Consider the following 60,948-nt stretch of genomic DNA (forward strand, 5'->3'; position numbering starts at 1 on the left):
AGATGCAGACACAGGAGGCAGATGGTTGGAGTCTTACAATGTTTAATAATCCAAAAGGAGTAGGCAAGAGAATGGTCATGGACAGGCAAAAGGTCAAAACCAGATCAGAGTCCAGGAGGTACAGAGTGGTCGAAAGGCTCATGGCAGGCAGAATGGTCAGGCAGGCAGGCAGGTACAGAGGCCAGAACAGGCAAGGGTCAAAACCGGGAGGACTAGGAAAAAGAGAATAGCAAAACAAGAGTATGGGAAAAGACAAACTGGCACAGAGAGACAGGAAGCACAGGGATAAATACACTGGGGAAAACAAGCGACACCTGGAGGGGGTGGAGACAATAACGAGGGCAGGTGAAACTGATCAGGGTGTGACACTATAAAGTAGCAGGCCAGAATTTGTTTTACTCTTTTGCAATAATAAAGCATCTACTAAATGGCATATACAGTTGAAGTCGGAAGTTTACATACACCGTAGCCAAATACAGTTAAACTCAGTTTCACAATTCCTGACATTGAATCCTAGTAAAAATTCCCTGTCTTAGGTCAGTTAGGATCACCACTTTATTTTAAGAATGTGAAATGTCAGAATAAATGATTTATTTCAGCTTTTATTTCTTTCATCACATTCCCAGTGGGTCAGAAGTTTACATACACTCAATTAGTATTTGGTAGCATTGCCTTTAAATTGTTTAACTTGGGTCAAATGTTTTGGTTAGCCTTCCACAACCTTCCCACAATAAGTTGTGTGAATTTTGGCCCATTCCTCCTGACAGAGCTGGTGTAACTGAGTCAGGTTTGTAGGCCTACTTGCTCGCGCATGCTTTTTCAGTTCTGCCAACAAATTTTCTATAGGATTGAGGTCAAGGCTTTGTGATGACAACTTCTGGTGAAACTGGAAGGCACGCAATTCAAATAATCATAAATATTGTGGATTTTAAACATTTAGGTACATATAAGTCTTTTATATCGGCTTAAATTCTTGTTAATCTAACTGAACTGTCCGATTTTCAGTAGCTATTACAGCGAAAACATGCCATGCGATTGTTTGAGAATGGAGCCCCACATCTAAATATTTTTCCATCGGCACAGGTTTCATAAATTCACATATAACTATTAAATATTCACTTACTTTTTGAAAATCTTCATCTGATTTGTCATCCAAAGGGTCCCAGCTATAACATGTAGTGTTGTTTTGTTAGATAAAATCCTTCTTTATATCCCAAAAAGTCAGTTTATTTGGCGCCATCGATTTGAGTAATCCACTTGTTCAACTTGCAGAGAAAGGAATCCGAAAATCTACCCCTAAACCTTTCAACAAGTCAAAATATGTTTATATTCACTCCTCAGATACCCTAAAATGTAGTCAAACTATAATATTTCTTAGGGAATGTAGTATGTTCAATAGGAAACCAATTTTAGCAGGTGCGTAATGTCTTCATGGCATGCGCAAACACGAATTTCCAAGACTTTGTCCTGCTAAAACTGATATTTCTTATTCGTTTTTAAAGTTACAAGCCTGAGACCTTGAACATAGACTGCTGACACCCTGTAGAAGACATAGGAATTGCATCCAGGGAGCTAATTCTCAATATGAACTTTCTCTTGCATTTCTAAAAAGAAAATTCTGGTTGGTTTTTCTTTGGATTTTCTCCTACCATATCTATTGTGTTATATTCTCCTACATTATTTTAACATTTCTACAAACTTCAAAGTGTTTTCTTTCCAAGTGTACCAATTATATCCTGCATATCCTGGCTTCAGGGCCTGAGCTACAGGCAGTTTACTTTGGGCACGTCAGACAGGAAGTGGAGAAAAAAAGGGGCATAGCCCTAAGAAGTTAGGCCATTTTGCCACAACTTTGGAAGTATGCTTGGGGTCATTGTTCATTTGGAAGACCCATTTGCGACCAAGCTTTAACTTCCTGACTGATGTCTTGAGATGGTGCTTCAATATATCCACATAATTTTCCCTCTCATGATGCCATCTATTTTGTGAAGTGCACCAGTCCCTCCCGCAACAAAGCACCCCCACAACATGATGCTGCCACCCCCGTGCTTCACAGTTGGGATGGTATTCTTCGGCTTGCAAGCCTCCCCCTTTTTCCTCCAAACATAACGATGGTCATTATGGCCAAACAGTTCTATTTTTGTTTCATCAGACCAGAGGACAATATCAAAAAGTACGATCTTTGTCCCATGTGCAGTTGCAAACCGTAGTCTGGCTTTTTTATGGCGGTTTTGGAGCAGTGGCTTCTTCCTTGCTGAGTGGCCTTTCAGGTTATGTCGATATAGGACTCGTTTTACTGTGGATATAGACACTTTTGTACCTGTTTCCTCCAGCATCTTCACAAGGTCCTTTGCTGTTGTTCTGGGATTGATTTACACTTTTCTCACCAAAGTACATTCATCTCTAGGAGGCAGAACGAGTCTCCTACCTGAGTGGTATGACGGCTGTGTGGTCCCCATGGTGTTTATACTTGCGTACTATTGTTTGTACAGATGAACGTGGTACCTTCAGGCATTTGGAAATTGCTCCCAAGGATGAACCAGACTTGTGGAGGTCTACCATTTTTTTTACTGAGGTCTTGGCTGATTTCTTTAGATTTTCCCATGATGTCAAGCAAAGAGGCACTGAGTTTGAAGGTAGGCCTTGAAATACATCCACAGGTACACCTTCAATTAACTCAAATTATGTCAATTAGCCTATCAGAAGCTTTTAAAGCCATGACATAATTTTCTGGAATTGTCCAAGCTGTTTAAAGGCACAGTCAACTTAGTATATGTAAACTTCTGACCCACTGGAATTGTGATACAGTGAAGGAATCTGTCTGTAAACATTTGTTGGAAAAATGACTTGTGTCATGCACAAAGTAGATGTCCTAAATGACTTGCCAAAACTATAGTTTGTTAACAAGAAATGTGTGGAGTGGTTGAAAAACTAGTTTTAATGACTCCAACCTAAGTGTATGTAAACTTCCGACTTCAACTGTATATTATTATTATTATTATTGTCTATTTTACTATAATGACTATAAAAACAACAGAATTACGCTATGTCTGATGTAGTAAAAGTATGCCAAATACATTAGGCTTGAATATAGCTCATTTTCACCTTTTTATACACTGAAGATAATCCTTGGTGGGTACTATCAGCAGTTCATGAGCCATTCGTCATGCCCTGGCTTGGTACAGACCAGAGGGAGGGAATGAAGGGGGGATAAGGGAAGCAGGGGCGGAGGGTTACTGGGTGATGTGCGGAAAGTGTCCAGGGCAGTAATGCCTCCCATTAACGTTTGCTTCTGTCTTACAGAAGTGTGCCGCTTCGTCCTGCCCCACCAACTGTGTGGCAGGATTAGAACAAATGAGGCTAAGAACAGATTAGAAAAAAGGGGAAAAGTAAAATAAGAAGAAAATCGGTTTAAAATGCAAACATTAATTCACAATTAATGACAATGAATTTAGCCTCCATGTGGGCGTTCAGGTCAGTGTTTCCTAAAAGTCAGTGAAATTTGTAACAAAACTATGAGCTGATTGGTAGATGCCTGGTGGCCAATGAGTGGACATGGCATTATTTTGTATGTCTTTTTTGTAAACTACTGTATGCTAAAATAAATTGGTCCAAAAATGAATGCTGCATAGAATAGAGATTGCAGAGGGCATGTTATAGACATTTATGAATTATATTGTTTGCACTGTTACATGAAGGCCAAACACTACTGTCGATGCAGTTGCCATTCTCATTTCATTTTCTCCAGACTAGATTTGGCTATACAGTATCATCATGTTGGTTCTACACATCTTTCTTTTGTATTACCCATATAAATATAAATAATGTAGTATCCTTCTTATTGTTTTTTCTTAAGTGTTTTCTCCATATACACATTACACTGTCTGTGGCAGAACTGGATTGTCTGACAGAGATGTCAGAGTGCATGGCCATCTTCTACCATCCCTGCTCAGAGTGGCATTGGCCTGTGTTCCAGAGTTTCTCTGTTGTCAGCCTCCAAAGAGGGTAGCCTATGTGGCTGTGCAGTGGGGCGTGCAGTCCTCTGACAGGGGGAACAGAAGTAGCCTGGTTGGATCTACGACCCCCAGTCCCTCCCTGAGGTGAAACAGTTGCTCCCTAATGTAACGCATATGCTCCTTGACATCCTCCCGGTGCCCCGCCAGATGCCTGGTCAGAATTGGTTGTATCCTTGATAGGATAATTTATTCTTTATTAGGGTCATTCCCTAGTGACTCGATGTGTTTTAGTAATGAATATATTATCAATGAAGCTACAGCAGTGAAAAGACCACACAAACACCACATTGTGAACATCTGCACACAAGACAATTCATTGTGAATTTCTTTCACACCATTTTACACTGTGAAAGGTGAATGGGTCATGTCCATGCATTTCCCCATGGTTTATGGTAAATTCAGCATGCAGGCATACACAAAAGATACAGCCTACACATTAGTACACTCTAAGAAAAAAAGGTGTATCTAGAACCAAAAAGGGTTCTTCAGCTGTCCTCATAGGATAACCCTTTGAAGAAGCCCTTTTGGTTCCAGGTAGATCCATTTTAGTTCTAGTTAGAACCCTTTTGGGTTCCATGTAGAACCCTTTCCACAGAGGGATTGACATGGAACCCAAAAGAGTTCTACCTGGAACCAAAAAGGGTTCTACTTGGAACCATAAAGGGTTCTCCTATGGGGACAGGAGCAGAACTATTTTGGAACCCTTTTTTTCTAAGAGTGTATGTGACATAAATGGGGACCTCAAAAATAATTGTTTTTCCTAAATACAGTGTCACCTCAGAGCTGTGAGCTACAATGACTGACAGTAACACACATTTCAAATTAAGAACGTTTAATGCCTCCAGCGGAATTACCATAAATTACTAAAACAATCATCCTCTGCGAGATCAGACAACAAAAGCCAGGACCCACACCACAGGTTGCATCAGGAGGCATCTTATTTATTTGGCCATCACTTAATATTTGCTACTTATCTCATTGTAGGTCCCAAATCCAAGTTAACTCGGATTATCCTTCATGAAAAAAGGCATTAAGGGGAGGATAACCTCTGCTTCGAATTAGTTAATCTACTGGCACGTTAATGAGTCTTGTACTGGATTGGAATTGCTTAAATTAAAAGCAAATATCAACAGTCATTTGACTAAAGGAGGGTGAGTGTCTGGCCTGGCCTCAATAAATCATCCTGTATAATGCTTTAAGTGATTTGATTCCCTGGGTCATTGCTGTAATCATGTAATGTAAGTGAAAAACAATAAAATGAACAGGTTATCAGTCAAATTAAACAACTCCAATTTAAGTGGGGGGCAGTCCTGACTGGCATTTAAAGGGGCTAGACTTTAAGTTGAGTCAAGGCACTTGCTTATTGGGGAAGAGGGGCGTCCCATGCTGATCGACACTTGGGGTGACAACTTTGACCCTTGACCTTTAGGCAACACAAATAATTTAAGACTTTTCCTGGGGAAAGTTAGGTTTTACAGTTCCTTAAATCAGCTTTTCAACCACTTCTCACAAATCTGATTGAAAAAGATTTACCAGTGAAATGTATTTTCTGGTATTGTTCTGATATTCAAGGTCACAAAGATGTTACTGGCTTTATAAAAACTCATCTCCTGTAAGTTGTTGCAATTGTTTGCATAGGATATATGCTATGTGGAAATATGTATTTTTGCAATATCTACTTTATGATTAAACTGGGGGAGTTTTGATTGCTGCAGCTTATTTTACCAATTGTATTTTCTGAATTTCATATAAGCCTAAAAGAGCATGTGAAAAGGATTTGGGTCTACAGAGTCTCAGAGCACAATACAAAATATATATATTTAATGAATGCTCAAAATGTCCCTGCTTATACACTGAGTATACAAAACATTAACAACTACTGCTCTTTCCATGACACACTGACCAGGTCAATCCAGGTGAAAGCTATGATCCCTTATTGATGTCACTTCTTAATTCCACTTCAAATCAGTGTAGATGAAGGGGAGGAGACAGGTTAAAGAAGGATTTTTAAGCATTGAGACAATTGAAACACGGATTGTGTATGCCTGCCATTCAGAGGGTGAATGGGCAAGACAAAATATTTAAGTGTCTTTGAATGGGGTATGGTAGTAGGTGCCAAGTGAACCAGTTTGTGTCAAGAACTGCAACGCTGCTTGGTTTTTCATGCTCCACATTTTCCCGTTTGTATCAAGAAGGGTCCACCACCAAAAGGACATCCAGCCAACTTGAAATAATGGGAAGCATTGGAGTCAACGTTGGCCAGCATCCCAGTGGAATGCTTATGACACCTTGTAGAGGCCATACCCCGGCGTTCCTAATGTTTGGTATTCTCAGTGTATACCATGTATGCAGGGTTGGGAAGTAACGGATTAGATGTAATCCGTTACATGTAACTTGATTTAAAAGAAACTGTAGGCCTAAGTAATGTGTTACGTTAGAAGCAAACATATTGTAATCAGATTACAGATACTTTTGCAAAAACTAGATGATTACTTCTAGGATTACTTTTACATTCAGAAATTCTTTCTGTTTTCTGAATGACATTCAAATCAGCATTGAAAAAAGGCACACGTTTAAGTTTGTTCAGTCTAAATGAGTCTGACCACAAGCCAGATACAACTATGATGACACACCAAATGCGTTTTATTGATCGTTTGAAAAGAACAGGAATAAGCTTTTGTAGGCTTATTACGGAAAACTGTAATTTACACGGTAATTTGAGGACAGTAAAGTACTCTGAAACATTTTCCTGCAGCATACTGTAAATGATGATGCATTCTGGGAAAATGTTGTGGGCAAGGAAATAATGGTACTGTAATTCAACACCACAGAATACAGTCCCGTACCGTATCTTTGGAACGCTAAAAACCTTATGACCATTAGTGGGTGCATGATATTGTAGTGTCTGGCTCATTAACCTATTTTGAGGCTGACCTTGTAAGAACCTGCATTTGTTGCACCCGTGAGAGAGAATGCTGCACCAATTTAACTATTATGTGTTTATAGTGCCCCATCAATTTAACATGTGTAGGGAACAGATTGGAGTAGCAGAAAATCTTAAACCTTAAATGGTTGAGCATTTTGCCATGTCCTTTTGGACTGTTTTGCCCTGTAGTTGCTGCCAGTTTGGAAGCCTGTGTTAAGCCTCTAGAAGTGCCACCAAATACTCATCAATAATATGCTGTAATGTGTAAACACTTTACCTAGCAGCCAACCTGCTTGCACAAATCCCCTCTAATTACATAAAATACTGTGAAATACAACCCCCTCCCCTCAATGAATTTCATTCAACCATTCACTCATTCCGATTATGGGAGCATTTCCTTTTTTACAGTATAATAGAGTCAATTTTAAGTTGGCATAATGTACTGTGTGTCATTACACAATACTTGCTTTGATACCGTATTTATATATTACAGTATGTGAACTGTTATATGAAATACAACATTTTACTGTAAGGTACTGTCAAATGCATGCTAAGCCCTTTAAAGTGTACAGTCCATGTCTTCTAATGGTGCGTCTACTGTCTGCATCCAAAGACTATCAAATTTGAATAAATGTTTGGAGTTAAGTACGACAGCAGTGGTGTAGTAGACCTAGCCTACTGGTGATATGGATATCACTTATTGATATCTACATAGCACATTGATGTGAATCACACTGCTGCTCTCTCATTTAGCTATTTGCACCTTACTGATTTTGGTTGTTGTGGATGACTGTTCACAAATGTATATGTGTATTTTAACCCAATAATGGTTGAATTTAAGAAGTTCAAGTTGTCTATCAATCATTGTTTTTGACATGATGTGTCATGTCCAAGTGTCATGATGTTTGAAAAATTGAGCACAACATTGCACAGGTCTTATTTTGACGATTTGGACAAGAATTCGCTTTCCAAAGCTAATATGTGGAAATGTGAGCAGCATTCCGTATTCCTACTTGAATTAGTTAGGGAGCGTAAACAATGTAAAAACTTATTTTACATTCGAATTTCAATAGCTCCTTGGTCATGTGACCTACTGGACTCAAACAAGGTTCAGAATGTCCACTCAGTGGGCCTACACATTGCACACCCTTTAGTTTGTCCATTTTCATCTCACACGTTTTTACATACATTTTTCAAACTTTAGAATTGCAATTGCTCCTTGGTCATGTGACCTACTGACCTCAAACTTCAGAATGTCCACGGACTAGCTTTATATATTGCACACACTTGTTTGTGTACTGTAATCTCACGCGGTGTTACGTACATTTTTCATAGTTTTGAATTTCAAAAGCTCCTTGGTCATGTCAATTACACACCTAAGAAGTGTGCAGTGGATATATACCCATATTGCATAACCTCTAGTTATGTTTCTTCTATATTGTTGTACATTAATATCAGTTTGACAATTAGGGGGTTCAGTCCAGTGTTGTGTTTACCCTTTTCTTTAATGTTTACCTATAATAATTAGTAGTTCTGAGTGCTTATTTTCCCTTTCCTTAAGTCTTTATTTTACCACAGTATTTAACAGCGGTACACAATAGGAGAGAGAAAGACAATATCTCCTCGTTAATATCAACCATAAAGGAAAATGGCAAAGTATGAGAGTCATGTTATTAATTGTCCAAAGCAGGGATGGAGAGTGAACTGCACGGCCAGTAAGGTTTTTATGTTGCAAAGTCAAATTAAACAGAACTAGTTAGTAGTATAGGTTCATGTACCAGGGAAAACAAGGCTTTTCCATTTGAAATGACTTACCAGAGTCACACAAAAAGCTTAGTCTTTGATATTTCAACATAGTAAGGACAAAAACGTTTTTAGATCTACAAGCTACATTAAAGCTTCAGACTATATACAGTTGAAGTCGGAAGTTTACATACACCTTAGCCAAATACATTTAAACTCAGTTTTCACAATTACTGACATTTAATCCTAGTAAAGATTCCCTGTCTTAGGTCAGTTAGGATCACCACTTTATTTTAAGAATGTGAAATGTCAGAATAATAGTAGAGAGAATGGCTTATTTTTGCTTTTATTTCTTTAATCACATTCCCAGTGGGTCAGAAGTTTACATACACTCAATTAGTATTTGGTAGCATTACCTTCAACTTGTTTAACTTGGGTCAAACGTTTCGGGTAGCCTTCCACAAGCTTCCCACAATAAGTTGAGTGAATTTTGGCCCATTTCCTCCTGACACATCCGGTGTAACTGAGTCAGGTTTGTAGGCCTCCTTGTTCACACACACTTTTTCAGTTCTGCCCACACATTTTCTATAGGATTGATGTCAGGGCTTTGTGATGGCCACTCCAATACCTTGACTTTGTTGTCCTTAAGCCATTTTGCCACATCTTTGGAAGTATGCTTGGGGTCATTGTCCATTTGGAAGACCCATTTGCGACCAAGTTTTAACTTCCTGACTGTTGTCTTGAGATGTTGCGTCAATATATCCACATAATTTTCCTTCGTCATGATGCCATCTATTTTGTGAAGTGCACCAGTCCCTCCTGCAGCAAAGCACCCTCACAACATGATGCTGCCACCCCCGTGCTTCACAGTTGGGATGGTGTTCTTCGGCTTGCAAGCGTCCCCCTTTTTCCTCCAAACATAGCGATGGTCATTATGGCCAAACAGTTCTATTTTTGTTTCATCAGACCAGAGGACATTTCTCCAAAGAGTACAATCTTTGTCCCCATGTGCAGTTGCAAACTGTAGTCTGGCTTTTGTATGGCGGTTTTGGAGCAGTGGCTTCTTCCTTGCTGAGCGGCCTTTCAGGTTATGATGATATAGGACTCATTTTACTGTGGATATAGATACTTTTGTACCTGTTTCCTCCAGCATCTTCACAGGTCCTTTCCTGTTGTTTTGGGATTGATTTGCACTTTTCGCACAAAAGTATGTTCATCTCTAGGAGACAGAACGAGTCTCCTTCCTGAGCGGTATGACGGCTGTGTGGTCCCATGGTGTTTATATTTGCGTACTATTGTTTGTACAGATGAACGTGGTACCTTCAGGCATTTGGAAATTGCTCCCAAGAATGAACCAGACTTGTGGAGGTCTACAATAGTTTTTTGAGTTTTTTTTTTTAGGTCATGGCTGATTTCTTTTGATTTTCCCATGATGTCAAGCAAAGAGGCACTGAGTTTGAAGGTAGCCCTTGAAATACATCCACAGGTACACCTCAAATTGACTCAAATGATGTCAATTAGCCTATCAGAAGCTTCTAAAGCCATGACATCATTTTCTGGAATTTTCCAAGGTGTTTAAAGGCACAGTCAACTTAGTGTATGTAAACTTCTGACCCACTGGTATTGTGATACAGTGAATTATAAGTGAAATAATCTGTCTTGTTAACTGTTGTTGGAAAAATTACTTGTGTCATGCAGAAAGTAGATGTCCTAACCAAATTGCCAAAACTATAGTTTGTTAACAAGAAATTTGTGGTGGTTAAAAAACGAGTTTTAATGACTCCAACCTAAGTGTATGTAAAGTTCCGACTTCAACTGTAGTTTATGTGGGCCATGTGACAGATAGTTGTTTACATTAACATGGAAAAGCAAGGTCTCCAGTCCGACTGGGTAAAAGCATTTGGTTCAAGCATATTGTTAAAGTATATTCATAATAGAAGAACCTGTGTTGCTTTGTTCGTTGACAATAAACATTGCCAGATTGTTTACATAATGGTGCCTGTATCATTCAGCAATAGCAACTGTTATCTCTCTGGAGGCAAACAGGTGGGTGGCGTGGTGCTTATAACATAATGAGACCTGACTGGAGCTAGACTGAAAAGGCATCAATACTGTTCACTCAACAGGATCTGAGAAAGCAAGAAACTGGAGATAACATTTTATGCCCGACCATAAGACTTACAAAACATTCTAACATTAACTCTGAATTTCAACAGTTACACAGTATTTGACCATCCTATTGAAGCTTGAGGACTGTTAGAAAGGAGTCTAGGGACCATGGAATATCCTGCATGGTGAGATTGTAATATCCTGGAAGGGTTTGAGGGTACAAGGGGGTCAGACAGATAATAGTAATCACTGTTAACTACTCTGTCAGTCAGATACTCTCTTTTTACCCAAATTACTTCTGAGTGTGGGTGTCCACTGTGCAGCAATGTCCACACCTACTGGGTCTCAGGCTTACAGATTCAAGTCTAATAGCGTGAGATGAAAGTAGACAAACAACAGAGTGTACAATATTAAGGCATAGTGAGTGGACAATCTAAAGCATGTTTTAGAGTGGTAGGTCACATGACCAGGGAACTATTGAAATAAAAACGTTTAAAAATTAATGTAAAACCGCGTGAGATGAAAATGGAACAACTAAAGGGTGTGCAATATACAGTGGCAAGAAAAAGTATGTGAACACTTTGGAATTACCTAGATTTCTGAATAAATTGGTCATCAAATTTGATCTGATCTTCATCTAAGTCACAACAATAGACAAACAGTGTGCTTAAACTAATAACACACAAATTATTGTATTTTTCGGGTCTATATTGAATACATAATTTAAACATTCACAGTGTATTTGACCATCCTATTGAGGCTTGAGGACTGTTAGAAAGGCTTGAGGCTAATGACTTCTCCAAAAGCTAATTGGAGTCAGGAGTCAGCTAACCTAGAGTCCAATCAATGAGATGAGATTGGAGATGTTGGTTAGAGCTGCCTTGCCCTATAAATAACACTCACAAAATTTGAGTTTGCTATTCACAAGAAGCATTGCCTGATGTGACTCATGCCTCGAAACAAAAGAGATCTCAGAAGACGTAAGGTAAAGAATTGTTGACTTGCAAAAACCTGGAAAGGGTTACAAAAGTATCTCTAAAAGCCTTGATGTTCATCAGTCCATGGTAAGACAAAATGTCTATAAATGGAGAAAGTTCAGCACTGTTGCTACTCTCCCTAGGAGTGGCCATCCTGCAAAGAGGACGGCAAGATCACAGTGCAGAATGCTCAATTATGTTAAGAAAAATCCTAGAGTGTCAGTTAAAGACTTCCAGAAATCTCTGGAACTTGTTAACATCTCTGTTGACGAGTCTACAATACGTAAAACACTAAACAAGAAGGGTGTTCATGGGAGGACACCACGGAAGAAGCCACAGCTGTCAAAAAAAAACATTGCTGCACGTCTGAAGTTTGCAAAAGTGCACCTGCAAAATGCAAAATATTCTGTGGACAGATGAAACTACAGTTGTGTGGAAGGAACACACAACACTATGTGTGGAGAAAAAAAAGGCACAGCACACCAACATCAAAACCTCATCCCAACTGTAAAGTATGGTGGAGGGAGCATCATGGTTTGGGGCTGCTTTGCTGCCTCAGGGCCTGGACAGCTTGCTATCATCGACGGAAAAAGGAATTCCCAGGTTTATCAAGACATTTTGCAGGAGAATGTCAGGCTATCTGTCCGCCAATTGAAGCTCAACAGAAGTTGGGTGATGCAACAGGACAACGACCGAAACCACAGAAGTAAATCAACAACAGAATGGCTTCAACAGAAGAAAATACGCCTTCTGGAGTTGCCCAGTCAGAGTTCTGACCTCAACCCGATTGAGATGCTGTGGCATGACCTCAAGAGAGCAGTTCACACCAGACATCCCAAGAATATTCCTGAACTGAAACAGTTTTGTAAAGAGGATTCCTCCTGACCGTTGTGCAGAGCTGATCTGTAACTACAAAAAACGTTTGGTTGAGGTTGTTGCTGCCAAAGAAGGGTCAACTAGTTATTAAATCCAAGGGTTCACATTTTTCCACCCTGCACTGTGAATGTTTACGCGGTGTGTTCAATAAAGACATGAAAACGTATAATTGTTTGTGTGTTATTAGTTTAAGCATACTGTGTTTGTCTATTGTTGTGACCTAGATGAAGATCAGATCACGTTTTTCTTTTACCAATTTATGCAGAAATCCAGTTATTTCCAAAGGGTTCACATACTTTTTCTTGCCACTGTATAAGGCTAGTCCATCGACATTCTGAAGTTTGTTTGACGTCAGTAGGTCACATGACCAATGAGCTATTGAAATTCTAAAATTTGAAACATTTATGTAAATTCGTGTCAGATGAAAATGGACAAACTAAAGGGTGTGCAATATAGAAGGGTAGTCAGTGGACATTCTGAACCTTGTTTGAGTCCAGTAAGTCACATGACCAAGGAGCGATTGAAATTGGAAAAATTGGACTATTTGAAAAATGTATGTAAAATTGTGTGAGATGAAAATGGACAAACAAAAGGGTGTGAAATATATAAGGCTTGTCAGTGGATATTCCGACAGCAGTTTGAGGGTTGTAGGTCTCATGACCAGAGAGCTATTGAAATTCAAAACAATGAAAACATAAATAAATTAATGTAAAATCACCTGAGATGAAAATGGATGAAAAAAGTGTGTGCAATATATAAGGCTAGTGAGTGGATGTTCTGAAAGTAGTTTGAGGGTTGTAGGTCACATGACCAAGGAGCTATTGAAATTAGAAACATTGAAAAACATTGAAAATTCATATAAAATTGCGTGAGATGAAAATGGACAAACAAAAGGTTGTGCTACATATAAGGCTACTCGGTGGATATTCTGAAAGTAGTTTGAGGGTTGTAGGTCATATGACTAAGGAGCTATTGAAATTTGAAACTTCAAAATTCTCGTAAAAGCTCATGAGATGCAAATGGACAAACAAAAGATTGTGCAATGTGTAAGCCCAATTAGTGTACATTATACACCTTGTTTGAGGTGTGTGGGTCACATGACCAAGGTGCTATTGAATTTCAAACATTTAAATAAATCATTTTAAATAGTGCGAGATGTAAATCGACAAAACATGTGTGTGCAATATGTGTCTCTGCCATCGGGTTAGCTAGAATCAGTTTTGAAAGTTTTAGGAGTAATGGTTAAAGAGCTATTGAAATTTGAAAAATGTGATTGGTCACCATGTTGACGGTCCCTAACTGTTGAATATTCAACCTGAATCTGTCTTTACCTCGGTCTAGCCCGATCCCTGCCTATGGAATAAAAGTTTGAGGGTGTTCCTCCCTTCTAAATGTCTGTGTGGTATTGTGCTCCAAACTGTCAACAACGAGTTTAATTTAAAAAGACCACAAGTCAGGCTTTTATTGCTCAATCTAATTTGTGCTGCAAATGTCATAGGTGTAATGGACACCATTGATAGACTTAAACAGCTGCAAACTATCTAGATATTAAAGTGTCACCAACAAAAATGTACACAATAGGTCTATAGCGAATGCAGCATATGGCAATAATTTTCATATGCAAATAGCACTTTTTGGTAGTGATCAAAGCATGTCATTCCATGACAGCAGCATTTATTTTTCAGCTCAAATCAATGAGCCCAGTCAATCCTCCATGACAACAAGATAAGATAATAAATCCTTTGTTTTGGGTTATGCTCAGGTAAAACAATTTTGATCATCTATATTTCCATATTTCCAAGTCCTATTCTTGAAGATCAAGGGGTATTAAATTAATTGGAATGACTGGAAATCTGACAGACTTTGGTTTTTAATGTAAAGATATAGCCTAATCATATTATTATCTGTAGTCAAAAGCAATGGGTTAGAAGAAGCCTACATAACATTACATTTACATTACATTTAAGTCATTTAGCAGACGCTCTTATCCAGAGCGACTTACAAAATGGTGCATTCACCTTATGATATCCAGTGGAACAACCACTTTACAATAGTGCATCTAAATCTTTTAAGGGGGGGGGGTTAGAAGGATTACTTTATCCTATCCTAGGTATTCCTTAAAGAGGTGGGGTTTCAGGTGTCTCCGGAAGGTGGTGATTGACTCCGCTGTCCTGGCGTCGTGAGGGAGCTTGTTCCACCATTGGGGTGCCAGAGCAGCGAACAGTTTTGACTGGGCTGAGCGGGAACTGTGCTTCCTCAGAGGTAGGGGGGCCAGCAGGCCAGTGGTGGATGAACGCAGTGCCCTTGTTTGGGTGTAGGGCCTGATCAGAGCCTGAAGGTATGGAGGTGCCGTTCCCTTCACAGCTCCGTAGGCAATCATTTACATAACCAACCCATAAAGTTAAATGCAACATCCATTTATGGTCAGCTATATAAACTCTAACATTGATTTATCCTGTCATAGATGTCATTCAATTTGTAATATAAATGTTAGTATAAATGCCTCTTAAGGGGAAAATAACTAAAAGTAATCAGATTACCTTACTGAGTTTGGGTAATCCAAAGGTTAAGGTACTGACTACAATTTTGGACAGGTCACTAGTAACTGTAACAGATTACATTTAGAAAGTAACCTACCCAACCTGCATGTATGGGATATTATATTAATGGTTTAATGGTGCTCAATAAATCAACAAAACACTCTGGGAAAGCAACCAGAATATACATTTATCTGAGAGTTCACCAACAATTGTATATTATAGCAATGCAATCTGCCTGGGTCACAGTGTAAGTGGTATCTTATAGTACTTTATAGCATAACCGACGAATTGAGGCTGTTCTGAGGGCAAAGGGAGGTGCGACTCAATATTTCAAATTAAATCAAATTGTATTTGTCACATGCGCCGAATACAACAGGGGTAGACCTTACAGTGAAATGCTTACTTACAAGCCCTTAACCAACGATGCAGTTTTAAGAAAATACCTAAAAAATAAAAATTAAGAAAAAAGAAAAGATAAGAAAAACAAATAATTATGGCTTAGGGGTAGAAGCTGTTTAGAAGCCTCTTGGACCTAGACTTGGCGCTCCGGCACCACTTGCTGTGCGGTAGCAGAGAGAACAGTCTATGACTAGGGTGTCTGGAGTCTTTGACGATTTTTAGGGCCTTCCTCTGACACCGCCTGGTATAGAGGTCCTGGATGACAGGAAGCTTGGCCCTGGTGATGTACTGGGCCGTACGCACTACCCTCTGTAGTGCCTTGCGGTTGAAGGCTGAGCAGTTGCCATACCAGGCAGTGATGCAACCCGTCAGGATGCTCTCAATGGTGCAGCTGTAAAATATTTTGAGGATCTGAGGACCCATGCCAAATCTTCTCAGTCTCCTGAGGGGGAATAGGTTTTGTCGGCCCTCTTCGCGACTGTCTTGGTGTGCTTGGACCATGTTAGTTTGTTGGTGATGTGGACGCTAAGGAACTTGAAGCACTCAACCTGCTCCACTATAGCCTCGTCGATGAGAATGGGGGCAGGCTCGGTCCTCTTTTTCCTGTAGTCCACAATCATCTTCTTTGTCTTGATCACGTTGAGGGAGAGGTTGTTGTCCTTGCATCACATGGTCAGGTCTCTGACCTCCTCCCTATAGGCTGTCTCATCATTGTCAGTGATCAGGCCTACCACTGTTGTGTCATCAGCAAACTTAATGATGGTGTTGGAGTTGTGCCTGGTCATGCAGTCATGAGTGAACAGGGAGTACAGGAGGGGACTGAGCACGCACCCCTGAGGGGCCCCCATGTTGAGGATCAGCGTGGCGGATGTGTTGTTACCTACCCTTACCACCTGGGGGTGGCCCGTGTGAGGGAAAAATTATGTATTCACCTTATTTGTTGGATATGTAACAATTATTTACTTAACAAACAGTAAGATATTTCTGTCCTGCTAATGCTGTGTTTTATGTTCTCGACTCTAGCACCCTGCAGCTAGTCTGGGTGTTGAGGACATGGGTTCTACTAGAGATAGCTTGAAGCTGACAATTGATTGATGTTGGGGATAAAAACCTAAAAGCTGGCATTCTATAGACAAGATGTGGTGTGTGTGACTCGAAATAGAGAGAGCCTGGAAGAGTTGAGAACAATGCCTCATTGTCTCATCTTCCTGGCATCTGGGAAACTAAGTAAAATACCATCCTGTGTAGATAACCAAGGTGGCTTATGGGAAGGTTAGAAATGACTGACTAAGCAATCTTGGTATCAGCTATATAAAAACTGTGCATCGTCTGTAAAGGCTAGACTCTCAGCCTAACAGTCAGTCAAGACTGGTGGGCTGATGGTGTCATTATTACAATAATTAATCGATATTACATAAAGATGATTGTTAAAAGAAATGACCAAGTCTCTCTCTCAATTTCCACGAAACCCGTCAGGAAGTCGAGGATCCAGTTGCAGAGGGAGCTGTTTAGTCCAAGCTTAGTGGTGAGGTTTGAGGGCACTATGGTGTTGAACACTGAGCTGTTGTCAATGAAAAGCATTCTCACATAGGTGTTCATTTTGTCCAGGTGGGAAAGGGCAGTGTGGAGTGCAATAGAGATTGCATCATCTGTGGATCTGTGCGGTATGCAAATTGGAATATAATGGTGTTGATGTGAGCCATGACCAGCGTTTCAAAGCATTTCATGGCTACAGACGTGAGTGCTACGGTTGGAAAGGGTACCTAATGTTTTGTACACTCAGTCAGGGGCGAAAATCTGATATCCACTTTGGAAGGGACAATTACATGAAATTTTCTCAAAAGCAATTCCTGAGGGGGACACCAAAAGTAGTGCTGTAACACATAGCCTACATTGTAATATGGTAAATGTATATTGAGGAACCAAAGAAATAAGGTGTTTGCCGTACTCCTAACTACCGGTACCCAAAACTACACAACTAATCACAACAGCAATACCATTGCCTTTAACAAATCTTAGTTCAGTCACCAGTTTAAGTTGAGAGTGGGGGTATCCATGGCATTTTCCAATGATGTTCCTATTTTACAAGTCCAAAAAATTGAGAACCTTTCATAATGTTGCCAAACAAAGACTCAACAAACTTACCTGAGACTCCCTGTCTCTGCCAGTCTGTTCCTGCATATCTGTCCCCAACTCTGCTGTCTGTGTGCCATCTGTTGCCTGCTCTGCCTAATGACATCATTGTGAAACATTTCCATTAGAATTTCATTTCTTTCTTATGAACATTTTATCAACTAGTCTTTGAGATATTAGGCTACTATAGTTCTTACTATGCGTTTTGGTGTATTGAAAAATACTCTGATGTCCGTCTTTTATTTTTCTGCCATTTTTCTACCTGGCTGGCTGGCTGGCTACACACACAGTGTGTAGGTTATTTACAGTAGGAGATGGGCTTCTATCATCTTCAATCATTCTATTTGGGCTTCGATCTAAAAGGTAGCTAGCAAATGTGAAACGGATTAAAATGACAAGAGTTGACAGCTGTATGAGTTCACCATTTACACAACATATGCTGCAACCTTTTGTAATATTAATACACTGCTCAAAAAAATAAAGGGAACACTTAAACAACACATCCTAGATCTGAATGAAATAAATCATCTTATTAAATACTTTTTTCTTTCCATAGTTGAATGTGCTGACAACAAAATCATACAAAAATAATCAATGGAAATCCAATTTATCAACCCATGGAGGTCTGGATTTGGAGTCACACTCAAAATTAAAGTGGAAAACCACACTACAGGCTGATCTAACTTTGATGTAATGTCCTTAAAACAAGTAAAAATGAGGCTCAGTAGTGTGTGTGGCCTCCACGTGCCTGTATGACCTCCCTACAACGCCTGGGCATGCTCCTGATGAGGTGGCGGATGGTCTCCTGAGGGATCTCCTCCCAGACCTGGACTAAAGCATCCACCAACTCCTGGACAGTCTGTGGTGCAACGTAGCGTTGGTGGATGGAGCGAGACATGATGTCCCAGATGTGCTCAATTGGATTCAGGTCTGGGGAACGGGCGGGCCAGTCCCTAGCATCAATGCCTTCCTCTTGCAGGAACTGCTGACACACTCCAGCCACATGAGGTTGTCTTGCATTAGGAGGAACCCAGGGCCAACCGCACCAGCATATGGTCTCACAAGGGGTCTGAGGATCTCATCTCGGTACCTAATGGCAGTCAGGCTACCTCTGGCGAGCACATGGAGGGCTGTGCGGCCCCCCAAGGAAATGCCACCCCACACCATAACTGACCCACCGCCAAACCAGTCATGCTGGAGGATGTTGCAGGCAGCAGAACGTTCTCCACGGCGTCTCCAGACTCTGTCACGTCTGTCACGTGCTCAGTGTGAACCTGCTTTCATCTGTGAAGAGCACAGGGCGCCAGTGGCGAATTTGCCAATCTTGGTGTTCTCTGGCAAATGCCAAACGTTCTGCACGGTGTTGGGCTGTAAGCACAACCCCCACCTGTGGACGTCGGGCCCTCATACCACCCTCATGGAGTCTGTTTCTGACCGTTTGAGCAGACACATGCACATTTGTGGCCTGCTGGAGGTCATTTTGCAGGGCTCTGGCAGTGCTCCTCCTACTCCTCCTTGCACAAAGGCAGAGGTAGCGGTCCTGCTGCTGGGTTGTTGCACTCCTACGGCCTCGTCCATGTCTCCTAATGTACTGGCCTGTCTCCTGGTAGCGCCTCCATGTTCTGGACACTACGCTGACAGACACAGCAAACCTTCTTGCCACAGCTCGCATTGATGTGCCATCCTGGATGAGCTGCACTACCTGAGCCACTTGTATGGGTTGTAGACTCCGTCTCATGCTACCACTAGAGTGAAAGCACCGCCAGCATTCAAAAGTAACCAAAACATCAGCCAGGAAGCATAGGAACTGAGAAGTGGTCTATGGTCACCACCTACAGAACCACTCCTTTATTGGGAGTGTCTTGCTTATTGCCTATAATTTCCACCTGTCTATTCCATTTGCACAACAGCATGTGAAATTTATTGTCAATCAGTGTTGCTTCCTAAGTGGACAGTTTGATTTCACAGAAGTGTGATTGACTTGGAGTTACATTGTGTTGTTTAAGTGTTCCCTTTATTTTTTTGAGCAGTATAGTTTGTTTCATATTGGCTGGCTTCCAACAATAGCTGCATTTGCAAAGCTAGCGAGCACCAATTCAGTTTCAGTGGTGTTTGCTATAATCTTTGCTACCCGGGTTAAATAAAGGTGAAATAAAATAAATAAATAAAAGTTCCCTTGCGACAATTTAGCTTTTGCAACGAGACCATTAAATATATTTAAGACAATGGTAGAAGAGAGTGTAGTTCTGTTCAGTTTATCGCTAACCTTATCACAGGGACTTTGAAGCACTAACTTACATCATCTGCATGCTGATTCCATCTTTGACGACACCACATAAATGGAATAGGTACTAGCTAGATTAATAGTTAATATTTGCGCGCTAGCTCTGCATATTCAGCTAGTGTGTGTGCGCGATTGACTGGATGAACCTCACGTCAGTTACGTGCAAACTAAGGAACTGGCAGTGGATCAAACCATTGTGAGGCAAAGGGCGGGGGGGTCGCAATCTTTTGAAACTTAAAAACGTGCTATTAAGTGTCTATAATCAGCACAATTGCTTTCATTGCGTATTATTAATATTATTTAAAATACATAGTTATGTTTCAGTGATATATTGGGGGGGACAAATCATATTTTTCCCAGGATGGGGGGGTCGTGTCCCCCCCGTCCCCCCCGGGATTTCCGCCCCTGCACTCAGTGTATATTACATGCTCCAAAATTGTTTGAAATTATATTATTTTATACTGATACAATTGCTCAGAGAAAGAGACCTTGTTTAACAAGTAATAAAAAAAATCTTAAAAAGATAAGGTTCATAATTATTGGCACCCCTGTTTTCAATAATCTAGTACCCTCCCTCGCAAAGATAACAACACTGAGCCTTGTGTAATGTGATTTTTTATGTTGTGTCGGTATGCGTGTGCATGTGTTATGTGTGTGTGTGTGTGTGCGTATGTAGTGTATGTGAATGTGTACGTGCAGGTTTTGTGTGGGAGTGTCAACATAGTGTGTGTGAGTGGTTGTGTATATGGTGTGTATACACTGAGTGCACAAAACATTAAGGATACATGCTCTTTCCATGACATAGACTGAGCAGGTGAATCCAGGTGAAATCTATGATCCCTTATTGATGTCACTTGTTAAATCCACTTCAATCAGTGTAGATGAAGGAGAGGAGACAGGTTAAAGAAGGATTATTAAGCCTTGAGACAACTGAGATAGGGATTGTGTATGTGTGCCAAGACATAAGATTGAAGTGCCTTTGAACTGTGTTTTCACACTAAACAGATTCCCATGTGTATATCAAGAATGGTCCAACACCCATAGGACATCCAGCCAACTTGACAGAACTGTGGGAAGCATTGCAGTCAACATGGGCCAGCATCCCTGTGGAATGCCTTCGCCACCTTGTAGAGTCCATGCCCTAATGAATTGAGGCTGTGGATGAACAGGGAGTACAGGAGGGGACTAAGCACACAACCCTGATGGGCCCCCGTTTTGAGGGTCAGCGTGGTGAAGGTGTTGTTGCCTACCCTCACCACCTGGGGCCGATCCGTCAGGAAGTCTACGATCCAGTTGCAGAGAGACGGATTCAATTCCAGGGTCCCTAGCTTGGTGATGAGCTTGGATGGGACTATAGTGTAGAATGCTGAGCTGTAGTCTGTGAACAGCATTCTCACAGTTATTCACCCTATTGTCCAGGTGGGAGAGGGCAGTGTGAAATGCAACTGAGATTGCGGCATCTGTTGGAGCAGTATGCCAATTGGAGTGGGTCCAGGGTGTCTGGGATGATGGTGTTGATGTGTGTCATGACCAGCCTTTCAAAGAACTTCATAATTACAGATGTGAGTGCTACAGGGCGATAGTCAATTAGGCAGGTTATCTTGGAGCTCTTGGGAACAGGGACAATGGTGGTCAGCTTTTAACATGTTGCGATTACAGACTGGGACAAGGAGAGATTGAAAATGTATGTGAAGACACTTGCCAGAGGTATCACTACAAAGATACAAGCGTCCTTCCTAACTCAGTTGCCAGAGAGGAAGGACACCGCTAAGGATTTCCCCATGAGGTTAATGGTGACTTTAAATCAGTTACAGAGTTTATTGACTGTGATAGGAGAAAACTGAGGATAAATCAACAACATTGTAGTTGCTCCACAATACTAACCTAAATGACAGTGAAAGAAGGAAGCATGTACAGAATAAAGATTTTACAAAACATGCATCCTGTCTGCAATAAGACACTAAACTAAAATATGTTTGGGGCAAATACAACACAACACATCACTGAGTACCACTCTTCATATTTTCAAGCATGTTGGTGGCTACAACATGTTACGGGTATGCTTGTCATCGGCAAAGACTAATGAGTTTTTTAGGATAAAAAGAAACGGAATGAGTGATAAGCGCAGTCAAGATTCTAGAGGAAAACCCGGTTCAGTCTGCTTTCCAGACAAATTCACCTTTCAGCCAGACAATAACCTAAAACATAAGGCCAAATATACACTGGAGTAGCTTACCAAGACAACATTGAATGTTCCTGAGTGGCCTAGTTACAGTTCTGACTTAAATCGGCTTGAAAATCTATGGCAAAGCTTGAAAATGGCTGTCTAGGAAGGATCAACAACCAACTTGACAGAGCTTGAAGAATTTTTTTAAGAATAATGTGCAAATATTGTTCAATCCAGGTGTGCAAAGCTCTTAGACTTACCCAGGAAGACTCACAGCTGTAATCGCAGCCAAAAAAAGCAAAATGTGGAATATGTCAAGGGGAATGAATAGTTTCTGAAGGCACCATGACTGTCCCCTTCTCCTTATACAATACAGTTCAATTTTTGTCATTTAGCAGGTGCTCTTATCCAGAGCGACTTTCAGGAGAAATTAGGGTTAAGTGCGTTGCTCAAGGGAACATTGACAGATTTTTCAGTTAGTCGGCTCAGGGATTCGAACCAGCGACCTTTCGGTTACTGGCCCAACGCTCTTAACTGCTAGGCTACCTGCCACGGTAAAATAAGCTAGGTTAGGTTAATTTAATTTTCCCTAATTGAAAGTCTCTTGGTGAATTCTAAATATATCATCCCCAATTGCTCCCCAACAGGACATTGGCTGAGGGATTAGCCATAGTTTGGATTCTTTCATTTTTTAATGTATTAAACAATGTCTGCAGATTAGCCTGACGATTCAGAACACATCAAATATTGAAAATTGCATTAAATTATCCCAATATTATTATAGTTCCCCTGCCTGCTCCTCCTTAATTCATTATATAATGAATTAAAGTGGTATTACCCACGTATCCCTTTAATTTTCCATCTATAAAGGACCTGCGCTAGTAAATGAAAATGGAATTGAAACTGCATAATGCAATCGGCTATAAATGAAATACTTGGGACCGGACTATAATAGCAATAGCCTCCACAAAGGGCAACTAAGGTCCTGTGCCTACATGGGGTGAAAAATAGTGGTGTATGGTTACTTTTGTATACAATTTCAAGGTTCGATGACATGGTTGATGCCTTAGAACGCGTTCTGTTCAAGCTTTGAATGGGTTTTACTTACAACCTGAAAGTCACTGAAGTTTGCACCTGCACCATTTAGCTCAGTTAGCAAAGGATGAGTATAAGAAATTGAGGGACACTATTGTCAGCCAATCATTATGATTACGCAGTAAGTTTCCATTTATGAATATGAGCGCATTTGGATATTTTGTCTTTTCTCAGATTTTACAGTTTGGATTATAGTATCGCACTTCAAACAATCAACCGTTATTTATATTGGTAAAAGCAATTAAAAAACCAAGAGGGGGGTGTATACGTGAGGAAGAGGATTCAGTTGACAACCACTTGCTATATATCTAGGCCACGTGATACTATTAGGAGGATTATTAGGAAATAACTTGAGGGATTTATAGGCATATAATTCAGTGTAAGTACAGTATATTAGAATAATAATTAATAGAATATTTCACTTTTCATATTTTAAATCAGGGTTCTTCATGGATTACGAGATGAACAGCATGGACATCTGGTCTGAGTTACCTTAAATTTTTCCAAGTAAATATTTGTCTCTTATGTATGCCCTTATGTATTTCATTGGTTGTTTCATAAAGTCCTTTGCTCATATACACTGACCCAAGATGTGGACATTTTGACTATGCAAGAATGATGTATTGTTATGTACTATTATCTTTAATCCTCTTCAGTAATTGGGATCATAATATTCAGAAAAGCCATTTTATTCAACAATCTCAAACCAAAGACTGAAAGACTGTACTCCAGCCTTTCTTGAACCATACCAAACTCTGCAAAAAGAAATAGTCTACTGATTAATCTCATTGGATTATTTACGTTGCCTTCAACATGATTGAGCTGAAGAAATGAAATTAAAATGTGTGTTCAATGGGATTTTCTAGGAAAGTCCTGTTATGTTAGTTGAAAAACCACTATGGTAATAAGGAATGACTAATTCTACCAAAGTCGATTAAATGTAATCTCATCCAATGGTGCTCTGTCCCCATGAAATACAGCAGGTCATGGACTTTGCTGAGGTTATGTGTATTTAGAATAACCAATAAGAGCTGGATTAGACAACTGTTTGGTACTTTAAAAGGAGATTAATAAGGGGTTTTCTTATTATTTCAGGGTGTACTGCTCGCAGGGCTTAACTATGTGCATGGAAAACAAGCCATTAGAGAAACATAAAATGGCCAAATAGGCTATACACTGGAGGTCTCTCTGATAATATAATATCTAGTATTGAGTCATCCTAGTTTTAACAGTAAACACACAAAGCAGTGTCAACCTGCTGTTTTGATGTACTGTGGCTTAAGTATTTCATAGAAGAGACTATGATGCTATAATTGTGAAAAGAGGGGAATTTGGCTAACCTATTTCTATCCACAATGGAGGGAAGCAAAGTCTGTGCATTGAGATATTTATTTATTTGACAATATTCCTCTTAATCATCCTCTGTGTTGAGCTTATTGGTTTTACTGTATTTGGAATTTGAAAGGAAAGAGTGAAATTTTTAGAATTCAGCCCTCTAGAGATCAAGTGGGCCATCCTTAAAATATAGCAATATACACATGCTTTGCACTGTGTATTCTCTACTACTACAACTACTACTATAGTCTATTCTAGTACTACTTCTACTAGTACTACACCTCCAACAACTACTAGTTATTTAGAACCTTGAGAAAACACTACCAATAGAATGTACTTATATTCATACTGCTACTGGTGATCACAATAACTTGTAAGCAATTTAGTAGCACTGTAGTGGTAGTAGTAGTAGTGGTAGTGGTAGTAGTAGTAGGCCTAGTAGTGGTATTAGTAGTTGTTCACAAGTGGTTAAAAGATACCATATAGAACTAAGGGGGCAAAGACATTCCTTGAGAATCCATGATCATAGCCATGATGTGAGCAGAAGCAGTTCAGAGGGGCTCTTTCCTCCCCACATAGACATTTCTGTCTCGCTTAACAACTTAGTTGGATTAGTCATCTTTCCATTGGAAGTGCCCTTTAACGATCTGACGTACTTGTTCTAAATGTCATTTGTATGTAAATCTCTGGGCCGATTAGGATACACTCAACATACTTTTGTTGTTATTATCATTATTATTCAAATTATAGGGCTATATTCTGTATACCACCCCCACCTTGTCACAACACAATTGATTGGCTCAAATGCATTAAGAAAGAAAGAAATTCCACAAATTAACTTTTAACAAGGCACGCCTGTTAATTGAAATGCATTCCAGGTGACTACCTCATGAAGCTGGTTGAGATAACGCCAAGACTGAGCAAAGCTGTCATCAAGGCAAAGGGTGGCTACTTTGAAGAATCTCAAATATAAAACATATTTATATTTGTTTAACATGATCCCATATGTGTTATTTCATAGTTTTGATGTCTTCAATATTATTGTACAATGTAGAAAATAGTAAAAATAAAGAAAAACCCTTGAATGAGTAGGTGTGTCCAAACTTTTGACTGGTACTGTATATGGACCACAAAGTGATGAAACTGCTATTTCTCTACCTCATGGAGAGTATAAATGCTTTACACTGGAGAAAGCTCAGAAAAACAACCTGCAGGAGAGACAAATAAAAATAATATATATATTTTTTTAAATAATTTTCTTCTAATGTAAAAGTTGAATATCAGTTGGCATAAACCCTGACATCATGCAACACATTGAATTGTTGAATTTTCATCTTATGCACCGTTATATATCCTTTGAATAGCTATGACAAATTGACCCTGAAGCAGCCTGCAAACCGCCACTTAACAAATTAATTGTGTTAAACAATACGCGGCGTAGGTCGCTGATTCAGGGGATCCAGGGGGTGTGGTCTTTTGTGCAGAAACTGTTGATGGGCATATGTAATGACTGGTAGAAATACAATAGATCTACTCATGTGTGTATCCATTTGGAGAGAGGGAGGGGGCCAATCCCTCCTCCAATAGCAGCAAGTGTGCAACAGTTTGACGGTATTGTTGCTCACACTAACTCCCATTCAGCCCTTATTGATCTTTGATAACAGAGAAAGGCCTCTGGGTCAGCCGGTCCTTCAGAACCTTGTGACCTAGATACACACACACGCACACACACACACACACACACACACACACACACACACACACACACACACACACACACACAACTGGGCATATGGTCTTTTCACAGCGTCCCCTGCATCTGCAGACAATTTGCATAAGGGCCTCTAATTGAATATCTACAAAACCATCACCAACCTCCTTTCATATTCCCAAGACCCCTAAATGTCAGTCATTTATTTACTTATATATGTATGAGTGTGTGTACACTAGCGCATTCACACTCCTTTGTGAGTGAGACGTGTGGGTGGGTGTGTGGGCGAGTACGTTAAGAGCATTGCGTGTGTGTAGTGTGTGCGTGTGTGTGCATGGGAAAGCACACCAAAAGAAAACAGATTGGCCCATATATCAAGACTAATGATCGTTAATTGAGGTAATGAATAGAGAGTAGCAAGAGGGGCCTATTGCCACAGGCTGGTAAACGTTAACAAAACTATTGATTGTTGGAGAGGGAGGTGAAGTGCTTCTGACACGAGCTTGCCAGAGACAGACCAGCTGGTGCCACATTGTCAACATAGACAATGAGAATGTAATTGGCTTCTGTATCTCTCTTTGAAAAAAGGGTGGGAAACGTTGGGTAAAGGAAAAATGTCAGGCTTTTGAACCGTCCGGTTGAGTTAAGATCCCTTATTACAGATTTTAGTAACACCCTGTGTCTTCATATAATTATTTTTAGATGATTAAGTTTGGGATATCGGGTAAAAGCAAATTAGTATTACTTTGATTTCAGTATTACTTTGATTTCAATATTGAAAAATATAAGCATGAATATTGAAAATATAAAATGTTTGATTTGGGCAATTTTGTCAATATATTGTTGAGCATAATTCCCGAGGAAAGAGCATCAACTCAGTCCTTGGGACCCCAAGGGGTGCACGTTTAGTTTTTTGCCCTAACACTACACAGCTGATTCAAATGATGATGATGCTTACTTTATTATTTGAATCAGCTGTGTAGTAGTAGGGCACAAACCAAAACGTGCACCCCTTGGGGTCCCGAGGACTGAGTAGGAAACACTGCTCTACGGGCCTATCAAAGTTCCAGAGTGGGATCTCTGCTACTTTTAGAGTTATGATCCAATTTGTAAGCATTAGAAACAGAGTGAATGTGAAAATGGATTCAAAATGGCTGCCCTCTGCTGGTGATTTGCAGTATGTGCAATGATACAAGTAAAAGGAGTGCTGGGATTGGTTATATTGCCTACTATGCCAATTTCTCTGTATCATATGGGCACTAACATTAAAACGAGCAGAGATCTCATTCTGGAACTTTGATATGCCCTTAGAGTAGATTATGTTCAACAATATATTGAAAAATTTGCCTTTTTTATTGCATAAAACACATTTGTATACTTCCGGAAACAGGAAAAATACAAACGTCTCAAACTCCATATAGAAAACAAGAGTATTTTTTATTCGTGAATTTACATGTATGAATATGACATTTTACCATTAGCATAACTACATTTAAGAGGAAAAATGGTTTTCTTTATCCTTATTATAGTTAAGGAAACCGAGCAGTACATTTTCCCATAATAAACAAAAGTCATCAAGAATATTTTCAATTATACATCTACAAATATCTTGCAATAATCTCTTTACATGCAGACAATGCCAAAATAAATGCAAACTGTTTCTGGATACTCACTAGGCAAGTCAGTTAATTACAAATTCTTATTTACAATGGCGGCCTACACCAGCCAAACCCGGAAGACGCTGGGACTCCCAATCACAGCCAGTTGTGATACAGCCTGGAATCAAACCAGGGTGTCTGTAGTGATGCCTCAAGCACTGAGATGCAGTGCCTTAGACCGCTGCATCACTCGGGAGCCCCAGGTAATGTGAATGTGTTTTTTGAGTTTCTTCAGGTAATTATTTGCAGGGTTATACTTATGGATAATTCTGAAAGAGACCTGTTTGACCATGTTAACAAGCAAGTATTTGTGTGCTAATGACCAAACCAGACAAAAGTAGTCCAGTAAATTGGGACTACGGAACAGATATGACACCCCTTTGAAATAAAGCACCTATAGATATTTTATTGTTCTGAGGGAGCAAGGAAAAACATTTTTTTTCCTACTGGAGAGACTCAACTGGACTAAGCAAGGGTCTCAAGAAGGTGGGGGCTGGTTACACTTTTAAACAGCATGGGAGTTTCGGATGGAATAGCATCAAAGACTATTTATTTCAACTTTTTATAATGAACAAATTCTTATTTACAATGACGGCCTACCCCGGCCAAACCCTAACCTAGATGACACTGGGCCAATTGTTCGCCTATGGGACTCCTAATCCCGGCCGGTTGTGATATAGCCTGGAATCGAACCAGGGTCTGTAGTAGTGACGCATCTAGCACTGAGATGCAGCAGTGCCTTAGACCGAGTGGCGCAGCGGTATCTGCCGTTGTCTTAAAAACACCAGGGAGCTCTTTGGTCTTTTTTTCCCACATCATCACCACACACTGACATAATTAAACACTGACTCTTTGTGTTTTCAATACAAATGGGGTTCCCAGTTGCCTTGAACGCATTTAAGTCGGAGATTTCCGAGTTCCCAGTTGTTATGAACACGGTATCGGGGCTGGGTTGAGGCAGCAACGTTAGAGAAAGGATAGAGCGATATTAGAGAAATTATAGGGCAGTGGAGGAACGTATAACGCCTCATCCAGCAGACTGTCGACCAATTGTGTTCACGTTCTCATGCTGCGTCCCGCGGTTGCTAAAGTAATCGTCATGGAATCCCTTCTCAAAGTCAGGGTATGAGTCAAGAAACCTGTCTACTTTCCTCAAAAGTACGTAATGTCACGATTCCAAAAGCTATACGATATTACAGAGAAAAGTTAATTCTCCCACATCCGGACAATGTTTAATGGTGTAGTTCAGTTAACTAAATTCATGCTAATGTTGTTTTTTTGATAGCTCTCCTTGTCCCAGAATTGACCAGAATGCACCGCGCTGCCCATTGACGACGCATGAGCAACGTACTCAATGAGCGTTCATAAAATTCCAATAGAGTTTCCCCTTCTCCTCAAAAGTCTCTGGTTGAGTTTCGCGCAACATGCTAATTATTTGACATATCGTGAGTATTAGTCAAGCCATCGTCCGAAATAGGAATATCGAACATGCAACTGGAATCAGAATAAGTAGCTACTAATGATCCACGCATAGGTATGTATCCATCTTTTGTTTTGTAAGTTGTCTTCAATATCAGCAAGCCAGGGACAAAGCCAGTTACAGTAGCTTGCTAGCTGCGAATACATCTCTCACAGCCCTAAAATACAGTGACAGTTAGCCTGCCACTATTCTAGGTATATACGATTTCATACTAACAATGCAAAAGTGAGAAACCCACCCCATGTCTTGTCTTACAGAAGTCAAAGGTCAAGAGAAACTTAGCCCTTGATAATAACTCTGTTCCATTACACATTATGAGTCATTGTTGGACAAAGGCATCTTCTGTAGGGCTCGGGGGAAGTTTTTGTTAAAATTCCCGACGCTTGGTCTGAACACTAACATGGAAGCATGTTAGGACCTCAGCGAGAAAACATTCAAAACATTAAATTAATTCAAACATGGATAGGATTAGTGTTCTCACACGGCAATATCCCCCATGTTACAGTGCTTGTTTACGGAAGACTACGCGACCACCTGTGATAATTACCTTTATAAACTGTGTGGTTCGAGCCCTGAATGCTGATTGGCTGACAGCCGTGTCTAGGCACTTCGTGATGCGTCGTGCCTAAGAACCCCCCCCCACACGTGTGTTATGTCATGACATACCTGGATCACTGATCACAATGTGCCTTTTGTAATGTAAATCGGGTGTTAAATGATGTGAGAAGGAGACTGGAGTGCCAACACCTGATTTACTTAACAAATGGCACAGGTAAGTCATGACATCGCACAAGTGGATGGGGGTGCTTTCCTCATTTGTTGTCTATTGCGCCTCTTGTTCCTCAAGCAAGGGGGAGGCCGGTGACATCACGAGCAAGGCACTTAATTTAGAATTTGTTTACCTAGTCAACTGGGGGATTTGAACTGTGACCTTTCAGTTACTGTCCCAATGCTCTTAACCTCTAGGCTACCTGCCACTCTTTGAATGCCATACCCCTTGAAGTTTAGTCGTCTAAAAAAAACACATTTGCTCAAAAAAATGTTTTCTCCCTTTAGTGTGTGTACTTTTACTGTATTTATATTTGGGATATCACTTTAAAAAATAAAAAGTTCCAAAATCACTGGAGAACGTCTTTTAAATGTAGTGATGTAGCTAGCTAGTACTAGTTGGAACAGTTTCTACATTCTAGTGATAGAATTGAAAAGCTTAAAATTATGAGTACAGGTGGCCTAGCTAGCTAAACCTTGATGACCTCCTTGATGTCAATTATTTAACAGCTTTCTATCAGATGGCTAACTGCTGTATGTCTGTTTCATTTATAGGAGGAACAGCAGAATGAACAGCCTTTAGTTCTGTATGGAACTGCAGAATGTGCCTTACACACACCAGTCACCATGAGGTTACCGAAGATTGCCAGTATTTTTGTTTTCTTGGGCTGCCTGGCGGCTTACCTGATGTTTGTTAAGCACCACTATGATGGTGTAAGGCCAGCCATCTCCAAAATACCACCTCACTTCCGCCCCAGATTGGGCTTGTCGGGCAGCCCGAACAGACCAACCTCGTCAGAAGTGGTCAGCGGACGTTTCCAGTATGGCGTTATGTTTGATGCTGGGAGCACAGGGACGAGGATCCATGTCTTCAAGTTTCAACTGGAGGACAATGGTACGGTACATGTGATAACAAATATTACACCCCTTGCCTGGGAGAGGTAGAAAATAATGTCGAAAATGTATATTGGCTCTATTCCATCCATTCATGGTATGTTTGGGTGCATGTACATAGAATAAGCTGCATCTGCAAATGTAGTTTACCAAAAGGAATCAATTAAATGTAGCTTTCTGCATTGCTTTTAGCATTTGTCAGCCATGTGAGGCAGCAAAAAGTATTAATTACAGATTTGAATTCATGTGAGAAGGCTTTCAGGCTTAATTTGTATTATGTGATGTTGCCAGTACAAAATGCACAATTTCATTACTCCATTTAGAGCCTCATATTAGGCTTACGCTGCCTCATATCAGGAATCCTACAAATAAAAAAAAGTTTCTGTAAAGCTTCGCCAAATGGCTTAGTTATCGCATTATTTCAACATTAAGATAAATCACATAAGTGCTGTTTTGGCGTTATTGTTAAATCTATGATTGTTATTTCTAATGGTTACCAAGCACCTGCTGTTTATGTTGAAATAGCCTTAATCGTTTTGCACAGACATGTCAGTAGATCATAAGCATCACAGAAGAAATGTATAAATTCTGACAAGATAGAACAAGTCGCTTGTTAAGGCAGTGTTATGTAGGCTACTGTATAATAGCACGTAGCTTGCCATGGATCTCTGCCTTTGTGGTAACTATTAGCATTAGTTAAATCGACATTATCATCCTACAATTCCTATTAAATTGTGAAATAAGTTTCTCTGCAGTGGGCTTTATACAACTTTTTAGTTTTTGTCTTTTTTCCCCCCACAGAAGCTCCTAAATTGGCACATGAAACATTCAGAGCAATAAAACCAGGTCTATCTGCATATGCTGATGATCCAGAAAAGGTAATCAACTTCATCTACAGTGTAATCGGAAAGTTTTCAGACCCCCTTTTCCACATTTTGTTACGTTACAGCCTTATTATAAAATTGATTAAATACAAATATTTTCTCAATCTACACACAATACCCCATAATAACAAATTGAAAACAGGTTTATACATTTTTGCAAATGTAAAAAAAACTAAACTGAAATACCTTATTTACATAAGTATACAGACCCTTTGCTATGATACTCAAAATTGAGCACAGGTGCATCCTGTTTACATTGATCATCCATGATTTTTTTACAACTTGATTAGAGTCCACGTGTGGTAATTTCAATTGATTGGACATGATTTGGAAAGGCACACACCAGTCTATATAAGGTTCCACAGTTGACAGTGCATGGCAGAACAAAAACCAAGCCATGAGGTCGAAGGAATTGTCCATAGAGCTGCGAGACAGGATTGTGTCGGGAAACAGATCTGGGGAAGGGTACCAAAACATTTTTGCAGCATTGAAGATCCCAAAGAACACAGTGGCCTCCATCATTCTTAAATGGAAGAAGTTTGGGACTACCAAGACCTCCTAGAGCTGGTCGCCAGTCAAACGGAGCAATCGGGGGAGAAGGGCCTTGGTCAGGGAGGTGACCAAGAACCCAATGGTGACTCTGACAGAGCTCCAGAGTTCCTCTGTGGAGATGGGAGAACCTTCCAGAAGGACAAACATCTCTGCAGCACTCCACCAGGGACTGGGAGACTTGTCAGGATTGAGGGAAAGATGAACAGAGAAAAGTACAGAGAAATCCTTGATGAAAACCTGCTCCAGAGTGCTCAGACTGGGGCGATGGTTCACCTTCCAACAGGACCATGACCCTAAGCACACAGCCAAGACAACGCAGGAGTGGCTTCGGGACAAGTCTCTGAATGTCCTTGAGTGGCCCAGCCAGATCCCGGACTTGAACCCGATCGAACATCTCTGGAGAGACCTGAAATATCTGTGGATAATTCTAAACCTGTTTTTGCTTTGTCATTGGGGTATTGTGTGTAGATGGAGGAAAAAAAACAAACTCTAAAATGTATTAAAAAGGCTGTAACGTAACAAAATGTGGAAAAAGTCAAGAGGTCCGAATACTTCCCGAGGACACTGTATATTGACAAAAAGCGTTGTGCCACATCTACAGCTAACAGTCCTGAAAGTAGGCAATTTCTTATTGCCCTGACTATCTTTTGAAATCTAATCTCTTGCCTTCTCTGTGGGTTGTTTCTCAGTGTAAAGAAGGGATCTTGGAGCTGTTGGAGGTGGCCCAGGACAACATTCCCTCCTCTGTGTGGAGCAGCACTCCTCTGGTCCTCAAGGCCACCGCAGGCCTTCGCCTTCTGCCTGGGGAGAAGGCCACACACCTACTGGACAGGGTGAGCCTTTCAGCGCTGGTCACTGTCTGTGGACTCACTGCATAGATAGATGACCAGACCACAAACACTCTGCACAATCCCCACTCTCACCCTGTGGAGTTATCTTTCGTGTTAGCCGTCTTGTTACATTTCACTCTGATTTCTGACTTTACACTGTAAAAGTTGTGGTGAAAAGAGAATGTAGGTTGGCAACAGTCAAGGCATGAGTTGCCCACATAGAAATTAGCTAAGCAATGTAATTGCATAACATGTCTACATTCACCCCTAACTGTAATACTATCAGCTGAAAGCAATTATTGTCATGAGTTTATTGCATAAGTGACCTGTTATGCGCTAGTTTTATCACTTGTCAGTGTTCCAGATCCTCCACTGCTCACACAACCTCCTCTCCACCTCTCTCTTTGTCCATTTAATAGCCCATAACAGATTCAGATAAGGACGACACATCCTAAACCTATAATACTGCTATTTAGTTGTTAATTGACCTGTTGCATTGATCCCTCTACCTTCTACATGGCAGTGTTACCTCACCCAACCACTTTGTACAACAAAGGGAGGTGTGGCTTGAATTCAATCTAAATAGTCAATTATGTAAATGGACTACATGCATGTATTGAAAATAGTTTTATTATAGAAAGAATGTACCTGGAGTATGCATGTGGAAAACGGCTTCCAAACACAATTGTGAACTTACCTAAAGTTTTCTATCAAGGTGAGAGAGGTGTTTGTGGAGTCTCCATTCCTGTCCAGAGGGGACAGTGTGTCCATAATGGATGGCACTGATGAAGGTATGTCTGGCCTTCAACCACCTCTAGTTTCACAAAACACTTCCTTCCTGTGCAGGTATTTCTAGTGTCATGGTAGGGCTGTGACGGCCGTGGAATTTTGGATGACTGTTATTGTTTTGTATTGTTGTCTCTACCTTCTTGCCCTTTGTGCTTTTGTCTGTGCCCAATAATGTTTGTACCATGTTTTGTGCTGCTACCATGTTGTTGTGTTGCTACCATGCTGTATTGTCATGTGTTGCTGCCTTGCTATGTTGTTGTCTTAAGGCTCTCTTTATGTAGTGTTGTGATGTGTTTTTGTCCTATATTTTTATTACATTTTTAATCCCAGCCCCCGTCCCCGCAGGAGGCCTTTTGGTAGGCCATCATTGTAAATAAGAATTTGTTCTTAACTGACTTGCCTAGTTAAATAAAAATGTCTATCATCTGTATACTACCCCTACCTTGTCACAACAACTGATTGGCTCAAAGACATTATGGAAAGATATTCCACAAATTAGCTTTTAACAAGGCACAACCGTTAATTGAAATACATTCCAGGTGACTACCCCATGAAACTGTTTGAGTGCCAAGAGTGTGCAAAGCTGTCAAACGCAAAGGGTGGTCACTTTGGAAGAATCTCAAATATAAAATATTGATATAACATATGTAGTTACCAAAAAAGGGTTTGATGTTTTCACTATTTTACGATGAAGAAAATAATAAAAATAAAGAAAAAACCCTGGAATGAGTAGGTGTGTCCAAACTTGACTGGTACTGTACTTCTCCCTACAACCAGCATGGTAGCTGCAATGAATGAGTATCGCAAAGTGTTTCCGATAAGTTTTTTTATTTTTTATTTAGCGGCTTGTCTTAGCGGTATTATTAGCGGCTTGTCTTAGCGGTATTATTAGCGGCTTGTCTTTTTTTAATATCAAGGAATAATTCATATTTTTTGGTCATAGGAGTAACAACATGAATTGGTGCATGAGGCAAATAATGCAGTGCGACTTCCGTTTCGATGTCAGCTGGAAGACTTTCCCTTTTTCTCAGCGGAAGGCGGGAGAGCGGCGGGACACTGATTAGGGTGAGAGGCAGCCTGAGGCAGCCTGATTGCTGCTATCTCCCTCCTCTCAGACTGATCATCAGATGCAGGCTATCAGTCCAGTAAAAAAAATAAGCAAATTATTATGTTCTCAGCTGTGCCTCAGAAGTAATATACAACAAATGATCTAAACAGATGCTTCTGATTTATACATCTTGAGAGACATCTGGCTCCTATCTGTGGTTTCATCACGTTGTAAAGAGTCCATTTTCCTGCAGAAACGGAAAGAATGCCCGGGCGTCCTGTCTTCAGTCAGCTGTTTTTTTTTTTTTTCACGGTTATGACAATTTATTTAGTACGTCACATATGTGCAGCTATGTGCACCACGTCATTGCTCTCTCGCTCTGCTGGGTGTGCGTCTTGCTGTCTGTCACTCACATGGCGAGGGGGCTAAAGCTCATTGGCTGGAACTCTAATTGCTAGTGGGGTGGTCCACGTGGGGGAAAATGTAGGGAAAATGGCACCACACAGCTTCCGGTAAATAGTGTCTTTCAAACTAGGGATTTGTCGCTAATTGAGGTAAGACAGTAATTCTGCTCATAGATTGTGCATGGTATGAACTACACATTGACACATCCAGCCCAAAGCGGGAGGTTTAAAGAATACTTAGTAGTCACCAAAGTTCCGGAGCATGTCTTCAACACTTTACACTTATGGGAATTGGCCTATATGGATAGGGCTGGATTTAAATGTTTATTACAGAAGAAATGGGTCTTTCTATAAATAAAGGGGCCAATGTGTGACATCGGGGTCAACATTTCTAAATGGTTTGATATACATTTAAATATGATTTTCTTGCAGCTTCACGTGTAGTTACAAGAATAAAAGTCTAGGTAGGGACAATGCGACTAACTCCACCTAGCAACAACAACAACATCTACATGTCATTGAAAATGTCACAAGAAACATGGACACAGCATGTATTTCTCATGCATAGTTGCCAGGTGTTTTTGTGCTTTAGTCAACTTCTCTATTTATAGCCATGCTAAACATTGCTGAAGAATGAAAAAGATCATCATTTGTTTTAATAGTTGATATAATACAATCATTAATCAGTAAACTCTTCAAGCATTGTGTGTGTCTGTCTTAAACTAATAGTCAAATTCTTGCTTCCTCTGTCCTTGTTTTCTCCACTCCTTGCCTCTTCTTGAAAGTGCATTGTTGCCTGAGGGGAGGAACATTCACTCCTCTCCCCCAATGTGCTTTGCGAAGGCGAGGAATGGGGGAAACCCATTGGATAAGGTGGGAGGGGAAGGACCTCTGACCTTCTCATAAAATTATTTTTGAGAAAGAGACGAGGAAAGCAGATGCAACAAATCAAGGAAATGCAAGGACAGAGGAAGCAGGTACTTGACTGCTATTAAAGCCCCCATGCAGGTGTTGTAATCTTATTTTTAAATCATCACTGTTTATTTAATAAAAATAACTCATTTGCAATTTATTTCCCTGAGCCTCCTTTGGCCCTTCAAATGCTCAGTTTGATCATGTGGGCGTTGGGAAACAAATTAAGATATTTGCATACACAGCCCTGATTGGCTGATAGGATGGTCTAGAGCCCACCCCCTTACCCAGATGAACAGTCATTGGTCTGTTATAATCAGATCACATTGTGACGTCATGATATGGGCCAAAAGTTCCATCCCACCTGAACAGGCTGATACTTCAGGCACTTTTTTTCAAACAGCTCTTACACATGGGCATTATCATAATTTTCACAATGTCAGTGTTATTTCGACCTCGTCGTAGGGCTGGGACGATTCCAGTATCACGATACTCATTAGTATCGCGGCAAGGAAATAAAATGCTAAGCGGATATTTACTTCGTTAGGAAAACAGCGCTAATGTTGGAAACCAAAATTATGTTGTCATCCAGAGTCACATTTATTTTCCAAGTTATAGCACACTACTTTACATACAGCAGGTTTGTGTTATAGTTTGGTCTGCTTCATGTTTTCATTTTTGCCATGGAAAAAATATTGCTTTACTGATATCATCCCATCCCTACCTCATAGTGTGTGTGAGTGGAGATATTATTTTGGGGGGGGGGAATCAATTTCACTGCATTTTTAGACTGTGCCAGACTGATTGCGCTAACGTAATACCCATGCCTATCCAGAAACAACCCCTAGCCCCTACTACCCAGAATCTGGACACTTGTGGAGGTCTGAGAGGGATTGATGGGTGGTAACATGGTGAGAGCTCCACCTTACCCTCTGAACGGCTTGGTGTAATTTTGGCGGGATTGCTTACACCTGTCCAATCTTCTTGGATCTCCACAAGTGTCTAGGGGTAGGGGCTTGGGGTTGCTTCTGGACAGGACCCCACAACCCTCTGGATGTGTGGTGGACCTACAGCACTACTCGAGGCATTGGTTGAAGGCTTTATTCCATTGCTATACACAGGTGTAAGCTGGACACATCCACGGCACCTTATCAGGGCGATCAGACAGTTCTGGGTAGCTGAAGACCTGTTGTAAACAGTGAAATAATATATTTACATGTCTACTATTCACACCCTTGCTTCATTCCAGCTAGCTAGATGTGCAACCACTGACTAACTATAGCTAGGGGCGTATCTCTAGTCTAGCAATAGATACTGTTGTTTTGGCTTTATGGCATCAGTGAATAAGATAACCAATGGTAAGTTAGGTAGCTAGGATTTACAATAGCAGCAGTTTATTAATAAGTCAATGCACACTAAATCTTATGCAGAAATTGAAAAATCATACTTTATCTTGGCACTGTGGTGCGGTATGGGCAGCTATTAATAGATTAGTTAATTGATCATAGATTCATAGAATGGAGGTAGAAGGGTTAACTCCAACTTTGAAAGGACAGGAAGTTGTTAGCTGTGCACTTAACCAATGACTGGCATTCCACCTTTAACTCACCACATGTGAAAATCAAAATATATTTTATTGGTTTTATATGCAAAAATGAAAATCAAGCAATTATTTTTTTGTTCTATAAAAAATAAAGAATAAACAAGCCGTTTTCAAGTTCCCGATTGCTCCTGAGTGGCACAGCAGACTAAGGCACTGCATCTCAGTGCTAGAGGCATCATTACAGATCCTGGTTCAATTCCAGGCTGTATCACAACCATCCGTGATTGGGAGTCCCATAGGGCGGTGCACAATTGGCCCAGCGTCGTTAGGGTTTTGCCGGGGTAGGCCATCATTGTAAATAAGAATTTGTTCTAAACTGACTTGCCTAGTTAAATAAACGTACAAAAAATAAAAAGCTCTGAGAACAAAAGATCAAAACGTACAGGACTGTAATCTTACCTCCGGAATCATGACAATATTGTCCACGATCTAGGCTAATTATCTTGACTGCCGTAACATAGACACAAATGTTCAGTCAATTGTGCAGATCAACATTAATTTGAGCACATTGGTTGTTCAATCGCGTGCAGTATCACGCCAGCTCTATCACTTGACTGTCATTCAGAAAATCTTTTCCAAAATCTACGATAATTTCCCCATATAACTAAACAGCCGGAGATCATATGCGCATCAAACAACTATTATGCATAATTATTGAAGAACCCTGTTAATGATAGTATCGATTTGTCTTGATTCATCATGTTAAAGTTATGCTTTCTGTTAGAAGTATTTTCAATCCATACATTATTTGGGATATGTGTGCCCATAAACTGTTTGCACACCATAACATAGGGAGCATCCCAAACATGCTCAATGGGTGACATGTCTGGTGAGTCTGCAGGCCATGGAAGAACTGGGACATTTTCAGCTTCCAGGAATTGTGTACAGATCCTTGCGACATTGGGCCGGCCGTACATTATCATGCTGAAATATGAGGTGATGGTCGCGAATGAATGGCACGACAATGGGCCTCAGGATCTCGTCACAGTATCTCTGTGCCTTCAAATTGCAATCGATAAAATGCAATTGTGTTCGTTGTCCGTAGCTTATGCCTGCCCATACCATAACCCCAACCCACCATGGGGCACTCTGTTCACAACGTTGACATCAGTAAACCGCTCGCCCACACGACAACATACACGTGGTCTGCGGTTGGACGTACTGCCAAATTCTCTAAAACAACGTTGGAGGCAGCTTATGGTAGAGATATGAACATGCAACAGTTCTGGTGAACATTCCTGCATTCAGCATGCCAATTGCACGCTCCCTCAAAACTTGAGACATCTGTGGCATTGTGTTGTGACAAAACTGCACATTTTAGTGGCCTTTTATTGTCCCCAGCACAAGGCGCACCTGTGTAATGATAATTCTGTTTATTCAGCTTCTTGATAATTCATCCACCTGACTGGTGTGGCCTATCTTGGCAAATGAGAAATGCTCACTAACAGGGATGTAATTTTTGCACAATATTTAAGTATTTTTAAATGTTTTATTTCAGCTCATGAAACATGGGACCAACACTTTACATGTTGCATTTGTATTTTTGTTTAGTGTATATCTTAATGTATTCATGTGAAGTAGAAAAAAGGCAAATTATTATGAATGACTTTGTAACAGCTCCAAACAGTTGTCCACTACAAGAAATGCTCATTGGTACCCTAGTTTATTGAAATACCCAAATATGATATGCATAGGCATGGTAGCAATTCAAAGGAAAAAGTTTGGAGATTATGGGTAAATTATTAGACCAAAATTGAGGACACAACAATTCACCTGAAACAAGACTAAATCCAAACATTACACTGTTAATTTTATATGCATTCTACATTTACTGTACTTTTGTTAATGAAATCATAAAACACTCTGGATACATTCAGTAACATAAGAATATTCCTGGAAAATGTGTGGTAGGTGCAACAGACAAAAAAATGACAAGGGTTTGAGTGAGAGGACACACACCTCTTCAAAGTGTGCACAGCTCTTAAGTAATTTAAATGCACTTTTAACTCGAAGGGTCTTCAACTATAGTGTGCTTCTTTTTATTTTTTTAGCTCTCCTAGCTGTGCTGCTGAGGAACTAAAGCAAGCACACTTGTAGTTTTGTTTGGAACACAACCCTGAATCCCCACCATCACACAATTATTGTTTACGCAATCCAAAAACGGCCCATTAAAAATCGCAATCTGGGTCAGGTGGGCAACATTTGAAAGCTTGTTAATTTGCGAACATGACTAGCTAAGTTATAAAATACGATCTTTGTGTTAGGCTTTCACAGGGCAATTCAGAGAGATATATCATAATTTTGGTATGCTTCGAAAGGAGTTCCGCTGCAAATTTGTCACAATAGACAAACAGGCTCATTCTGTTCAGAACAACCCAGGGTATGACGCCATGTCATCTTGTAACTGTACATGAAACAAACATTTCTAGGTTTTTCTTTAATCTTGCATGATGAATTGGCATCAAAAGGAAATAAAGCCTTTTTAAGTGAGCAGAAATTGGTGAACAGCAGTTATCACAGACCTGGATCCTTGAGTAGGATTTTTCCGCACCACTAACTTGGTTTCCATCCAAGTGGTGACAGATTTTGATGCGAATATATAAAATAAAAAAATCTGCATAAAGAAAAGATGCACATTTTCCCACCAGTGGTGTTTCCACCAAACTGACTTGTTTCAAATAAAAATCAGTGCGTAACGTAGTGCACTCAAAATGTACTTTTTTGTGTAAGTTTTCATGTACCGAATAAAAATCTCAACGTGTTTCCATTGCATTTTCAACTCTATCGATAGTTTTGTCACAAACTGTTGAGTTAAATAGCAAATGTGCCTACTCTGGTCTTGACACGTGCACTTTAGCCAACAGCATGCAGATACAGTGCAGGTTGGTGCTTTTTGAGGTCTGTTTTGGTTCAATTATAAAAATAATCAAGGATTTTGATTTTGATTTTAAAATGCACTAATTATTATGTGGGTTGAATGATGTAACAACACCGAATCAATTCATAAAAGTTCCATGATGGTAGTGACTGCACATTACTTCTTATTACTATCAACCATAATTACTTTAATCAAATATTTCAGTTGTGTATTACGTTTTATTTTTATTTTAAAACATACAATATACTTGCAGTGAAGCCGCTCAACAACTACATCACATTAGTCATCTAACAGACTCACATCCCCAGCGACACACAGAAGCAACCAGGGTCAACGCCCTGCTCAAGCGCACGTCGACAGATCTCCCACAAGGTCAAAAACGGGAACCCGAACTAGCGATCCATCATTCACCGGCCCAAGCTCCCAACCGCCAGGCCACCAGCCCTCCAACACCCCTCCCACAGTTCCCCAAGAGCTGCCCCTCAAGCATCCAAGACCCACTCCCCCCACAGAATAAAAAAAATATATATTCCATTCCCCATCCTCAAGACCCCCCCACCCCCCAATGCACCAACAACCAACAAAATTAAAAGAAAGACAAAGGAAAACAGAAAACAACAATGCAAAAAAACTAAAGACATCAAGGACAACAAAAATCATAACAGCAAGGCCAACTAAATATTTTTGAGTGCATGTATTGCACTATTTACGTGTGTGTGTGTTTGTCCCTGTATGTGTATATGCATGTGTACAAACACCTGCACGGCATCAGCCTCAGGCAAACCGGCATTAGCTGTAAAAACACTGCCCCTCAGTGTCATTCAAACTTACTTTTTATGTTTTAAAAAAAACTTTTACTACATTTATTTTATTTGTTGACTTTATTATTTCATTCCAAGTCATCTCTATAGAGCTGCTGCCTGTGCTGTCTGATAAAATCAGTATTTTAATAGTTCTTCAAAGTAAATAAGGCATAGTTTTATGTCTGCTGAATACCAATGACCAATCACGTAGATAATGTATTTTCAGTTAGAGATGCCTTGCGAAGCAACTGCTGTCTATCTCTCTCGATCACGCGTTGTCTGTCTCTTTCATGAAGCAGGTGTAAAAGAAACACAGACCGGACAAGTAGATGCACAATGGATTGTGGTCGTTGTAGTTTATTACAACGTTTTCTGCGCCAAACTACGTAGAACCTTGGCCTGTTGGAAACTACAACTCTTTACTACATCGCACAGTTTGGGCTTGATCTGATTTATCTCTAGAGAAACTGCACAATGTGTGCATTGAGCTCACAGAAAAAAACAGAACAAAATAGAATTCAAGTAATTGAACTGACCTCATTCAATTAGTTGTTTAAAAACCGACAAAGATTTTAGTTAGTTGCTCAGCACTAGTGTGGGTAGGCTAGTCTATATGATGATGTTATTATGGAAAGAGCGAGAATATTTTTGTCAAACTGCAAGCATCGATCATCATGTCAAAAGAATAAGATCCTCAATATGTATTGGAAAAAGGCATTAAGCTCATCATGTGCACTTGAACCACCCTGTGAAGTTCATAATAACTTATTTAATCTGTAGTCTAAAACTGCATGGTGTCCCGAGTCGAGGACCACACACCATATCATCATGTGACTCCAAATTTACTTCGATATGATGGTTTATATCAATATTTGCACATAAAGGCGTCTCCACCTCACATAATTCATTTCACAGACACAAAAAGATCCCACCATGTCGAACGAACAAATTACCTTTTGGCAATTATTAAATTGTACCAAGACTTATTGTTTCCATCACCACTGTTGTGTTTAAAAAAATATATATATATACGGTATGACCTTACTCGTATGGAAACGTGGTTAGTGTTGCATTGGGTCTGAGAGAGCTAGAGAAGTCACTCAGTTTCACCTGACCCTGATTTTACCAATGCATACCGAGGGACTTAGCGAATTATGGAAAAGCAAGTTAACTTCATGTCAATCTACGCTTTAACCTCCATGACTAATAATAGCAAAAGTTTGACTTGAGTGCAGAACTACAGTAATACAATCACAAGTAATGGAGTTGGGCTTGGACTGGGACCCTCTTTGACCTTTAGAACCACACAGCCACTATTCCCATCTGTCCAGTGGGACGGGCAGATGATAGAGGTCAGGCCCTCTCTGGTCCATTACTGGCTTGTTTGATCAACATCCAGCTGTTTGGTGGCAGGCCGGGCCACTGTGGCTATTAGGTTCTGGTCCTTTTCCCCGGCACTGACCCTTCAATTCTCTGCCAATACCGTGGGCATTGATGCTGTAATACGGTTGTTATATAGAAATAATATATACTTTGGTGTTTTTGTTGAAAGGCATGTTCGATATGGGCACAAGCAATACACAAAATATTTTAATCCAATCCTTTTAAAGTAGTTCATACAAGCAATTAGGGGACTGTAGGATAATGTTCAGTTTAATCTCTGCAAACCGATTATCCGCCATTCATTTCTGAGGCTGAATATTTTTTCTTCTTTCCCCAAGTCTATCAGCTTGTTACAGTGGAGGTGACCTGACCCTTGGAAAATCATTTTATGATTACTGAATTAACTTTGAAGTTCACGTTTTTGTGCCTAATGGACACATTCCCCTGGCGTCATTGCTGAGCTGAAATGCTAAACTCCCACTCGATCCATAAACGGATTTCTCCGCCTTATCAGTTAGATTTTTGCCACTCTTGCCCCAGACGCTTAGCCTAACAGAGATTACTCAGACTTCTCTGATTTGAACAGACTTGTTAATGCAAAAACTAAGTAGAATTTGAGGGATGCAGGACAGATGAAGTGAACAAAGTGTATGGTAGCTAAGTGACAGCGTATGGTAGTTTTGACTTATAGCACATCACTCTGTTTGAAGTTTGTTTGTAAATGTAAATTGCTTTTTAACATCCTATTGTAAATGTCCATAAACTAGGAAAGGGTCATTAGTGTTGTTAAATGCACTGATGCACACAATGGAGTCATACTCAAAGTGCAAACAATGTGCAATATACACAACCGGTCAAAAGTTTTAGAACACCTACACATTCAAGGGTTTTTCTTTATTTTTACTATTTTCTACATTGTAGAATAATAGTGTAGACATCAAAACTATGAAATAACACATATGGAATCATGTAGTAAAAAAAAAGTGTTAAACAAATCAAAATATATTTGAGATTCTTCAAATAGCCACCCTTTGCCTTGATGACAGCTTTGCACACTCTTGGCATTCTCTCAACCAGCTTCACCTGGAATACTTTGCAAACAGTCTTGAAGGAGTTCCCACATATGCTGAGCACTTGTTGGTTGCTTTTCCTTCCCTCTGCGATCCGACTCATCCCAAACTCAATTTGGTTGAGGTCGGGGGATTGTGGAGGCCAGGTCATCTGATGCAGCACTCTATCACTCTCTTTCTTGGTAAAATAGCCCTTACACAGCCTGGAGGTGTGTTGGGTCATTATCCTGTTGAAAAACAACTAAGCCCAAACCAGATGGGATGGCGTATCGCTGCAGAGTGCTGTGGTATCCATGCTGGTTAAGTGTGCCTTGAGTTCTAAATAAATCACAGACAGTGTCACCAGCAAAGCACCCCCACACCATAACACCTCCTCCATGCTTTACGGTGGGAAATACACATGCGGAGATCAAACGTTCACCTACACCGCATCTCACAATGACACGGCGGTTGGAACCAAAAATCTCCAATTTGGACTCCAGACCAAAGGACAAGTTTCCACCGGTCTAATGTCCATTGCTCGTGTTTCTTGGCCCAAGCAAGTCTCTTCTCCTTATTTGTGTCCTTTATTAGTGGTTGCTTTGCAGAAATTTGACCACAAAGGCCTGATTCACACAGTCTCCTCTGAACAGTGTCTGTTACTTGAACTCTGTGAAGCATTTATTTGGGCTGAAATAACTGGTAACTGGTAACTCTAATGAACTTATGCTCTGCAGCAGAGGTAACTCTGGGTCTTCCATTCCTGTGGCGGTCCTCATGAGAGCCAGTTACATCAAAGCGCTTGATGGTTTTTGCGACTGCACTTGAAAAAAACGTTTAAAAGTTCTTAATTTTCCATTTTGACTGACCTTCATGTCTCAGTCATGATGGACTGTTGTTTCTCTTTGCTTATTTGAGCTGTTCTTGCCATAATATGGACTTGGTATTTTACCAAATAGGGCTATCTTCTGTATACCCCCTCACCTTGTCACAACACAAATGATTGGCTCAAATGCATTACGGAAAGAAATTCCACAAATTCACTTTTAACAAGGCACACCTGTTAATTGAAATGCATTCCAGGTGACTACCTCATGAAGCTGGTTGAGAGAATGCCAAGTGTGTCCAAAGCTGTCATCAAGGCAAAGGGTGGCTATTTGAAGAATCTCAAATCTATTTTGATTAGTTAACACTTTTTTGGTTACTACATGATTCCATATGTGTTATTTCATAGTTTTGATGTCTTCACTATTATTCTACAATGTAGAAAATAGTAAAAATAAAGAAAAACCCTTGAATGTGTAGGTGTTCTAAAACTTTTGACCGGTAGAGTACATACATTATGGCATAAAACAGTGTCATCTCATCTGACCTAAATAGTTAACCTTAAGCACTGTTCCATGATCAACTTTAATACGTGTTTAAATGATTTCAATACAAACTATGTTCACATGTTATACATGTATTATGAAGGATTGATTTAAGGGGGATGAGGTAAATCACCATCTCCTTTTCTCCTCAAAGGGATCTCCGCTTGGATCACTGTCAACTTCCTCATAGGTGAGATGATTTCAAACTTTGATAACTGTCAGTTACTAATGGCATAAGTAGCATTGGTAAGGATCGATATAGATTAAGCTCCAAGATTAGGAGTACTATATGTAAGAGAAAATATATTCCATTGGGGACGTGACCATCTCTACCCAAATATGGTCAATATCTGAGTCAAAGGGTCAGGCCTTAGTGTGGTGTGGTGAGGGGTCAGTGTTTACTTGGCGTGACGGATTGAACTAAAGGCATCCTGTACTGACCCTACCACCCTCACCCTCCGGGGCCCTGGCCCCAAACTCAATGTTCAGAACAGGCTTAATTCTGGTACATAAACAGAACACCAGCAATATAGATTAATATTCTGGACAAGACATTTTGATTACCTGTTATTGGATTAGCCTAGCGCTGCATCCCCAGTTCCTCTTTGGTGACCACACTGGTACTGCCCCCCTACCCCACCCCCTCTTTCGCCCTCTCTCGCTCTCTCTGCAGGGGGTCTCCACAGCTCTGACACACCCACTGTGGGGATGCTGGATTTGGGAGGGGGGTCCACCCAGATCACCTTCTCTCCTCAGGATGAGGTACAATAAGGCATCTCTGTTTGATACCGGACGCTCATGCCCAAAGTCTGTCTCTCTCTCTCTCTTTCTCTCTCACACACACACACACACACACACACACACACACCACACACACACACACACACACACACACACACACACACACACACACACACACAACGAAGCCAGATCTCTTCTCTAAAGCAACACAAACTACCAGGATGGCCTCTCATTTTAGGGCTTAATCTGCAAATGCCACGCTAATCCTAAAGGGCTGGTAAATAAACGTTGTTGGACATTAGGTTGGATGGGGGGGGGTTCTTGTTCCTTAACTAGGTCAGGTCTTGTACACGAGGGATTGAGGACCAATTTACCATGTCATTACACTGCTTTTCGAAGAGTTTAAACTCTTCACGCTTTAGGGATGAAATTGGTTTGCAGATTGTGGCAGTTTTTTTCTCCTTATTGAGTAGATCCTTTTTGTCGGTTTGATGTCGAACAGCACAGTGTGATATGTTGTATAAGCTGTAACTGGTCACCCAGGAATTGCCAAGGTTAATATAAGAAAACATGTTTGATTCTGACATTTACATCTAGAAATAATGTTTTGCTTGCAAATTTATACAGCCACACAATGATCATTTATGTTTTGCATCTTTTTTCTCTCTCCAGAAGACCATCCAGACCTCACCCATCGAATACATGACATCATTTCAGATGTTCAACAGCACCCACACACTCTACTCACACAGGTACTACCATGCACTGTGTTTAGACAGATAGATGTGCTCTTTGGAAAGCCCTCTTCCCACTGGGTACACGCTGGTCATGATATTACGTTGAACCAATGTGGAATAGATGTTGAATTGACGTCTGTGCCCAGTGGGTTCCGTCTTTATGTCAAACCTGCAGTATGGTGCATCCAGCTGCAAACTGGTCTATTTTGTCTTCTACCATGATTTAATTGGGGGAAACGTATTGCTATTTAAAACAAAAAAATATATGTTTTAAGTGAGAAGTAGGCATTGGTCTAAAACCGAAAAATAAAGGAAATTCACATGAGCTCCACAATGGCTACTTCACCCATGCTCTACCAAGATTTTCCAGCACACAGCTTTGATCTACTACAGTAGCTATGATGATCTATTGCACTTCAAACAATGTGTAGACAGGTTGCTAGGATTCAAACCTTTCTTAAACAGCCGAAATTAGTGGTTTCTTTGCAGCAATTCGACCACAAAGGCCTGATTCACACAGTCTCCTCTGAACAGTGTCTGGTACTTGAACTCTGTGAAGCATTTATTTGGCCTGCAATTTCTGAGGCTGGTAACTCTAATGAACTTATCCTCTGCAGTAGAGGTAAGTCTGGGTCTTCCATTCCTGTGGCGGTCCTCATGAGAGTCAGTTTCATCATAGCGCTTGATGGTTTTTGTGACTGCACCTGAAGAAACTTAACTTAATAAACGTATTGACTGACCTTCATGTCTTAAAGTCATGATGGACTGTTGTTTCTCTTTGCTTATTTGAGCTGTTCTTGCCATAATATGGACTTGGTCTTTTACCAAATAGGGCTATCTTCTGTATAACCCCCTACCTTGTCACAACACAACTGATTGGCTGAAACGCATAAAGAAGGAAAGAAATTACACTAAGTAAATTTTAACAAGGCACACCTGTTAATTGAAATGCATTCCAGGTGACCACCTCATGAAGCTGGTTGAGATAATGCCAAGAGTGTCCAAAGCTGTCATCATAATTCCACGTGTTATTTCATAGTTTTGATATCTTCATTATTATTTTACAATGTAGAAAATAGTAAAAATAAAGAAAATCAATATCCATTGATTCTTCAAGAATATAACTTAGAAATGCCTCATGAGCTAAGTTCAACTGTCACACTCCATGAGAACCCAAAATATAAGCTTGTTTTACTCCAATGTGTGTAAATATTGTAATGTAAACAAACACTGTATAGCCTCAGAACATGGTTTAAACAATAATTGTTATATCATGGATGGTCAGTCCTTGCATCCATAGCTCTGTCGATTAATCTGAGAGTGTTTACATTTCTCCAGGCCCATCCCTCAGCTTTTTACCAAAACAGAGGTGGGGTGTCCGTTTTGTCATTGTTTCATCTGTGGATTTGCCCTTTAAACAGTTGCATGTTATCAAGTGTCACCAACAAAAAGGTAAACAATAGACCTTTAGCAAATGCAGCATATGGCATTCATTTTTCATATGTAAATAGCACTTTTCAGTAGTGCTCAAACATGCCATTCCATGAGCGCAGCATTTCATTTTCAACTCGAATCAATGAGTCCAATCAGTCCTCCATGACAACAAGATCATAAACAACAGAGTAGGGCTGGCTAATAAGTCCTTAGTTTTGGGGTTATGCTCAGGTAAAACGATTTGGCTTATCTATACTTTCATATTTCTAAGTCCTTTTCTTGAAGATCAAGGGGTATTAAATTAATTAGAATGACTGGAATTCTGATAGACTTTATATCTTTTTAATGTAAAGATAATATGATTAAATTATCTGTAGTATAAGGCGATGGGTTAGAAGAAGCCTACATAACCAACCCATAAAGTAAAATTTAACATCCATATATGGCCAGCAACATGGATTTATCCTGAAATAGATGTCGTCCAGTTGGTAACATACATTTTTGTCTTCTTCTAATGCCTCTTAAGGGGAAAGTAATCTAAAAGTAACAGAATGCAATCAAATTATGTTACTGAGTTTGGGTAATATAAAAAATTATATAATATAAAAGCATGGATGAGTCTCCCTGTATCAACCGGAGCGAAAACGACCGCACCGTTTGTTCCTCAGCTGGTACATTTTTTTTTGTTGTAACATTCCTAATGTGTGATAATCGAAATTTAGTTCAGAATCTAAAATAACACCTAGGTTTTTTTTTACCTCGGTCTTGTCTTGATTTAGATGGAGGAGGTATTTCAATCCCTAATATAGCCTAATAATGTATCCGTCGAGTTGTGTATCAGTGAAAATTAATACTGTGCGTTCTGATAGCGCTACCAAGGGGTAACATATATAAACTGAACAGTACCGGACCCAAAATTGAACCTTGTGGAACGCCACAATACATATGTATTTTCTCTGAGTTATGTTCACCACAGGTGACAAAAAAACTTGACTGGTAAATAGGTCCTAAACCAATTTAAAACTGGATCGGAGAGGCCAACCCACCTCTCCAGTCTGTCCAGAAGGACATCATGGTCAACAGTGTCGAATGCAGCACTTAATCCAAGAAAGCTGTTTGGCATCTGTGTTGGCTCTGAGATCATTTACCACTTTAACTAAGGCTGTCTCTCTGCTGTGGTGGGCACGAAAACCAGATTGAAATTTTTCAAAAATAAAGTTGTCACTTAAATCATTTAACTGTTTGAAAACCAAATTCTCCCGAATTTTTCTTAAGAATGGAAGGTTGGAGATTGGCCAAAAATTGCTGAGCATGTATGTGTCAACCAGGGAAAATAAATGTTTATTTAGGCCTACACCATCACTGGTATAAGACTGTATAGCTAGCTAAGTTTGCTCTGACCCAGTACATTTATTAACTAGCTAGCCAACTAACTAGCGATTAGCATTAGAGGCTAACACGATTTAGCTAAAACTTGCTTAGAAAAGACAAACTAGCTGTAAGAAACAAACTACTAGTGTCATTATAGAGCACATGTGGGTGTATATTAAGAAGCAAAGTGGGAATAATATCACTATCATCAACATTGTTGCATGTGCTGCATTGACCGTGCAGACTGAACTAAAGTGTCTCGTGGTCAAGCAACAGCCGATGCGCTTCTTTTTTTATATATTTTTTTATTTAACCTTTATTATTGAGTTACGGGGCAGGGCTAGGTCTGTGTGGAAAGCGGCATGGAGAGACCGGAGAGGGATGATTCAAGTAAGGGTGTTATCTATAAAAATGGACGTTACACACTGCATATCACATTTAACAAACCAAACATTCAAATACTGTTATACAAGGTAAAGTAAAAACCCAAACCATTCTGTGCATCAATGCCGGTAAAATACAGTATAATGCCCAGCACGGTTATTAGAATATCCGAAGTGACTTTAGTTTAGTATTCGAATACTTGTGAGAGTATTCATTTTTTTAGAAGGAAAAAAAAGACCTATTTTATTGAAAAGGCTTTGTCAAAGAAATCATTAAATGATCTATGTGACATTGATACAGAAAAGGTTAGACCATGACATTCAAATTTGTAATAAAACAATAGGTTTATGACAGCTTGTGTAGCTTGTTATTGTCTGTCTATCAAAGCAGCACTAACGTTACAGTCGGAGTCTCCATGTGTAGCAAGTGAAGTAGGAGATTTCTAATGCAAAATGGAATTACAATTACGGAATAAATGGCTAAATGAGATGTAGTAGGCTACAATGATCAACCAACAGGTAGGCTGTTGTTTAATATGAATGGAGTTGTTGTAGACAAGGACAAGGGAGTGAGGCAAATAGCCTCAATTAGCCTTGCTAGCTAGCTTCTTTACATCGATTTCATGCTGTCAAGACCCACACTACCAGATGAGACGATAGATAACTTATCACAGCAACATGTTTGGCTACTTTCTCTCTCCATGTCGGACACACCAGCCTCTTCTTCTCTCCTGCCCCTCCCTTCTGTGCTGAAACAACAAGCAGAGTGCTCTCCTGAGTCGAGCAAGCAAGTCCCCATTTGAGTTTAAAAAAAATAACTCATATTTTTCTTTAAAGGGGCAGTTGCTACATCCATAAAATGTAAACAGACACTATATAGCCTTAAAACATGTTTAAACCTGTAATTTTGATATCCTGGATGCTCAGTCCTTACATCCATAGCTGTCTATGAATTTGAGAGTGGTTACATTTCTCTAGCCTCATCTCTACTTTTTATCGAACAGTGGCAGGGAGCCTGCTTTGTTATTGTTTCTACTGCTGATTGCCGCTTTAAAACATGCATTTCGACTATCCAGATATCCCCCAAAAAGAATGATTTTATTTGAATAGGCTGTTTGAGAAAGTTTGAATCCTACGCAACCTGCCTACACATTGTTTGAAGTACAGTAGACGAACATAGCTACTGTAGTAGGTCAAAGCTGTGTGCTGGAAAACCATGGGTGAAGTAGGCATTGTGGTGCTCGTGAATTTCCTTTATTTTTCGGTTTAAAGGTGCATTATATAGAGGTCGACCGATTAATCGGCATGGCCGATTAATTAGGGCCGATTTCAAGTTTTCATAACAATCGGTAATCGGCATTTTTGGATGCTGATTATGTCCGATTACATTGCACTCCACGAGGAAACTGCATGACAGGCTGACCACCTGTTACGCGAGTGCAGCAAGGAGCCAAGGTAAGTTGCTAGCTAGCATTAAACTTATCTTATAAAAAACAATCAATCTTCACATAATTACTAGTTAACTGCACATGGTTGATGATATTACTAGGTTAACTAGCTTGTCCTGCATTGCATATAATCAATGCGGTGCCTGTAAAAAAAAAAAAAAATCTAAAAAAAATCTAAAAATCTAAAAAATCACAGCCTACTTCGCCAAACGGGGGATGATTTAACAAAAGCACATTCGCGAAAAAAGCACAATCGTTGCACGAATGTACTTAACCATAAACATCAATGCCTTTCTTAAAATCAATAAACAGAAGTATATATTTTTAAACCTGCATATTTAGTTAAAATAAATTAATGTTAGCAGGCAATATTAACTAGGGAAATTGTGTCACTTCTCTTGCGTTCATTGCATGCAGAGTCGGTATATGCAACAGTTTGGGCCGCCTGGCTCGTTGCGAACTAATTTGCCAGAATTTTACATAATTATGACATAACATTGAAGGTTGTGCAATGTAACAGTAATATTTAGACTTAGGTTGCCGCCCGTTCGATAAAATACGGAACGGCTCTGTATTTCACTGAAAGAATAAAAGTTTTGTTTTCGAAATGCTAGTTTCCGGATTTGACCATATTAATGGCTCGAATTTCTGTGTTTATTATATTATAATTAAGTCTACAATTTGATAGAGCAGTCTGACTGAGCGGCGGTAGGCGGCAGCAGGCTCATAAGCATTCATTCAAACTTTACTGCGTTTTCCAGCAGCTCTTAGCAATGCTTGCTTCACAGCGCTGTTTATGACTTCAAGCCTATCAACTCCTGAGATTAGGCTGGCAATATTAAAGTGCCTATTAGAACATCCAATAGTCAAAGGTATATGAAATACAAATAGTATAGAGAGAAATAGTCGACGTGTCATAATTCCTATAATAACTACAACCTAAAACTTCTTAACTGGGAATATTGAAGAATTGGGAATATTGAACCACCAGCTTTCATATGTTCTCATGTTCTGAGCAAGGAACTTAAACGTTACATTTTTTTACATGGCACATATTGCACTTTAAATTTCTTTTCCAACACTGTGTTTTTGCATTATTTAAACCAAATTGAGCATGTTTCATTATTTATTTGAGACTAAATAGATTTTATTTATGTATTATATTAAGTTAAAATAAAAGTGTTCATTGTTCATTCAGTATTGTTGTAATTGTCATTATTACAAATATATATATATATATATATCGGCCGATTAAACGGTACCGGCTTTTTTGGCCCTCCAATAATCGGTATCGGCGTTGAAAATTCATAATCGGTTGACCTCTAGCATTATATAACCTTTCCACATGCAAAGCCTGTCATTGGCAGTGCTATTGTAACCTGTAATGGGGACTCTGACAAAAGGTCTGAACCTTAAGGCACAGGTGGTATGCTTGCATAACTGCAAGAGTTGCTGGTTTAAACCCTCGTCTGCTGGCTGTTGCCCCCTAAAATCAGTTTTGAACTAACTAGATTGCAACAGAGTCTTGCATTGTAAAATATGACTTCCCATTCAAAGCAAAGTTTTAACTCAAAGCAAAACTGTTTTATAACTGATTGACTTTTGAAGGTCTTAGCTCAGCCTCTGAATTTGAGACTTTTGCAGCCAGCAGTACGCGACTGGATCTGGCCCTGCACAACAAACGTCAATGGCAGTATATGCGCTCAAATACACTCTTACATGTTTGGCTTAATAATATCTTATATTAGGCAAAGCGCTAAAACAGCTTTGGTGGGAAATGTTGTTTAGTATTTGGCTTTCCTGAAAATCAACCCTCGGCGATGTTGTTCAGAGAGGTGCATTGAAACTGTTGTATTCTTTCTGTCCTCAGGTTAGTGTGTATGACCCTACTAAGTTTGGTTGCATGTTGCACAGTGCACAATCATTGTTCAAACTATGACTATACAAACTCTGACACACACCTCTCTCAATCTTATTTCTGTGTGTCACACACTGATTCTGCTTTCTGTCTTGCACAGCTACCTTGGTCTAGGCTTGATGTCGGCAAGACTAGCTGTCTTGGGAGGAATCGAGGGACAGCCTTGTATGTGGTTTTTCAATTTGCTTTCATCGTTGCCTTTAAAGACCCTCCCCGTCCCGATAAATAAGCCATTATCTAATCTTTTAATAACATGGACCAAGATTAATTCCTTGCATGCCAGCTGTTGCTGTGATTTAGTTGATGCCTGGCTTTAAGAACTGCCATCAGTCGAATGCCCCGGATGCAGTTCTCCATGGGGATTTGCATTTTAGACATTTGAATTTTAATCAGATTTCTTTGTTGATACATTTGTTTGTTGTACAATCTATTTATTCTCAATGTTCCCTCAATGCTTTTTTGGTTATAGGGTTGCTTTTTAGTGTGCCAACAGATGTTGGCCAAAAGCCATAAAACCTATGTTGGAGCACAGCAATTTCAGATGCTGTGTCCCCTTACAGCATTTGACTTATATTGGAAATTGTTGGCCAAACGGCAACATCACATTAGTTCATTGTTTAATTTTTATAAGAGCTCTTAAAAAAAAGATGTAGCCTTCTCCAGCCATAGCTTCCATATATCTATATAGATAGATATATCCTGCATGTGTACCAAAACATGAGCTATAGGTTGTTGGTCAGGTCCAAATTCTAAGTGCGTTCTCTGTTCTATTTTAAACAGTAGAGGGCAGCAGCACAGAGCTAGTAAGTCCCTGCTTGGCCCCGGACTACTCTGGCCAATGGGAACATGCAGAAGTTCTGTATACTGTGAAGGGCCAGAAAGCAGGTACAGTAAAAAGGGATTAATAACTAACTTAACAATAATATTACTAATGCTAAATACCAATTGTCAAATTCACATAGAAATGTGAGATATAGAGCTGTCATTCTCATTGAAAGCAAGTCTAAGAAGTGGTAGATCTGTTCTATGTGCGATATTTCTATGATTCCAGTTCTTAAGTTTTGTTTTTGCGTCTTTTAAGAGAGAGAAGAAGGCAGACGTTTTACGTGCCCCCAGCTGATTGTTTTTTATTCATTTATTTGCGTTGTTTGTAACTTATTTGTTTACTTATTTTGAACATAATGTTGCTGCTACCGTCTGATGACCAAAAATAACTTCTAGACATCAAGACTGCGATTACTCACGACGGACTAGCAGAATCCTTTTTTCCTTTCACGACTCTGACGAGCCCGACGCAAATGATATACTGCTTCCTTGGGAACAGGCCCCGATCCCTGTGATCTGCGTGAAGAGGAGGCGGAGAAAGGGGGGCTGAAGGGGGGGCTGCATTCTGAGAATTCGTAGGCGATCGAATAAACCCCCACTTCCCTCCATTCTGCTAGCAAACATGCGATCCTTGGAGAATAAAATCGACGAGTTACGCAGAAGATTAAACTACCAACGGGACATTAAAAACTGTAACAGCTGGCTGGTTATACGATGTACCGGCAGGATGGAACAGCGGTGTCTGGTAAGACAAGGGACGGCGGGCTATGTATTTTTGTAAATAACAGCTGGTGCACGATATCTAAGGAAGTCTCGAGCTATTGCTCGCCTGAGGTAGAGTATCTCATGATAAGCTGAAGACCACGCTACCTACCGAGAGAGTTTTCATCTGTATTCTTCGTAGCTGTTTACATACCACCACAATCAGAGGCTGGCACTAAGACAGCATTGAATGAGCTGTATTCTGCCAAAAGCAAACAAGAAAACACTCACCCAGAGGCGGCGCTCCTAGTAGCTGGGGACTTTAATGCAGGGAAACTTAAATCCGTTTCACCAAATTTATATCAGCATGTTAAATGTGCAACCAGAGGAAAAACAACTCTGGACCACCTATACTCCACACACAGAGAAGCATACAAAGCTCTCCCTCGCCCTCCATTTGGTAAATCTGACCATAATTCTATCCTCCTGATTCCTGCTTACAAGCAAAAATTAAAGCAGGAAGCACCAGAGACTAGATCAATAAAAAAGTGGTCAGATGAAGCAGATGCTAAGCTACAGGACTGGAATATGCTCCGGGATCCCTCCGATGACATTGAGGAGTACACCACATCAGCCTTTGGCTTCATCAATAAGTGCATAGATGACGTCACTCCCATAGTGACCGTACGTACATACCCCAACCAGAAGCCATGGATTACAGGGAGCATCCGCACTGAGCTAAAGGCTAGAGCTGCCGCTTTCAAGGAGCGGGACTCTAACCCGGAAGCTTGTAAGAAATCCTGCTATGCTCTCCAACGAACCATCAAACAGGCAATGCGTCAATACAGGACGAAGATCGAATCGTACTATACCGGCTCTGACGCTCGTCGGATGTGACAGGGCTTGCAAACCTTTACAGACTACAAGGGAAGCACAGCTGAGAGCTGCCCAGTGACACAAGCCTACTAGACGAGCTAAACCACTTCTATGCTCGCTTCGAGGCAAATAACACTGAAACATGCATGAGAGAATCTGCTGTTCTGGAAGACTGTGTGATCATGCTCTCTGCAGCCGATGTAAGACCTTTAAACAGGTCAACATTCACAAGGCCGCAGGGCCAGACGGATTACCAACTGGGAAGTGTCTTCACTGACATTTTCAACCTCTCCCTGTCCGAGTCTGTAATACCAACATGTTTTAAGCAGACCACCATCGTGCCTGTGCCCAAGAACACTAAGGTAACCTGCCTAAATGACTACCGACCTGTAGCACTCACGGCTGTAGCCATAAAGTGCTTTGAAAGGCTGGTCATGGCTCACATCAACACCATCATCCCAGAAACCCTAGACCCACTCCAATTTGCATACCGCCCCAACAGATCCACAGATGATGCAATCTTTATTGCACTCCACACTGCCCTTTCCCACCTGGACAACAGGAACACCTATGTGAGAATGCTATTCATTGACTACAGCTTAGCGTTCAACACCATAGTGCCCTCAAAGCTCATCAATAAGCTAAGGACCCTGGGACTAAACACCTCCCTCTGCAACTGGATCCTGGACATCCTGACGGGCTGCCCCCAGGTGGTAAGGGTAGGTAACAACACATCCGCCACGCTGATCCTCAACACAGGGGCCTCTCAGGGGTGCGTGCTCAGTCCCCTCCTGTCCTCCCTGTTCACTCATGACTGCACGGCCAGGCATGACTCCAACACCATCATTAAATTTGCAGATGACATGACAGTGGTAGGCCTGATCACCGACAACGACGAGACAGCCTATAAGGAGGAGGTCAGAGACCTGGCCATGTGGTGCCAGGACAACAACCTCTCCCTCAACGTGATCAAGACAAAGGAGATGATTGTGCACTACAGGAAAAAGAGGACCGAGAACGCCCCCATTCTCATCGACGGGGCTGCAGTGGAGCAGGTTGAGAGCTTCAAGTTCCTTGGTGTCCACATCACCAACAAATTAACATGGTCCAAGCACACCAAGACAGTCGGGAAGAAGGTATGACAAAACCTTTTCCCCATCAGGAGACTGAAAAGATTTGGCATGGGTCCTCAGATCCTCCAAAGTTTCTACAGCTGAACCATCGAGAGCATCCTGACTGGTTGCATCACTGCCTGTATGGCAACTGCTCGGCCTCCGACCGCAAGGCACTACAGAGGGTAGTGCGAACGGCCCAGTACATCACTGGGGCCAAGCTTTCTGCCATCCAGGACCTCTATACCAGGCGGTGTCAGAGGAAGGCCCTAAAAATTGTCAGACTCCAGCCACCCTAGTCATAGACTGTTCTCTCTGCTACCGCACGGCAAGCGGGCCCAGAGAGCCAAGTCTAGGTCCAAAAGGCTTCTAAACAGCTTCTATCCCCAAGCCATAAGACTCCTGAACATCTCGTCAAATTGCTACCCAGACTATTTGCATTGCCCCTCTCCCCCTCTTTACACCACTGCTACTCTCTGTTGTCATCTATGCATAGTCACTTTAATTACTCTACCTAAATGTACATACTACAACTAACCGGTGCCCCCGCACATTGACTCTGTATCGGTACCCCCCTGTATATTGGTGGTGGGTAGCCCAGTGTTTACAGCGTTGGACTAGTAACCGAAAGTTTGCAAGATCAAATCCTGAGGTGACAAGGTAAAAATCTGTTGTTCTGCCCCTGAACGAGGCAGTTAACCCACCGTTCCTAGGCCGTCATTGAAAATAAGAATTTGTTCTTAACTGACTTGCCTAGTTAAATAAAGGTAAAATAAAAAATAAAAATAGTCTCACTGTTGTTATTTTGCTGCTCTTTAATTACTTGTTCCTTTTATCTCTTATTCTTATCCGTATTTTTTTGAATTTACAATGTTGGTTAGGGGCTTTTAAGTAAGCATTTCACTGTAAGGTCTACACCTGTTGTATTCGCCGCATGTGACTAATAACATTTGATTTGATTTTGGCTTTTAGTTTTGTACACCAGCTGAAAATACTATATTTCTGGTTTATATTGAAAATATATTTCTCAGCGGTTTAGGTGGTACAATGATTTTCTATACTCTATACAATTGCTTGTTTTGTCACTAACTGAAATTAGGCGAACTATTAGAATTTTATTAACCAGGAAACGGCGGATCAATTTCTGCATATTGCACCTTTAATAAACAATTCATTGCCTTCTATAGACAGTGCCTAACCTGACCATTTTTTTAATGCATTAAGTTTTGTTTCTGTTTCAGGAGAGCCCATTTATGAGTCCTGCCTTAGGAAAGTGGAGAAGGTGCTGTATAGGAAGGTGAAGAAGGCAGAAGAAGCCAAAGATATTGAATTCTATGCCTTTTCATACTACTATGACAGAGCTGTGGATCTGGGCGCTATTGGTAGGAACACTACCTACCTTTTGCCACTTCAGTTGGTGTAAATGAATATGCTGCTTAGTTTAATGACATCTTCATATATTAATTTAATGTAGTTCTATTCTAATATCCCCTTTCACTCAGATGAGAAAACAGGAGGGACTATAAAAGTCAGCGATTACATTGACACTGCTAAAAGAGGTAAGACAGCGCCCTCATGCTGCAGTTGTGTACTGTATGTGGTTCGCTGCTACTGAACTGAATATGAACTTGACTTATCCCTTTTAATGAACGCTTGACTCATTGCTTTCACACACTTAATTTTTGGAATTTAGTGAATACTTGCAAGAAATCACCATTTATTTCTCCCAGTGTGCAACGGAATGACAGTTACTCCCAGAGAGAATCCTTTCCTTTGTCTGGATCTAACCTACATCTCTACGATACTGCAAGAGCTTGGTTTTCCCAAAGAAAAAGTATTTAAGGTGAGAACCAAATGCAAAGACATGCCATTTATTATTCAATCTTAATCAATGCATTTTCATGGGTCTGCATCCGATGGTCAAGGAAGTGATTTGTGTGTGCTTTCAGCTGGCGAGGAAGATTGATGAAGTGGAGACTAGTTGGGCTCTGGGGGCTACTTTCCACTACATTGAGTCCCTCCACAGTCAGTGAGCTGCCAGTTTCACCTCACCTCGCTGCTGCCATGACATGCCAGTTTCTGTGCTGCAAAGTACTCAGGCCGTTTTCCCAAAGTGATTGTACTTATTTTTCTGTGCAAAGTTTTCAGAATTTTAGTTTATTTTACCAGTTGCCTTTTGAATGTTTGACTTTTATTTTAGCAGGCGTGGTTGGTTTATACTTAAGGAATGTTGGTTGTGTAATAAAAGCACATGCTACTGCTGTAGTTTAAAGGAGCATGACCAATTATATATTTAGTATTTGAATATAACTTTGTGCTAAAATGTCATTTTCTGTGTACAATTCAGAATCAATTGGGGGTAATAAAGGCATATGTATTTTGAATAAAAGAAAACTATTTAGATTCCACATCTTTATTAAATTATTCTGCTCAGACAAACCAAGCCACTGACATTTCCACTATAAACAGATTAATGTTCTAATCTTTAAAAATGTTACATTAGGGACTCATAGGAATGAATCACACCACTCTCTCAGGCACTGGGAGCAGGATGTAGCATTCCTAGTGTTGGCTCCGCTGGTGTCTTTCAGCCACTCAGTGAACAGCTCCCCATCCTTCCGCAGCAGCAGGTACTGACCCAGAACCACAAAGGCCTAAGAAGGAGATGCAGCAGTTATCCTACATATTACTTTGTTGCAGTGGGCCTGCCCTTAAGTGCAGGTCAGTACTGTGGTGCTACTGTCCATAGGGTGCATTGACCAGTCCCCATTTGCCACGAAGCCAAAGCCTTGACAACTTAAGGTGCAGGTGTTCCACAATACTTGACCTAACGTTAACATTCTAAGAGGTAAACAATGTATCTAGTCCAGAATGCATAGCATGTGAACCGCTGTAAAAAAACAAAAAAAAAACGAATTTACTCTGTCAAAACCTTGCTCCTCCAGTTTATTTCCCAAGACCTCGCCAATTCCCGACAGTGCAGTCACCGGTTTATCGCCCATGGGTTCTGCAACGAAGTCCCTGTGCTTCTGAGAAGTGGTCGACATTTCTGCAAGAGACAACTGCGCAATGATGGTCTAGTAGTCAAACAACTAATGTTACTCGAGTGTGCTAACTCACTCGAGTAACATTAGCTACCTACAGCTTCCAGTTAATATTTCAGTAGGTATACGTCTAAACATGTTGAAATAACTTACACTATTGTATTTCACGTCCTTACCCGAGACAATGGACACACTGGTCTTTACTAATTGTTACCACGCGTTTATGATTTGACCGATCACGTGCTATAAAAGTGCGCGAATTTGCGTACTAAAACACCTGTAGATAATTAAATGAGAGTGTGACGATAGGCTACTGATGGTATGTGGGGATTGGTGGTCTGTTTACACAGCAGGTTAGGAGAACTAACAGCAGGTTAGGCGAAATAACGTAGCAGGTAAGGAGATTGAGGTTAAGGTTAGGAAATGGTATAGACGGCGCATAAGTTTAGTTTGTGGAAGCTTATTTTGATCATAAAAATGCACCTTTATAATATAGCATTTCATGCATCATCACATTTGCAAATTACGTAAGAAACCCTTCTATTCGTAATGTGATGAGTAGATTGGATAGTCATAATTTAGACTATAATAGAACTCAATCACTGTTCGCAAACAGACCGTTCAATGCATGGCTGAGTGCATATAGCAGGGATCATCAACTAGATTCAGCCTAGCACAGATTTTTACCTGAGCGGATTGTCAGGAGGCCTGAACATAATTACAAATAATTTGTCAACTGCA

The 60,948-nt window shown here is 40.4% G+C and overlaps 2 protein-coding genes across 6 annotated transcripts; one reads left to right on the forward strand and one right to left on the reverse strand.

Moving 5' to 3' along the window:
• Positions 1-28,990: 28,990 nt before the first annotated feature.
• On the forward strand, positions 28,991-59,571 carry LOC106576718 (ectonucleoside triphosphate diphosphohydrolase 6). Of its 3 annotated transcripts, none has more exons than XM_045700762.2 (15): positions 28,991-29,127; positions 29,255-29,503; positions 30,773-31,112; positions 31,913-31,989; positions 33,237-33,380; positions 34,093-34,168; positions 45,771-45,806; positions 46,290-46,378; positions 47,030-47,109; positions 53,749-53,813; positions 54,429-54,533; positions 58,405-58,545; positions 58,666-58,722; positions 58,857-59,006; positions 59,113-59,571. In XM_045700762.2, exons 3-14 carry the CDS (start codon positions 30,845-30,847, stop codon positions 59,003-59,005), a joined length of 1,287 nt encoding a protein of 428 aa, XP_045556718.2. In that variant the 5' UTR covers positions 28,991-29,127; positions 29,255-29,503; positions 30,773-30,844; the 3' UTR covers position 59,006; positions 59,113-59,571. The 3 variants fall into 3 exon arrangements, with proteins under 3 accessions (XP_045556718.2, XP_014009533.3, XP_014009534.3); XM_014154058.3 differs by having other exon boundaries at positions 28,996-29,127; positions 58,894-59,006; XM_014154059.3 differs by having other exon boundaries at positions 28,996-29,503; positions 58,894-59,006.
• On the reverse strand, positions 59,561-60,490 carry LOC106576720 (barrier-to-autointegration factor-like protein). Of its 3 annotated transcripts, none has more exons than XM_014154061.3 (3): positions 60,384-60,490; positions 60,085-60,212; positions 59,561-59,817 (listed from the first exon to the last, which is right to left on the reverse strand). In XM_014154061.3, exons 2-3 carry the CDS (start codon positions 60,208-60,210, stop codon positions 59,671-59,673), a joined length of 273 nt encoding a protein of 90 aa, XP_014009536.1. In that variant the 5' UTR covers positions 60,211-60,212; positions 60,384-60,490; the 3' UTR covers positions 59,561-59,670. The 3 variants fall into 3 exon arrangements, with proteins under 3 accessions (XP_014009536.1, XP_014009535.1, XP_014009537.1); XM_014154060.1 differs by having other exon boundaries at positions 60,361-60,479; XM_014154062.3 differs by having other exon boundaries at positions 60,085-60,225; positions 60,361-60,416.
• Between the last annotated feature and the right edge of the window lie 458 nt (positions 60,491-60,948).

Source organism: Salmo salar, chromosome 18, assembly GCF_965601325.2.
Source record: "Salmo salar chromosome 18, fSalSal1, whole genome shotgun sequence".
NCBI lineage: Eukaryota > Metazoa > Chordata > Actinopteri > Salmoniformes > Salmonidae > Salmo > Salmo salar.

Coding starts and splice junctions, on each gene's coding strand:
- LOC106576720 (XM_014154061.3), bottom strand. CDS start 60,210: ATGTCGACCACTTCTCAGAAGCACAGGGACTTCGTTGCAGAACCCATG. Junction 59,818..60,084: donor AGGAGCAAGGTTTTGACAGA/GTAAATTCGTTT, acceptor TCTCCTTCTTAG/GCCTTTGTGGTTCTGGGTCA.
- LOC106576718 (XM_014154059.3), top strand. CDS start 30,845: ATGAGGTTACCGAAGATTGCCAGTATTTTTGTTTTCTTGGGCTGCCTG. Junction 31,113..31,912: donor GTTTCAACTGGAGGACAATG/GTACGGTACATG, acceptor TTCCCCCCACAG/AAGCTCCTAAATTGGCACAT. Junction 33,381..34,092: donor CCACACACCTACTGGACAGG/GTGAGCCTTTCA, acceptor TTTTCTATCAAG/GTGAGAGAGGTGTTTGTGGA.